Below are 68,895 nucleotides of genomic sequence, written 5' to 3' on the forward strand. Positions count from 1 at the left end.
ATGTCAGAGCCCTTGTGAAAAATGCAGCGAAGAGTTTACCGCTGGCATTTGAAGATGTAGCGCGCGAGTCGCATAAAGACCCTTTGCTTCAGGTCGTGTATAACTACATACAAAGTGGGTGGCCAAAGAATATAGATAATGCGGAATTGAAATACTTCTACGCGAGGCGAGATTCCATTTCAACAATTGAGAATTGTATTTGTTTTGGAGAGCGGTTAGTGATTCCTGCGTCGCAGCGTCGGCGGGTGCTAGACATGATGCACCGTGGTCATCCAGGAATCGATCGTATGAAAGCTATAGCACGAAGTTATGTTTATTGGCCAATGATAGACGCGGATGTTGAGAAACTTATGAAGTCATGCAAATCGTGTGCTTTAGCAGCTAAATCGCCAATTCATAGCTCTCCAATATCATGGCCGAAAACTGATGCACCTTGGCAGCGTGTTCATATAGATTACGCTGGACCTATAGATGGTGTCTACTTTCTTCTGGTGATTGATTCCTTTTCTAAGTGACCTGAAATTATTTCGACTTCATGTATATCCGCTACTGCAACCGTCACTATGTTGAGAGGATTATGTGTTAGATTTGGCATGCCTAACACGATAGTGAGTGACAATGGTAGGCAGTTTACCAGTGCAATTTTTTCCGATTTTTGCAACACTAATGGAATCGAGCATATTAAGACTGCCCCATATCACCCTCAGTCGAATGGGCAAGCAGAAAGGTTTGTTGATTCCTTTAAAAGAGCACTCAAAAAGATTAAGGTGGGGAAGGTGTCATTACAGGAAGCCTTAGACACGTTTCTCCTGACCTACAGAAGTACACCGAACAAGCAGCTAGAAGGAATGCGTACTCCAGCAGAGGTCATGTTCGAACGAAAAATCCGTACTTGCTTGGAACTGCTGCGTCCCCCAGTACAAGTTGAACCAACTAGCAGGCAGATGCCACCCAGAATGTTCAACGTTGGTGAAACGGTTTATGCTAAGGAGTACCGTAATAATTCCTGGAGTTGGGTACCTGGTGAGATCACCAAACGGCTTGGAATGTATGAAGTACAGAACGCAGCCGGAAAGAAGTGACGTTCACACATCAACCAGCTACGACCACGACTGAATATTGGTACACATACCGTCCAGTCAGACGCTACAGAAACTTCGATGGCTTTGGACATTTTATTGGATGAATGTCGAACCACTGTTAGTGACAGCTTTACCTCGGCGGTGTTACCTCCTGTGATTTCTGTGCCATCGTCATCGTCATCGTCTTCATCACCGTCGTATTCGTCTTCGCCGTCGTCTTCGACGTCGTCTCCGTTGTCTTCATCGTCATCCCCGTCACTGTCACCTTTTATGTCTGAATCGTCTCCGTCCCTTTTGTTATCTTCAAATAATACGGATGTTCTAAGTTCTCCAGATTTCGCTACAGCTGACAGTGTATCATCGCCTTCACCGGTGCAGCCCCTACGTCGTTCTACGCGGGCTCGAATATCGCCACAGTGGATGCGGTCGTACCAAAGAAATTGAAGAGGAGGGATGTTGGGAGCCACCCTGTACAAGCCTTGACAGAGTTCGTCATGCGCCCGATGTTAGGCGACCGTGTGCGTGAAAGCACGATCGACGCGCTTCGGGATAAAGAGATCGTTCTCTTCTCTCCCGACCGGCTAAGGCAAAGGACGTATCGTATGGTCCGTGTATACAATATTATTTAATATTAATAAAAGCTATTGTTATAGATCCAAGATACAAAAAACACAACTTGTATTCACTGGCAACGTTGGCTTTCGTTTTAATTCGGCAGTCCTTTTTCATATGCCCTTTCTTTCCATAGTTGTGACATTTCCCACTGGATTTTTCAAAACCGTTCCCATTTCGATTTTTTTCAGCGAATGCAATAGGCTTCTCCTCAGAATTTTCGATTCTATCCAAGCGCTTGCATTCGTCGCCTAGCAACCGGGTCTTCATTAACTCATACGTTAATTGTGATTCAGGAAGGTTTTCTAATGCCGTCATCAGGGGATCGTAGGACTCCGGAAGCGTTAAACTCAAAACCGAGCAGACGTCACTTTCTTCAAGTTTTGATCCGGCCACTCGAAGCTGCCGTATTAGAACCTCAAATTATTGAAGATGGGCGCGCAACGATGTCCCTTCCTTCAACTTCAGACGAGCGATCCGGTTCCTTAAGACCATTTGCTTTCCCGAGGATTTCTTGGCGAATGTATTCTCTAGTGCTTCCCATATTTCCTTCGTAGTGGATTTTTCTCGAATACATCCCAAGTATTCATCAGAAATGAAGCTCACCAGTAGAGACAATGCCTTGGCGTCCATTTCCTCGAACTTGGCCACTTCACTGACCACTGATGGAACACCCTTTATCACTGCGTCCCATACCTTCGACGCTTTCAAAAACACTTCGACCCGAAACTTCCAGCTGTTCTCGCCTGTTCCGGAAAACTGCGGTATTCCGCGAACCGCCACTTCTTTGTGCTTGTCGCCCATAACCTAAAGACGTATGTTCTTACTGACTGTTTTATTACAACTAACTATTCCGTCATGCGGTCAAAGGCTACTATGATCTACATATATACGGACGTCACATGAAGCGTAAACTTTGGCGTAAACTGAATTTCAGCCATACAACCCTATAATCTTTTGACAGGAAGTTTACGCTCTCCCATACAAATCAAGCGTAAACTTTTTGAGTTTACGCCTCGTGTGACGTCCGTAATACATTTGATAATTACACGATTGCTAAATTATTACAATATCATTGCATAGGCGAGTTATAACCGCCAGACTCCACACAGCATAACACGAAGCGCGACATAACAACTGACAGCTGCCAAACGCTTCAGAAAACGCTTTATTGCCGGTACCATGTTTTGAATATCCTTAGTAGGGTAACTGTACCAGTTTTCGGCAGGCTAGTGCAGCAGTTTCACAAAAATTGCTCACACTTAAACATTTTTTATTATTTTTCATGAAAATGATGTTATTCTGGTTGATAAACTATCATAGTATGTTACACTATTTTTTATTTGCCGTTTCAAAGCCCTTTTTTATAAATATTCGTGAAAATGCAAACATTGATTTTGCTCCTATTTTTGGCAGGTTGTGTTCCTATTTTCGGCAGCGCGAATACGGGTTAGAAAATGTTTTTATCAATGTAAATATGCACAAAAAAAATGTTTAAAGCAATTTAACATTCTTACTTTCCTAAGATTGGTGTTACAAAGCACTTTAATTATTAATTTAATGATGCTTATTTTGGCCCGTTTTGACAGCCATTTTGATGCGACGTTTAAACAGAGCAGCCATTGAAGAAAATTGACAGTTTGATGGTTATAGCGTACGGTGCGAACTGGCTTACAAATATTTATTTTTCTCTTAAGTTAGTGCATTGTTTGTCCTAAAATTGATGATATTTGGTACAAAAACGGTCATATTATGTGTCGACATACGTATTGTAGTGTTCTGATCAAGTTTAAAAGGAATATTCAGCCAAATCCCCGGTGTGGTATTGTTCCGAGTTTCGGCAGGAGCCCACAACATTGAGCTGTCAAAAATGAACATTTACTGTGTACCTATTTTCGGCAGCATTTAAAGTGAAAAATAACCTGTTTATCGTGATTTTAAAATTCTGAAACTGTTAGAATAAATTAAATAAGCATACAATCTTTATTATACACCACTTTCTCATTGTTTTACTGTTCTGATTCTCTTAATCACAAAACCTTCCGAACGATTGACTGACAGCAAAGCTGCCGAAAAAAAGCACAATTTATTTGATATTTTAGAAAATACGTAATGAAATGGTGTGAAACTTCGTATGTGAATATCAAATAAGTACACTTTCACTACAAAATTGTGTTTTGTGAAAATTTTTACCGCTTTTATGCAGAATTTCACGTTTTTAGCAACCCTGCCGAAAATAGGTACACTGCCGAAAACTGGTACAGTTATCCTACTATGATAGTTTATCAACCAGAATAACATCAGTTTCATGAAAAATAATAAAAAATGTTTATTTGTGAGCAGTTTTTGTGAAACTGCTGCACTAGCGTGCCGAAAACTGGTACAGTTACCCTATATCGAGTATCGCGTACTGCGGATAATTGCTGTAGTACCAACCTTCAAATGATTCGTGTCAAAATTTGACGTCTGTATGTCAATTAGTTTGTGAGACAGAGCGTGTTTTGTCAAGCAACTTTTGTTATTGTGAATATGAAGAAGAAAAAAGTGTTGTTCCACCAAGACAACGCATCGTGCCACAAGTCATTGAGAACGATGGCAAAAAATCATGAATTGGGCTTCGAATTGCTTCCCCACCCACCGTATTCTCCAGATCTGGCCCCCAGCGACTTTTTCTTGTTCTCAGACCTGAAAAGGATGCTCGCAGGGAAAAAATTTGGCTGCAATGAAGAGGTGGTCGCCGAAACTGAGGCCTATTTTGAGGCAAAACCGAAGGAGTACTACCAAAATGGTATAAAAAAATTGGAAGGTCGTTATAATCGTTGTATCGCTCTTGAAGGGAACTATGTTGAATAATAAAAACGAATTTTGACAAAAAAATGTGTTTTTCTTTGTTAGACCGGGGACTTATCAGCCAACCTGTTAGCTACTGGTAATGGTTTTCGAAATTCGACACAAAAGGAAATAATTTTGCATTTGAAATTTGATGTGTCTAATCAGTACAACTAGCGCAAAGAACTGTCAAATCAAGAAATATCGAGTATGGCGTGTATCGGGGAAAACCTGTATAGCTGATTGATTCGCCTGGTGGTGCTATATATACACGAGTCTTGAACCATCTGAATGGAGGATGCAAACGCTATGGGCGTGTTCGAGCGACGCATCCTTCGGACCATCTTTGGAGGTGTGTTCGACCATGGAGCTTGATGAAAACATCCTAACTGTTGTGTTCGAGTTTGCTAATATGACGCGAACACAATTAATATAATTAAAAGTTATATATTAACAAATAAAATTATCTATCACGATACACGTCCGCTCGCAACCAAGCCCGAATCAAGAGAGACCGATCTGTCCATCTCCCAAGCCCTGCACGGCTCTCCGTATTCCAATCCTAATCAATACGCTCTCATTACACAATTACACCTAATTAGCCGCCTTCCTAGCATCATGGTACGACACCGGTCATGAGCCAGGGGAGTACAACTCGCAGCCACAACACTAACGATGGCGAAAAGGTTGCTACTAAGAAGGTGTTCGACACGAAGCGCAGAGGAACACAGCAAGTTCGTTGGCTGCATCAGGATCGGTACTTCTGGGATATTGGATGATATATGAATTCTAGGGACTGAGCAGCCTAACGAATTATTGTTGATCGGGCCATGTCGTGCAGCAATATCACTACCTGTATTTTTGTGGCCATTCATTACGAACATTGTATTTTTTTTTTTCATCTTTTAATTCAATACGAGGCTAAAAACAAAGGACGAATAGATTTAAACCCATTTTCTCAATTTTGATTCCCGTAATGTAAGCTCACGAGAACACAGTTTTTATACATGTATAAACATTTATTTATGAAATTTTGTCCTTGTCTTCCTTGTTTGTCAGTTTTTTTTTCTAGAACTTGAGTGGTTCGCGTAACGAGCCATCCGATTTTATCCAATAAAAACGTTGGAAGTTGTATTGGAAAATTATTCAACAGCTTGCTAAAGAATCATCAAACTAGATCTTTAAATACGTAGTCGTTTACTCTGTTAAAAAATATGTTGTCGGTTGTTGTTTAGCTTTCGTTTTGAATGCTCCTTCTCTTCCTTAATCGGACCTTCCTCACACACTTATTTCCTTCTTATGTTAGTCAGTTTGTCCAATGACTTAAATAGTGAATGAAGTTGTTAGTTTCGACAAATAAATTAACATCCATTCGTGTCGGCGATTCATATCCCTCATAAACGATTGTCCCAAGTTCTACAAATGTATCAAGTTCTTACTGTTATCTTTCAACTGCGTTCCGCACATTCAATCATTCATTCGAACGTTTTGGCACTCAGGAACTACAGCAACGGAAATATTCAGGTGATAGTCAAAATCTTTTCTCTCAAGTCTAACAATGCGTACAATAAAAAAAAATCTTATAAAAGCAACGAAATCAATTTGACATTTGAGTTTTTCTCCAGGGACTTCTTCATTTTGGGACAATTAGTGACTTATATGACTCATATACTTAAGATTGAATTTTATGTGATACGTTTATTTGAAAACTCAATCCAATAAGAATGTCCCATAAGCCTGCAAAAAAGTTCACTTATTATAAGAAAAAGTCACGCAAGTGTCCCAAAATTATGTGAACACCTGATAACCCCTACAATACTTGCTCTTCGTCTGGGTCTACCAACATTTCAATCAAATAGCAGCTCACATTTTCAAATCATAAAGAAGAATAAGAAGAAGAAAAATAGAAAAGGATAACAAATGTTGTTTCTCGTTAACTTCGCCATATTATGCTATGAAATCTAACACCGCGGTTGAAAACAAGACTGTCGATATTAACTTTGTCTTGCTTCTCTTACTTGCTTGTTCTTAACATTCAAATTTGCAACCATTTTTTCGCTGTACTTTTGTTATGTTGTTTTTGCTTTAATTTGGTATCATACTCTAATATTCGTTTGCCAGATATATTTCATAGCTATTCATATGAACTAAAGTTGTAGTCGGTTTCTTCTGCGTTTCCTACCACTTACGGGCTGATTCACAACCCTGTCACTAGAGAAGCCCTGTGTTTGTAGTGATTTTATAATTATACTTTTCACGAATGCTAAATATATGTACTATATATGACACATGTTTGACATGTCGTGGGGGGTTCCGCGGGGATCCGAGGATCACTACTACATTTGCTTTTTTTTATACATGCGACCGAGCTGCTGCTGCCTCGCATTGATTAGCGATACTGTCTCTCACAATTCAAATGCTATTTTCAACCATCTCCTGGCTTAGTATTTGCTACTACTTTGAATCAGAATGCCTTTGTGTTTTGTCTGTGTGCGTATTTTCGTATTTTCATCTACTTTCGCTCTTTTACTGGCTCCTGTTCTAGATTCCCCGGCCCTCGCTTGGGCAGGTAAAACACATGCTGATATTTCTATATCAAATCATATTATATCATGATCATGCGTACTCGTGGTTCGCATTACATATAAATTTAAATATAATCCGTTGCTCTCAGCATATTTTATACATTTAGTGTGTCTGTGTTAATCTTATGTGCTACACTTCTAGGTTAGTTTCTTTTTTGTTATATTATGTTACTTCCGTACACATTCCACGTTAATGTTACTAATAAAAGATGGTGTACGGGCTATTCCAACATCCACATATTGTTTTTTTTTCCTTTCTTCCACCTTGCAGTACAAACATGTCCACCATATTAAGGAATTTTCAGGGATTCTGATAAATTTTGGACTGTTTGTTGACCTTTTCTTTTGGTAAATGGACTTTACCGTACCCTTTTGGGACAGGCACATTTGGAATTCGCTTGGAATTTCTCATGCACTGGATTAACAAGACCCGTCGTATTATGTTCACTTTCCAGAAGAAAGACCCAAAAGAAAATGTCCCACAATTACCAGAGCCCCCGAAAATCCCTATAATGCCATGCTATGCTCCAAAGACTTTTTTGGACATCGTATGTGGTAAAAACATACATGTAAATACGCAAATGCAGTGTATAGTATTTGAAATCAATTAAAATATGGATTGAAATCATCTGTAACGTCAAAATTCATTCCGCTTGCTCACACGTAAACAATACATATGGCACTTGTAGAATAAGCTTTCAACTGAGTATGATTATGAAACACGGAAGTTGAGCAAGGGAACAACAGTGTGTACGTATTCATATAATAGTGTGTGTTGTGCAGCAAGGAGAACTTTTCAAAACACTTTTCCCTAACATTTCCCAGTTTTTTTTGTGCCAATTGGAATGACATTCATGCTTTTTATGATGTATCGTACTTAAAAATGTCAATTCCTTTATTTTTTTCTGTTAAATTCGATCTTTGACGAACACACGCTATATATAACACGATACAGCGGATCTATTTGTTTGTGACATTACCATAGCAGTCCGACGTATGAATGATTTACGCGTAATTTTTATAAATCTCAACGATAGTAAGAGATCAACCTGTGTTGTTGTCTTGCGTGCATCGTCGCATTTTTGTAACATTTAAACTGATATTTTTACGTCATGTTTTACATTTTAATTGTGTAAGGAAGTTTCGCTTCATTTGCACACAATCCTTACAATGTACACGTTATTTTATTTTTATCGTGTTAGCGCATGTTTTCTTTTTTGTGTCGTGTTTTCTACTGTTCAATTAGCTTCTTTAGTATTAGTTTTTCATCGCTACATTTAATTATTTAGGCCATTTACGCATTCCACTCTACGTTGTTTTAACTGATTTCTGGGTACCAGATTGTTAAACTGTTTGAGCTGCTTAAACTGTGTTTGTGTTTGCTAACTTCTTTTAAATGTTTCATTTTTTTGTCATAGATATTTTTATCTTAGTTTTTTCCGTTTACACTTAATCTTTACTATTTAGCCTCAGGTCACACCACACTGTGCAACTAAAATAATCAAATTTATTGTTTTTTAATGACTAGATTAAAATGACGATCCAAAGGATATTCGCAAACAAAAGTTTGAAATGGTCACAATTTGCTTTTAAAAGCGCATAGTCAAATCAATGAGTCTCGTGCACTCTCCCAAACTCATACAAGTTATACAAACGTTACTTTTAGCGTACGCACCATTCAAACACATATTTATGTTTTTGTTCCTTCGTTTAACGTTTCTACTATTCATTCACATTAACGTTCAAAAACTTTAAATTCGTTGCAGTAATCTGTCATCCGGAATCCTCATATTGCCATGAATAATGTTACAATTACAAGAAATGATACATTATCGCTTATCAAACTATTTGTTTAAAATAACATTCATAAAATCATTTCTTGCCAACCACTCTTTTTTTCGCAAATACTATACCGAACAAAGAAAATTTACCAAATAACCGAACTGTCCGTTCTATGGGATTATAAAACCGTTTTTAACGAATAAAACATAATAAACAATATCGACCCTGTCACTGTAGGAATTACTTTGATAGTTATGCCGAATAAAATCTATAGCATCTTAGCTTCATGATTTTCACATCTTCTCATAGATTGATGATAATAATCCGCTTTCAAAAAGAAATCATCAAATGTAATAAAACATCAAATAAATCATTCAAGTTGTTAGACACTAGTAAAAGTTTTTTTTAATATCGCACATACACATAATATGTTTTTTAAATCACGGTTCCTTTTGCAAGTTGTATGTGTAAATTATCCATTCGAAAGATATATTTCCTGGGTATTGATTTTTTGTATTATAATTAGGTAGAAACTCGGGGAACTCAATCAAGAAGTCTGAAATGAAACAAAAAAAATCTATTATTTTAAGCACAACAAAAAAATATTTGAAATTGATTGATTGAGATTAATTGATAGTTTATTTATAATTTAGAAAATTTAAAATATACATTTATTTAGAGCAGTGGTCGGCAAACTTTACGACCGAAAGAGCCAAATTCTACAATAATGTTCGTATAGTTTCACGTGAAAAGCCACATTGTTAAACCAAGAATAAAAATGTGTGAAAGTTCTATGAAATATATGAACCATTAAGATCCACCATATCGATATCAAAGAGCCGTATGCGGCTCGCGAGTTGCACTTTGAAGATCGCTGATTTTGATAATTATGGCTCTTCCGTGAAACTATCTTCACCATTCAAATTACATAAATTTTCCCATGATCATGAACTTTTTAAAATTCATGGATATTCAAAACTTTAGGTTCATGTCCATTGGTTCGCTTTGATGATTCAATCCGATTCACGAACCCGAATGAGAGTGATACTCATCCTTAACTTTAGCAGAAAATTGTGAAAACTTACGCGAATATTGACTTTCGCAGATATTGAAGATACGCGATCTCTCTGCAGTCCATCTTCGAAGGCGTTTTTCGACGATTATCTATCTATAAAGCTATTCAAGTATTCTATCAAGCTTTTATTATCGCCTCCTACAGCAGGGGTTGGCGAAGCAGTGATGCAAAATGTAACTGTCAATGTAAAAAAATCTGACTGAAACAATGTGTGATCAATGCATGCTTCGTGACATTTTGGCGACCAACGCTTGGTCAGTCACTATGTCAAGATTTTTTTACTATGATCAATCTCTGTACTGCACATCTCACTAGTGTACGTGATCTGATTTGAGCTTCGTTTCAGTCACGAGTGTTGGTGACTGAAAAAGTGGCATTTGGCAGCACTGTTCACATCCAGAAAAAAATTATGATTATGCTTGTGCCGGCATTAAGCTCTGCTGGTCAGTCAGAGTATCGCGTTGGACACAAGCATTCGCATGTCGTGTTCGGCATGTCACGACGCACTTTCATTGAGTGTCAGCGATGAGCATCAAGTTACCACTTTTTTTTGCACTTTTTATAAATTCATTGAGGTCTGAACCCACGGCATGTTGTTAAGCTCGTTTCGATTTGATGACTGTACCACGAGATTTCATGCTTATAATGCAATAAAGCTGGTATCGACAAAAGTATAAAATATTGACAACCTTCAACAAAACAATTACTGGGGTTAAGTTGGATACTTTTGAAGCTGTATGGCAATTACTGTACAAAATTAGGCAAAATTTGCGATCGCTGTCTTGAAACAATTTATGTACGCTTTATAATTAGTTTAACGCAAGAAATTAATATCGTTTTTCTGTAAATACAAAAAAATGGCTTTGAATTTCGCTATTTTTTTAATCAAATCGCTATTTTTATAAACCAAATTTAGCCGATACAATGCGGCAAAATAAGTTTTTCAAATTTAACCACACAGCAAACCAGAGCTGTCATTAATGTCAAAACTGTGCAAACGCAAGCAGCTATGCCGAAGCCCTAATACGGACGTCACACGAAGCGTAAACTTTGGCGTAAACTGGATTTCAGCATCAAAGGAGAATGGATGATTTCCCCTCCAAAAACTGGTAGTCAAACCTCTGACTGTACCTCTGAACAAAACGGATGGTATAGGAGGCCTCACCCTACCAACTCTATTAAGAAGAAGAAAGGAATTTCAGCCATACAACCCTATAATCTTTTGACAGGAAGTTTACGCTCTCCCATACAAATCTAGCGTAAACTTTTTGAGTTTACGCTTCGTGTGACGTACGTATAGTGTAGCTCCACGTTTTGCTCTCACTGCTTGACAGCTAAACGATATATTCTGCGCTCTATAGCTATGCTCTTTTTCTCGTTCTATATTGCGTGAGAGTGAACGAGAGCAATGATAACACTGTATGCCGACCCGTCGACTGTAGCGGTATGCAGGAAAGATGGCATTAGTATGAACGAGAAAAAGAAAAGAAAAAGCGAGAAAGAATCAGACTCGGACCATTCCTAACTTTTCCTTCCCACAAAGTGCGGTGTCAGTGGAGTTAGTTTTGCAAATCATTTGCACGGAAAGCAAAATTCGGTACACTTCCGTTGGGCTGACGGATTGTTGAAATATTTAGGTGCTTAACTAGTGCACCGTCTTTCGTCACTCGTGTGAAAACTCGACATCTGGCCTTCCGGCGTTTAACAAACTTCCCTCACTGCATTTGTCGTTGCTGATCGTTGTGTAGCGAAACAACAGAGCACGTACAATTGGAGAGTAGATCTAGTTTGCTCGCAGTCGTTCACTTGCTGTTTCAATTCCCATACACATCAGCGTGTACACAGGAGAAACACAGTTTGCTTGGACGTTAAAGTGTTGTGCAAAAGCCATTTGTACCCATCATGCAGCTGCTTTCCGGACTGGTGAAAACAACCGTTCCCAACTATTTGTCCGGTTTGCCAATACCGGACACTTTCGGAGGATGGTTCCGACTAGGATGTAAGTACTATTTTAGGTAATATACTTGCACACGGCCTATTTTAACCTCCCTGCAACTGATTCACGGCATCATGATCCAATGTTGCCACACGAACACGGTTATTAGACCGTTCATGCGTATCTTATTGCCTCCGATGGATGTAGCGTTGAAAGAGAGAAAGGCGAGTGGAACGAAGACAATCGCGACACGAGAGTAAAACGGGGTCCTTCACCCGCTGAGAAGGCACCATTTTTTAAAACATGCCAGCACATTGTTATCGGCTAGATTAGAAAACGAGAACTGTGGGCTTCTAAGCTAACATGAAATCCTGCTCGTTATGTAAGATTTGTTTGCAGTCAGTCACACATACAGATAATACCCACGAAAAGACGCGCGGCAGCATTTGTGTTTGACTGGATGTGTCTGCTTGCCTAGATTTTGCTTCTTAGTAAAACAATACTTTCAGCGCACAATTGTAGCTCCAATGTTAACGGCGGAAATATAATGCGACATTTTGTATGTTTCCGTTGATTGCAGTTAAGGATTGGCTGTCGCTCGTTCCACCGACAGCGGCCGTGGCTGGAGTCGTGTACATGTCATATTTGGCCTTCTGCCCCGAAGCCCGTCCGAAACCCTCGCAAAAGGCAAACAACAAGATTCGATTGGAGGAAGCAAAGGTTGTAGACATGATCGATATTGAGGATATTGCCGAAAAAGCAGCCTTCTGTCGATGCTGGAAATCGAACAACGTAAGTTTTTGAACCCACCATCACAACATCTTGTGCAAATGTAGCAAAACATGCATTTTCTATCTGACAGACAGATAACTGATATCTTTTTGCTTCTTTAATCCCATTTCCAGTGGCCGTACTGCGATGGATCACATGGTGCCCATAACAAGGAATGTGGCGACAACCTCGGTCCGGTGGTAGTTCAACGGAAGAAGAACTAACTTTCAGCAATAACTGCATCATCGCTCGTGAGCGCCATCGTCCAGCGATTTGGCATATACCAGTGTTACTTTTCATCCGTTCAAGTCCCTTCCATTTAATCGAAACGTGCTGCCCACAACGGTCTCAAATAAATTGAGCATATAGAAGTGCATTTTAGTGGGAAATTGATACAATCAATTGTAGTTTCTATAGAAAATTGAGTTCGAAACAGCTAATACCTGTTGTTACAAGTAACGTTTCACAAGTTAATAAAAAGTAGGTGACCGGGTTTCAAAAATCTCCAGCATGCTGTTTATAATTCTACTTTCAAACGCATCCCCTCTATTCGCATATGATCTTTATTTGTTTTCATTCGAATAAAACTGTTTTATTTTTCAAAAACTTAAAGTCTGATAACTGTAGTACATTTGTCCGAAACTCTAGTTCAAAAAGTATCGTTTCCCAATCACAGATGAAATATAGTTTGAGTTGCCACATGTTTTACATTTAGTTTTCAAAACAGAAGTAAATCTACTTACCGAAATTGTAACTACTTGTAGCAATTCCATCATATCCCAATCGAAAGTCTCGTGCAAGTACAATAATATGTGGTTCTCCAGCAAACTATCACTTCAAATGTAGGTGTATCGCAATTTAAAAATTCCATCCAATGAATACTGTCGTTCATTTCGCGTCAGCTTTTGCCACTATTGTCACATTTCTTCTTGTTTTCACTGTTTCCAGTAAGGGAAAAGACAACTAGTCCTTCGTGCACGCCGTAAAACATGTAAAACACAACACTAAAGGAGACCGATCGAGAGCATTTCCATTCGCACACACAATTTCAGTTAACAGTTTATGAAACAATAACGAAGTATTTTGTTTTGTTTATCGGTCGCGGTTCGTTTTGATGAATAGAGTTCATAAATACCGCATTTGCCGTTACATTCTGCACTGAGCGCTAATTTGACGTCCACGCTGTCGTATGCTTTGTGTATTCCTTTTTTGTTTGTTTTTTATTTAATAAGCAATAACATTAAAGCTTTATTTTAATCACATTGATTGAATTTCTTTTGTGTTTGTGTCTGTGTGTGTTTTTTTTTTCTCGTATGTGCATTTCGTTTATTTTGTATGCTATTTTAAATGTGATTTCCATCCGTGGCGTGGTTTTGGTTTGGGAGGGGGGTGGTTTCACAACATTAAACACAATATCGACGGCTAGGCCGAAAAGGATAACGAAGGGCACGGCGCGATCCACAATCTATACGCATGGAAAGCACTACACACGCAATGCTCGCGGCAAAGAGCGATCGTTTTGCTAGCAAATCACATTTGTCGGTATGGCGAATGAAGCTTGAGGTACTGTATGACGAGACTTGGACCCCCACTGACTACCTCTGGTGGAAGAGCCGACAGCGGACAGTTTTCGATGCTCATAATCGCAAGATTCTGGCACAGGGCCAGCTCGTACGGTAGCTTAATTAGCGATGGATTATCGTTAATATAGAGCGATTCCAGGTTCTCCAGCGTGCCGATCTCCTCCGGCAGGAACTGCAGATTGTTTTCCCCGACCGACAGGTACGTCAGGTTTGTCAGATGACCGATTGTACGTGGTAGTGCGCTCAGCTGATTCGACTGCAGTATCAACTTCTGCAAATCGTGCAACAGCCCGATCTCCGACGGCAGCGACTCTAGTCGATTTTCTTCGAGATCGAGCACGCGCAACTTCTTCAGATTGCCTATCGTGTTTGGTATTCGCTTCAGCAGGTTGTTCGATAGAATGAGAATCTCCAGGTTTTGCAGGCAGTGTATGTCGTCCGGAAGCTTCGTCAGCGAGTTGGTACCGAAGTTTAGCTCCACCATCTGGGTCCAGGTACCGATGTCGAGCGGTAGCGAAGTCAGCGCGTTCTCCTTCATGTTCAGCTTAGTTAGTCCTTTGGCACGGGAAAATATTCCATACTGTATCTTGTCGATCTGATTGTGCTCCAGATTGATGCTTGTCACGTTCGTAAACTGGGCTGGGCCGCCAGATGGATAGCTATGGAACGCATTCCGCGATAGAGTGATCGTGGTCAAGTTGCTTAAGCTCGCTAGCAACCCATCCGGCAGCTGGCTGATACCGTTCCCCTCCACGTTGAACTCGTCCATATGCGTGCAGTTTTTCAGTGACACTGGAATTGACGTCAGCTGGTTGTAGCGCAACCCGAGTCGCATCAGGTTCGACAAATTACCTATCGATTCCGGTATGTCCAGTAGATCGTTATGCTGCAGATCCAGTGCAGTTAGGTTAACGCAATTGCCAATCGCTTCGGGCAGATGCTTCAGGTGATTGTGCGAAAGGTCCAATGTCGTCAGATTCACTAGATGACCGATTGCTGCTGGTAGCTCGTGAATCTTGTTCTCTCTCAAGCTCAGCATCGTCAAGCTGCTTAGATTCTTCAGATTGTCTCCTACGACACGGATTCGGTTAAAGCGCAGATAGAGTGTAGTTAAGGTGTGCAGCTTGTAAATCACATCCGGTATATCCGACAGCTTATTATGCCGCAAATCGAGCACCTTGAGTTGCTTTAAATTTTGCAGCGAGTCAGGTAGCGACGTAAGGGAATTCTCGTTCAGCGCCAACGTTTTCAGATTCGCCAGACATCCAATCTCCGGGGGCAGCGAGGAGATCTTGTTTCCGTACAGATAGAACTCGACCAAGCTCGTGCAGTCTTTAACCGAGGCCGGTATGACCGTGATGGAGGATTTGCTCAAATCCAGCCGCTGAATATTCTCCTCCTTGCAGCGCTGGAATTCTTTGATGACGTCCACATCGGCTTGTATCGCTTTTCCTTTCTTGGTGGTCGGTTTCGGTTTGTTCGATTCCGGGTGCTTCACCGTCACAACCTTTGGGCGAATAATTTCCGCAGGCATCTCGCTGCCCGAACCTCCACTGCCGCTACCGTACCCTCCACTACCTGTTGCCGCACTAACGTTGGCACCGTTTGCACTGCTACCTCCGGCACCAACACTGCCGCCTCCGACGGCCGAGTAGGAGCCTCCGCTACCGCCGCTGCTGCCAGAAGTGTTCGCTGAGGTGCCGGTACCGCCTCCACCGGAGCTGCTCAAATTCATGCCGCGCGTTCCACTCAACAGCACAATGCAATATGATCCCGGTTTTCAGTCGTTTTGGAATGCAAACGAAACGCAACCGCCCTCACCGCCGTACGCACGGACAGATTTAGAATCAGATGAACAGCTGATTTCTACTTAACCAGAGTCACTTCAAAACGTTGAACTGGTTTCGGCAAATGTAAATTGTGCAGCTCACAACACCATCAAATCCTGTTGAGAGGAGAACAAATGGTTAGTAATGTAGCATTGCTCGTCGGATGTGACACGCTTGTGAGCTACACGAACGAGCCTGGGCCCTAGTAGTAGGCAAGCCATGCACGACGTTCTTCCACACCCAATCGCGTTAGGAGGCAAGATGTAGGGACGATGTGCTTTGCATTTTTGCCAGACGTAAGCGAATCATCCCGTGTCCCATCCCACACTCGCGAAAATCCTTGACGATTTCTTGTGCGCTGGCTTGCGCTAAAGCAGGGGAGCCGCGTCAGAGAATGAGAGAGATTTGGAGAGTGAGGAAAACACAGCAAGAGTCGGCAGTGAAAATCGCAGAGCAAATACGGGTCGTAATTTTAAATGCACCATTCAAGCGAAGGCTACTGCAATGAGAGCGTGGCGGCTGGGAATAGCAGGAAAGAGAACGACTGAGCTAGGAAGGCTCTGTGCGGTCGACAATTAAGTACACAACACACAATAAAAGGACGTCCCCAGGGATTGTGTAAATATAAGCAGGCGACTAACACAAACAAGGGCGCATCCCACAATCCAGCTAAATTGTGTGTCGTTCGCTGTGAACATACCAAACCAATATGACTCAGAGAAGCCCCTGGGATGGGATGTGAAGGATGGGATTAGTTTACACATCCTGTCCCGGAGAGAAAGATCTCTGGCTAACGGTGCCCCCCAAACCAATAGATTGCTTCCGTTTTGACATGAAATTGTGGTCTACAGCTTAAAACCACAACCTGGCTTCATGTGGTGGAAAAAGCACATTTAGGCTGCGGTTTTTTATTTGTCTCTTCATATTTCAGACCACCATCGAATATATTTTGTTTATGCACTTTCCATTATGATGCTGTTCGTGTTCCACTGCGAATAGGTACACAAAAAGTAATGTAAACCAATCCTTTCGATGCAAAGGATACGGGCTGCTGCTCACCACTACTGCTCACAAATCCGTACGATCAAAATTAGGGAATTATGTTCAACGAACAAGGGTCTACACCTGTGTTCGGCACGAACCCAGTTCGATTAATTCTCAAACAGCAGCATCATCGCACCCAACATCAAGAGTATATTGAGCTCGCACCAACTTCATGCATTGGATATGGACGACACTTCTCTTCAATTTCTCTCGCCAACATTTGTCAACAGCGTTCTAAAATACATGCCCCGTATGCATGACATTGAACCTTTCCCGCATTCAGCGCACTGATATGTACCATCAAATCAGGGTTGGCACTGGAATGTGCATAGCTACACAGTTTCATGAGCAGCTAATTAAACACGGACAGGAAGTAGACACTGCACACCCAACCCATAGTGGAACAATGCTGCAAAAAGGGTGTAAAATTTCGTTTTTACACCTTGCGCGCAATTGACAATCACACGCAGCGCAGCGGAGGTTTCGTGTGGAGCATATCTTCTTCACTTGCCACCAAAATTGATAGGCAAATAGCAAAAACAGGCGACACGAGAAGGGGAAGCGCCCATTACCGCACGAACCGAATTACTATCCTAGTGGGTGTAGCTACATCGGGCAGGTCTCCGCTACGATTCTGCCTTGCACACACAACCCGCCTCGCATACACCGAAATAAACCCAATTTTCCTCATTTGCGAACACTACCTACGGTGACGATTCTATTGCGACGGTGATTCAGTACCACACACAAATGTTCCTACGGCACACACAATTATCATTGGACTGGTACAGAATCGGCAGGTGCGGATAAGGTCGGAACGCGAACTCTCGTCACTTTTTCGCTGATGATGCTTTCCTACGTTTTGAAAATTGGGCCTGCTGTCAAAGGAGAATCTTCTCACTGAGCGGATTCTGGTTCGTATTTGCTCAGCCGCGGTACAGCCATAAACTCACTCTCACTCTACACACACACACTGAAGCACAGCAAAGATGATATTCCGTGAGCATGAATTTGACCGTGCTTCTCCAGGGAACTTTTTTTTCCTTTTCGTATTGTAAAAGTCATCTCAACTAGCTCAGTACAGTTGAGGCGGATGAGAGAAATATTGAGCCGAAGCAAATTTTGCTGTTTTGTATATTTTCTTACCCCGATGCGAGAGACGGCACCAGAGAGTGATAACGGCATCGTAATTGAATGTTTATTGAGAAAAACTGCACTGACAGCAAGAACGCAAACATTGAGAAACAAAGAGCGCCAGTCGTTTGCACAAAACATTCCATGTGTGGGACTCACTTTCAGTTGAAAATAGAACATTTTATTAGTAACTTTTGTGTGTGTGTGTGTTTGCTATTAATTTTAACACTTGAAAATTGCATATAAAATAATAGAGGAAAAAAGGTTTATCGGGTAAAAACGATTTAAAATTTGCTGATTCGAAGTGGATCCTTCCAACTACGAGCAGACATGCTGCAATAAGAAATGAAATGCACATTATTAAACAGACATGGGTTTTCACTATTTCTACACGACAGCTGTTTGTGAAAGTCGCCCACAAAACAGCACGGAGAAAGTTAGATAAGATTTTTTCATTTTTTTATATGAAGTTTATATGCAAATTTCCACAAAAAAAATGTCTTTCACACGACAGTGTCTGCTAGATAGCGCGTCAATCGCTTTTACCAAAAAATGATTTTTGCAAACGTGATTCTCGCACTGTCGTGTAGATGAGGTGTCAAATCGATGCATTCGAAAGTTCGCCTTCTATCAAACCTTTTGCTAATCATGTTCGCTAGCGGCATTTGCAAGTTGTGTCATTTGATTTGGTTCAATATAAATGCTGTATGCAGTCCAAAGTAAAAAAAAAAGTTAACTTTAATTTGTACACACTTCTCGTTACATTATGCAACAAAGCTGTTCTACCAAAGAATAATTGTGCTACACCAGACAAACTTATGGTCCAGTGTGGTCACCGTGCAATTCAAAACAAAATAGACAGATCATTTCCATACGTCTGTGGTCTTGTCTGCTGGAGCCAGAGTGACCAGAAATACCTATTTATCTGTATTCCTACCGATTTTTTATATGCCTACCGATTCACAGATGACCGCCCTAAAACCACCGACAAACCGACGTGACACTTCGAACAAAATGAGGTTCAAAAGTTGTCTCCTTTTTTCAAATGAAAATACGTTAAACACTAGCGCCATCTCTATAATGATTCGCTTACTACACTGACACAGAGAAGAAACTGCTAAATCCCCTTTTGTTTTTCTTCGCAAATTCCAATGCGTATTGTTTTATGTGCTTCTCACATCATTTGTATTGATTTGGAAACTAAAAAAATGATTTTCCTTGGTGTTTTGTCCAATAATTCTCACAAAATCTTGCCTCACACTTCCTTCGCAATTTGTATTTAGAAAAGTTGTTTACATCGAAGCAGCAGTGAACAGAGCTTACTTTGACAGAAGTGATCGCCTCACTGGTAAAGTATATTACTTTCGTGTGAGACACTTTTGTAACGCCAGTGTCACGTCGGTTTGTCGGTGCTAAAACTACCGATTTTCCATTTATCCTACCGAAAATCACAGATATTTGATTTTTCATTCGTTTAAGCTTAATCTGTGGCGCTTGGGATGCTGTTTCAAGGATTTCTAACCTCATTTGTTACTTATCGCGCTGATGCACGTTTGTTTGCCTGGCACTTTTTATCTGTTAAAATTTAATGCTCATAATAAGTAGAAAATGTCAGTTGAATGGATTCCGAGAATTGCTCGTCAAAGAAAATCATTTAAATTTGAATTTGCATTTCGCTGTCGGCGGTTAAAGCTTACCCGACAGACAAAGAGAATGAAATTTCCAGGCGAGGGGTAGGTAGAAACACACGGTGGGGGTCCGGCCCAAGATCGGATCCGAAGTCCGTTGTTTTGGGCTGATAATTAAAAATGGCGGATGGAGCGCTACAACAGAGAGAATGCGCTCTCTTGTTCCTTCTTCTTCTTTTTGGCACAACAGCCGCTGCCGGTCAAGGCCTGCCTGTACCCACTGGTGAAGTGGGCTTGGCTTTCAGTGACTTATTGCTACCATAGCAGGATAGTCAGCCCTACCTATGGGGGGTCGGTCAATTCGGGGCTTGAGCCCATGATGGGCATGTTATTAAGTCGTTCGAGTTGCCACTGTACCACCCCAAATAGCCACAATTGCTTAAGCAGCTCATTTTGGCACGCTAAAGATCGCTGCTCTAATTCGCCTTTTGCAGTAGATAAACAGCATCAAAGTTCTATGTGGGTCTTTCAAACAGCGCCTAAGCAGCTTCCTTATGCCACGATGCCAGGGATTATTTTTCTTTGTGTTTTATTTTCAAGCAAGCGTCATCGATGAAATAAACAACAAGATTTGTTTCGTTTAAACACATGTGTACCCTACCCGCAAATTTCCGTTAAATCCCAAATAGCCAGAATTGCTTAAGCAGCTCATTTTGGCTCGCTAAAGATCGCTGCTCTAATTCGCCTTTTGCAGTAGATAAACAGCATCAAAGTTCTATGTGGGTCTTTCAAACAGCGCCTAAGCAGCTTCCTTATGCCACGATGCCAGGGATTATTTTTCTTTGTGTCTTATTTTCAAGCAAGCGTCATCGATGAAATAAACAACAAGATTTGTTTCGTTTAAACACATGTGTATATTTTTATATCTTTTGTATTGATGAATTACATAAAATTTCACACAATTTACTGATAATTCACAATCACTTCACTCAATATTCATTCTTCAATTAACAAATCTAACTTGTGCAGCAGCAATGAGATTATTGCCGGCGTCCGTCTTTGACACTTTGACAAGAACCACCTTGTACCGATGTCATGCATTAAAAAGCTATAAAGTTCCACCAAGTTCGGTACGCTTTCTTAACAAGCCTTCAAGTTCCACCATGAACCCTACACATAGTGCTAATCAGCCGCAAAGTTCCAAATAGTACCATGTGCCTGTTAAAAAGCTCCATAGTTCCGCAAAGTACCGTCTATCTCTCAATCAGCCACAACCCAAGTAGCCTTAAGAAACTTTATTTGATTATTAACAGTTTTTTAAAGCCTTTAAAAATCAAATAGAGTTTCTTAAGAGAATATGACATTTGTCAGCGTTACAGCATAACGACGTATTCCGTTACCCTCTTTTTTCGATTCGGGTCATTATAACACACAGTGTTTTTCAAATTTTATCTACACCAGTTTCATTGTTTCAATATTAGGATAGATCATTTTCTATTCTTATTTCTATATAATAATGCGTATTTATTTTCACAACAAATATTTGTTTGTTTAACGGTACGTGAAATATGTTTTACTTTTTTCTTTCACTTTAATTGGTGATGATAAAAAAAGTAATTTGAAAATAAAAAATATATATTTCATACTTTTAAATATCATGTGCAATGAGTTTGATGAAGGGTATGCCATATTTGCTAATGAGATCATATTTGCTAAGGAATTCTTAATGAAAAAAATATTTTTTGTGCAAAATAATATACTCTTGATGAAGATAATTTTTGAGACATACTGTACATCGTCACGTACATGGCGCCTCCATTTCTTATGTCAAAAAGTTCGTCAAGCTTCGTGTGTATTATGTGTAGATGACAACAAAACCAAGCGTCTGCAACAATTTCTATCAGATATTGTCTAATTTGTGTATCATCAAGCTTTTACAACAGGTCAGTGTATCGATGTTACAAATCTCTTCACATGAGCTACATAAGTTTTATATTTCGCAGCATTTTCGATTCGGATAGCGTTTGGATATCATGCTTTCCGTCTACGGCTGCAGCAGACCTCCATGCTGATATAATGGAAGATACCCATGGAATGAAAGAAACTTATGTGACAAAGTGATAATATGCCGTGGCAAAATGATTGAATGTCGAATAAAAGTATGTGTGTTGCATTTATGCATTTATTCCATGAAATAATAACACTTGTTGTAACTTAACGAATATCTAGAAAATTCATGTAAAAGAGAAAGAGCAATACAGCCATCCCTGTCGATTTATTCGTTAAGTTTAATATTTTTCGTTAAAAATACCGGCTAAATTTTAAAATTTAACGAAACATTGACGAAGCCAGAATAGCGTTACGCAGTGTTTTAAGCCCTGGAATTACTGCTGTATGGAAAGCTAAATGTAATACTATTAGGCATACTTTTAACGGTTTCTTAACAGGATTGTGCTACTTGGGAAAGTACGACATCGGAACGATTTTTCGTTAAACAGCGCTAAATCAGCTATAAAGTACGAGCTGGCTATTTGGGATGCCTTCTAATCGCCTTATAATCGCCGGCGAATTGAAGGCGATCAGCAGTGCATTTAGCAGTAATTAAATGCCTTTGAAATATGTCATTGAAAAATTTCGCTTTTAATTTGAAATTTGAAATTGCAACTGTCATAAGAAAACCTTACAAGCGTCTTCGGCACTGCGCTGTTGTAGTGTTCCCAGATATGTGCGTGAGATTCGATAGCACGATTTACATGTTATGTTCTCTTGCGTTAAGCTCTGAGCTATTTCACTCTATTAAATATGGTCTGCATTATTCGGTTGTTAAAGACCAACCCGTTGAAAGGTATTAATATATCAAACTTATTTCGATAACTCTAGTAAAAGGAGAAATGAGATACATTTTTCTCCCATCCTGATTATGAAGGGTAAACATAGTCATTATTATGTTTTTTAAAAAGGTGTTTTTAAAATTTCGCTTCACATAAATTTGATTTGTTCTAATTATAGCAAGAAAATATTAATTTAAAAAGAAATAAACACAGAAAAAAGATAATAAAAATTAGGATTTGAACACACGCTTTCTCTGTACGGAACTAAAAGCGTTGTCACTACTCTAGTTGGCAGTTACATTAGTGAGGGTGCAAAACCAGTATATAAACAAGCTAAGATGGCGGCAAGTTATCTGTTCCCGTTGAATCAAAAAGTTGAAAGATTTCCAAGAGATCCCGTTTCAGCCGTAAAAGTTTCGGTTGAAATCTTTATTCGCCTTCTAAGGCGACTAAGGCCTTAAATGCCTTCTGAATGCCTTCAAAGCCGTTTAATGCTGGTAGGGTATATTTTTAAATCTTTTGTATTGATGAATTACATAAAATTTCACACAATTTACTGATAATTCACAATCACTTCACTCAATATTCATTCTTCAATTAACAAATCTAACTTGTGCAGCAGCAATGAGATTATTGCCGGCGTCCGTCTTTGACACTTTGACAAGAACCACCTTGAACCGATGTCATGCATTAAAAAGCTATAAAGTTCCACCAAGTTCGGTACGCTTTCTTAACAAGCCTTCAAGTTCCACCATGAACCCTACACATAGTGCTAATCAGCCGCAAAGTTCCAAATAGTACCATGTGCCTGTTAAAAAGCTCCATAGTTCCGCAAAGTACCGTCTATCTCTCAATCAGCCACAAAGTACGACATCGGAACGATTTTTCGTTAAACAGCGCTAAATCAGCTATAAAGTACGAGCTGGCTATTTGGGATGCCTTCTAATCGCCTTATAATCGCCGGCGAATTGAAGGCGATCAGCAGTGCATTTAGCAGTAATTAAATGCCTTTGAAATATGTCATTGAAAAATTTCGCTTTTAATTTGAAATTTGAAATTGCAACTGTCATAAGAAAACCTTACAAGCGTCTTCGGCACTGCGCTGTTGTAGTGTTTCCAGATATGTGCGTGAGATTCGATAGCACGATTTACGTGTTATGTTCTCTTGCGTTAAGCTCTGAGCTATTTCACTTTATTAAAGATGGTCTGCATTATTCGGCTGTCAAAGACTAACCCGTTGAAAAGTATTAATATATCAAACTTATTTCGATAACTCTAGTAAAAGGAGAAATGAGATACATATTTCTCCCATCCTGATTATGAAGGGTAAACATAGTCATTATTATGTTTTTTAAAAATTTAAAAATTTAAATTTTTTTTAAAATTTCGCTTCACATAAATTTGGTTTGTTCTAATTATAGCAAGAAAATATTAATTTAAAAAGAAATAAACACAGAAAAAAGATAATAAAAATAAGGATTTGAACACACGCTTTCTCGGTTCGGAACTAAAAGCGTTGTCACTACTCTAGTTGGCAGTAACATTAGTAAGGGTGCAAAACCAGTATATAAACAAGCTAAGATGGCGGCAAGTTATCTGTTCTCGTTGAATCAAAAAATTGAAAGATTTCGAAGAGATCCCGTTTCAGCCGTGAAAGTTTCGGTTGAAATCTTTATTCGCCTTCTAAGGCGACTAAGGCCTTAAATGCCTTCTGAATGCCTTCAAAGCCGTTTAATGCTGGTAGGGAATGGAGCACTGCTGCGGTCCTAAGCGGTCACGTGGAGCCCCAAGAAAAAGAACTTGTCACCACTGAGAAAAAATGTGCATCTTAGTCCTTCTTTGGCTTAGAATTCCCAGTACAATGTTCACATCGACACTTCAGAAAGACCTTCATTTGTGTAACCGCTGAACCAAATCTAATCCATATCCCAGATAAAGGATGCATATTCTCGTGAGATGGAACTTTGATTTTGCGCATTAGTACCCAACCCCCCCCCCCCTCCCCCTCCCGCTTAACACTTCTTTCGCTTTTACTTTTTTTAACTCAGTTAAGTTTCGAGTTTTAACCTACCGAAAACTACCGATAAAATTTTGATGCGCCTACCGAAAACTGCCAAAATAATCTGGCCACACTGGCTAGAGCATTTCATGATTTTTTCGTTGTCGTTGCGTGCGTATCAACCGAGATAGGGGTGCAGTTGCCGTCAACGTAGCAAATCCCTTCTGCCCCTTCTGCGGGCTTAGCTGAGTCGAAGGGAGAAAGGGTCACTCTTTGTGGTAGCTACTGCATCGGATCGCCATTGGAGACTACTTGCTGTTTTGTAGCCACAATTTCTGGTACGTTTGGCAAAGGTAGAAAACGGAATTTCCAATTTCCTCGCCGTATGGTTTCACGATTACTTTCTGCTGTACTGTGGAGTTTACCTTAACTGTGTAGGAGTTTGGTAGTTTATAAATATATGTTGTGTTTTTATTAGTTTACACTATGTAGCAAGACACAAAAAACCCTGAACATTGCGTTAAGCAACATGCACTTTTAACTGGTGGGGGATGTGTTTTGGGGGCATTCATAAGTGGCAGTTTTCTCTTGCAGTTCAACGTTATACAGAGACAGAGAGAGAGAGAGAGAGAGAGAGCTTATTTGTCCGATGTAATTTCATTCGTTTCCGCTTGAAGCTAGTCGTTCCAATAACAGTATGAAAAATGGTGCATGTGCTACGGACGTGTTCGTGCGAAGAAAAACAATGCTAATCAAAGGCAAAGCTTATCAAAACGTGCCTTCCAACAATTTTTTATCGGTTTAACTAACTGTTCTCGCTAGTCATCGATACTTGATCCTGTAGGCACCTCATTCAACGAAAAAAAAAGTTGTTGTGCAATCACATGATACACCGATGAATCGGAAAGCTTAGAAAAACAATTCCTTCCCTCTGATAAGCAACGCTTTGTCATGGAAAGTTCAAACGAATGTTAGATCTGCCGAACACATTTCTAAGGGATTTGCACGGCTCTATGTGTGTAATTCTAGGACAGTGAAGAAAAGGGCGAACAGGAAAAAGGTGAGGCGTTCAGTTTATTGATTTTTCCTTCGCCGTCGCATTACCTGACTAACTCGCGGTCGTGAGCGTATGTGTGTGTGTGGTTCGACTTTTGTGTTCAGTTATAAGGAGGGGGCTTTGGGTTTAGCGATATATCAAAGATCTACGGTTATATTTATCGAGCTATCGGTTCTTCTAATGCAGCGGCCTATTTGGAGTTTCGAATTGCAAAACAAAATCGTCACAGCAGCACATGTGTTCGATTTGTGTTACAAGTGCAGGTTGTTGAGAGAGTTGATAAGGGAAGGAAGTCAGCGCAGTTTGCGGTGTGTGTGAGACAGCGTGAAGTCCAAGGTGAACCAGCAGCAGTAATCGAACGCACATCCGGAGCATTTGTGTCATTGGCACCGATAAAGTTGTTCTGCTTTTTTTTTAACGAAAAAATATATCTGTTTTTGATTTATCGCCTAACAGTAAGACGCTCTTATAAGGACGTTATATTCGATCCAAGAGTTAAGCGAGCACGGGGTTGTGTACGCTAATTTCTTTGCTAATTTGCGTAGTGCCTGAACCTGTGATTGCTGTGGCATCTCACAAAGTCAAATAATTGACGTCGAGAACACTGCGTAATTTACGGACGTCGTTGTTGATGTGTTTGGAGTTCCCGTGTCTTTTACTTTCGAAAACACTTCGTAGCAACGTCATTGAACAGCACGTCCCTGCCCACTAGATTGTAGCGTTGTTTGTTTTATTACACGTGTTTGAGCGATAATTATCAGTCGTTACATTCACCACCCTTCTACACACCGGCCGGACTATGTTTTCCGTGCTTGAATATCATTAAAATTTAAACTTTTAGAAATACCATTTAAACCATTTGCTTTAATAAAGTTTAATCATTTAAAATTTATTTTCAGAATCAACACAATGTCTTCACTGCGCTACGAAATTAACGATGGCATTGAGGGTGGCATCCAGCAGCAGCCAGCGTCGGGCAGCGGTCTCAAAAGTGCCCTGAACGCGGCGCCCGGTGACGAGCTTTTCAATAACATGATGGAGGCTGACTTCAGCATAAGAAAGCGGCGTGTTTGGGCCCCCGAGGAGGTGTCCCTCGCTTCCGAAGACATCGACCTGCTCGATGATGACGACGATCTGGAGGAGGAGGAAGACGATGGGGTCGGTTGTCCGCTGCCCTCAACGCCGGAGGATAACCAGCTGCTCGAGGCAGAAATGACTGAGGTGCTGAAGGCAGGCGTGCTTTCCGACGAGATCGATCTGGGTGCATTGGCGCACAATGCGGCCGAGCAGGCGGAAGAGTTCGTGCGCAAGGTGTGGGAAGCTTCCTGGAAGGTTTGCCACTTCAAGAACCTGCCGGCCTGGCTGCAGGATAACGATTTCCTCCATAAAGGCCACCGGCCTCCGTTGCCTTCGTTCAGCGCTTGCTTCAAGTCCATCTTTCGCATACACACCGAAACCGGCAACATATGGACTCATCTGTTGGGTTGCGTCATGTTCATCGGCGTGGCGGCCTACTTCCTTACGCGCCCCTCGTTCGAAATTCAGCTACAGGAGAAGCTCATCTTCCTCACATTCTTCATCGGCGCAATCATCTGTCTAGGATTTTCGTTTGCGTTCCACACGCTGTGCTGCCACTCGGAAATGGTGGGAAAGCTTTTCTCAAAGTAAGACCACATTTTGACCCGTTGGGACTGCGTGGATTGAAGAGAAGTTGTAATATTGTTTAATTGATTTCCGTTTTGCTAAATAGGCTGGATTATTGTGGCATCGCTTTGCTCATCATGGGTTCGTTCGTTCCTTGGCTTTACTATGGTTTCTACTGTCACTATAAGCATAAGCTGATTTACCTGACTGTGGTGATCGTGCTTGGAATTACTTCGATCATTACCTCCCTGTGGGACAAGTTTTCGCAGCCAAATCTGAGACCGCTCCGTGCAGGTGAGTATGATTGGCGCAACAATTAGTAATCGAGCAGCCTGCACTGTACATCATTAACCGCTTGACTTTTGTTTGCATTCCCAGGAGTCTTTATGAGTTTTGGGTTGTCCGGAATTATTCCAGCTATTCATTACGTGCTTATGGAAGGATGGTTTAGCAAAATTTCCCAGGCAAGTCTGGGTTGGCTTATCCTGATGGGCTTACTGTACATTCTCGGCGCTCTTTTCTATGCCTTGCGCGTTCCAGAACGGTGGTTCCCGGGCAAGTGCGACATTTGGGTAAGTATACGATTGAGAAGCGACAAAAAAAAAAATCATCATTGCACATCCCATACTTATCCCAATCACCTGCTTGTTTTGCAGTTCCAATCGCATCAGATCTTCCACGTGCTTGTACTTGTGGCCGCGTTCGTGCACTATCATGGCATCAGCGAAATGGCAATGTATCGAGTAACTGTCGGTGAGTGCGACATTCCTCATCAGCATCCTGCTATTAGCTTCTAAATGGGAAATGATGGTGAACGAATGCGTTGCTACACGAGCCCACGAGCTGATTCCCAAATGTTGATGAAAGCGCTTGTACATCACACACACATACACACACCCGCAAAGATACACTCAGTATGTAACATCTCAGTGAAGAAGCAGCCCAAATCACAGCGCGGGGAATCGGATTTGTCGGACTATTAGCTGGTGAGAGAACAATACACAATAGCCAGCGACTTGGATAATTTATTATAGTGTTGTATCGGGGATAATGTTTAATTGCAATATTTGATTTCTTATTTCAATTACTCTTGTTTTCTATATTTGTTACAGTCGCAATGTTTCAGGTATGCTTGTTTTTGAATATGCGTTTTTAATCCATATTATATATGTTGAACCATCAATCTATTATTAAGAAACCCGAATGACAGTAACATAAGTTTACGATTGGATGTTCTTGATGGATGCGCAACATTAGCGAGTAGTTCAAAACCAAATTATAGACTATTCATTCAGATGCGTGTGGCATTGCTGCTCGAGCGATCATACAAAATCGTACGTATCCACGAATCCAAACCCATAGTACTTCATAAACAGCCTGAAAAAGCACATCGCCATTAGCTTTGCATGGTCCATACACTGCACTGAGAGGATGGAACCGGTTGAAATGGCTGCATGGTGATAAATGCAGCCACAGGCAATATGTGCTAATCGTTTCCGAAATTATGAGTATTAAGTTGCACACGCATACAGAGATAGTTCAGATTTAATGTTAAGGGGTAGCGCATATTGGGTAGCAACGTAATACACACGTAAAAAACACCCTTAATCATCAATCTTTATTATTCCGGCTCTTACTTTTCTTAGCATTTCATGCAGCATACACACTATGTCAACAAGTGTAGATAATGGTAAACATTTATCAAAAATAGTAAATCGTACCACACATAATAACTCACTGGGCAAACACTGATAAAATCACTGGCTAGTGTCCAACAACAGAAAAGCTGTGGGAGGGAATGTAACGAGTGGACAGGAACGAACATTCATTCTTCTTTGCAACGCGAACGTGTGTCCTTCCATCATCGGCTCGGCAGTGGGATGTCACTCTTTTACGATGTGTTGTGTTGTTGTGTTGGAATGGAAGGTGAAGCAAAAAACAAAATAAAAACGGTAGCGATATATACATATATATATGAACACATCTTGGGAATATGCGGATAACGAACGGGATGGGGGGAAATAAATGTTTAACCAATAAGTAAGGCTAAACCAATTACAAACAAGCACACACACAAACCCACTAAATGGTAACACAAAAAACTGTACTAGCTATGGGAAAGTTAAATACAATTCATGTGTGTACCGAAACTCGATGGTTTTACGACTTTTTCTATTGTTTCTGCTCAACTAGATGACACCCCGGAATGTTTTCCAATTAGTATAATGTGAATGGTACAATAAAACTCGTAAAGCACTTCTACACGTATACGAGAATCTTGAACAATGAACACAGTGCTATTAGTTGGTTGTAGATTTATTTATTTCATCAATATTTCATACAAACTGTTATTTACCGACATGTACGCTTCTATATATATGTGTGTCGCGCAGGCTTCAGTACGAGTCCATGCCGTTTTGAATCCATCATCAGTTTATACCGAGACGAAAAGAAAGAACAATCGCTTGTGTATAAAGAGTATAGTAGAAAAATAAAATGCCAATAGATTATCCTACTGCCCTACCCGTCCTAGACGCAACAGCTAATTTGGTTTTCCTGGAACGCACTCTTCTTATCATTTCCCCTCCGTTTACAAGCATAAAACCTTCTTCTTCAAATCTCTCGCTAAAAATACATTATTCCTTGAAATTACATATTCGATGGAAGAAAAATGAAGTGCAATTATAATTCACAATTATTTCACTGAATTCGAGCGCAGTATCTTTCGACAACTCGTAACAAACTCTAATACATAAGGTCAAATATTTAATATTTTATGGATTACGAACCGAAGAAAAAAAAACAAACAAATTAACGAAGCGCTTTCTACATCTCAACAGGTGTATGCATCCGTTATCTAAACAGCCAACAATAGAATGTACTAATGTGAATCATGATAATGATTTCAACGGCGTTTCTTGTACTTGTTTCCTAGATACGTTTTGCGTGATAAAGGGAATACAGTAGGTAACCGCTAACTGAGAGGTTCAATTTGTGAGAAAAATTCACATTTGCTATAAATTTCTCTTCGTAAGATGCCGGATGTTTCATGTTTTGACATTCATGTGTTGTTCAACTGAGAATCACTCCAGTTAGATAACTTTTAGTTTAAAAAAACTCCAGTAAAACACATCCAGTTAGCGGTCACCTACTGTAATATATTATTACACTACATAAAGATGAGGAAAAGAAAAAAAGCCCCCTAACGGTGTTTTGTTTCATGGTTCGATGAGTTCATTCTTCTAATAATTTTCGTATTATTTGCATTATCATGAAGACACATTTGCTCTCTGCTATCCTATGCTAGATCAACAGAACGGATCTTTGTTTTCTCCAAATTGGTGATTTAAACCCACCCGTCCGATTCCAGTCGGTTACAAATGCGTTTCACTGGCAATCACGTTCCGACATCGCCGACGGATGTGTCCATTGATACTTCACAGATAGGAGAAATATTGTTCCACTTAGACGGTTACGGTTTTGTATCGCATTTCTTTGCCGCAAATGTAAGAAAGTGAGTGTTTGTTTTTTGTTTCAGCTCGTTTACTAAACCAGCTCTTGTAAGGCGAGTAAAGATTGGCGTAGAAATTCGTACTGTCCTTTAGCGTGCTTTATTTCCAACTCTGCCAGATCAGTCAAGCTGTGGATAAACACACAAAACAAAAACAACACACACACAAAAGGGTGTTCCCAATTAGATTGTTTCAGATTGGGCAACGATCAACGAAATTACCTTTTCTTGAAGGCAGCTACACGGCGCAATCTAAAGCTGACCAATTCTTCTTTGCCGCGTGCTGACATCGATTCGAACTTTTCGCATGCCTGTGTCTGTGCACTTTCCGCCTGAAATCAGAAAATCGACGATGAAATAAAACCATTTTTCTACCACCTGGCTGCTAACTACATTCTCGTTTAGGCATGCATTTTTAAAAGCAAAACCATTCCCACCTCCTGTACTTCCAGCGGCTAAAACGCCCATCGTGGAAGAAAGCATAAAAGAGAAAGAAAGACAGACAGATAAAGCATATACACAACCGGGGGACCAAAGATAGGAACAAGGGCGACAGCATGGGTGGAAAATGTTTCTATTAATTTGATCGCTGTATTTACATTCCTTCGTGGTGGTAACTCACGGTGCTTAGCGAAAATTTCTTACCGCGTGAACATCCTTATTTTTCGCCCGTGCCTTTTCTAGGTTGCGGTTGGCGGCTTCGTACGCAGCCAAGCAGCGCAAACGGCGAATTAACAACGCTTTGGCTGCATTACTATCCCGTTGATAGTATCGCAGCGTATCTCCCAGCTTCAGGTCCTGATCGCTTGCCACGCGTCCTTCCATGTTCTGGGGGAGTGAAAGTAAAAGTAAACATTACACGCGCTTCAGAAAACGTTTCCAGTTTCCCTACAATAGTCCCTTAAAAAGGGAACAACCCATATTTACCCTTATTTTTTCGAAAATATCGGACGTCTTTGCCAAAAACTTCTCCATTGAGCCGTGTTCCGCGGTGGACAGCGCCAGCAGTTGCGATGAAATGCGCACATGCGAATCGGCCACGTCCTTGTGTTTGTTGGTCATTTTCTCCGTTCGTATCGCGGCCTCTTTCAAGTGAGAATGGTACTCGCCCAAGAACTGCAGCTCGTGCTCGAAGAAATCGTTTACATCCTTCACCGTGGCACCGAGGTAGATTTCATCTGTCGTTTTGCCGATGCTTTTCACCAGTCCACCAAAGATGTCGATCTTTTTCTTCATTTTTGCACACAAATCCTGGTCGTACACGAGGAACACCTTCAGGTGCGAATCCTCTCGGAACACGGGATGCGAGGCGAGACGCGTCAGGAAGACTTCGTGCATGGCGACAGTCTTTTTAAAGGTGGCCAAATATTCGGCTTCCAGCTCCAGCTTCATCTTCTTAAACTCCTCCTTGGTCATATTGCCTTCGCCTTCGCCCAGCCGTTGCAGCTTCTCGCGCGATGCATCGAAGTCAGGCCGGGGCGGACACGGTGGGATAATGTAACCGGCATACTCTTCGTTCTCTTCGAAGCGATCGTGTAGCCAGACGAATTCCTCGTGCTGTCGGACCACCAGAAAGTCGGGCTTGTCAAAGCCGGGTAAGTTCGTGCGCGTGTGGACGGTAAATTTCACCCGCTCCTTCTCACTCAATGCGTCGGAAATGTCGACCTATCGGGGAGAGTGTGTTATGGATATGAGTTAAGATAAAAATGCATCGCCGGCAATGCGATTACGGTGTGCGAACAAAGAAAGTCGCAACATGACTCACCAGTAGGGAATTTTCCGGCAGCGCTGTGGTGGTTCCAGTAGTTGATCCGCCCTCAACGGATCCCTGCCGCGAACCTATCGTCTCCGGGACGGTGACACTCGGACTCGTCGCTTGCTGCGGTGATCCGTTTTCTTCGATTCCATCCTGCAAAAAGACAAATCATCACACCACAAGTGTCACAAAGCCGCCCACATATCGCACAGTCTGCGTTATCACTGTGCTACATGAAGCACAATGTAATTTCTACAGAGAGCGGTGCCAGCACGGCACATACTTTCATTATCGTCTGCACCTACCATCATCTTGGCTTGATTTTGAATGATTCGCTACTTCCGGTAACACTACGACCCGTATCTACTTTCCTACTGCGTTAGGAATGCGAACTATCTGGCTGGGAAGATCAAACCACGGCCAATACCGACTTGGGTCAAATGTTTTAACGAAACTAATTCGATGAATCAGTACACGAACGGCCGGGCTATTCGTTTGCTCGCAACAAAGCCACACAACTGAAAGGAAGGACTAATATGTTTTCACGCTGCTGTAAAAGCCATAAGGAAATCACGCAACAGTGACTAGCGAATGCGGCTCGTGGGGAGTAAATTTCTCTATTATTTTCTCCACTGATGTCCCATGCAAACTACTTCGTCAGCACAATATTGTAAACTTCTACACTCGACAGATATGAGATTGATATGATTGCAATGGTGTGTTTATGGGTGTTTGTGGGCCAATTTGAATGCGCATGTGTTGGTGCGTATCTGTCAAACTGTGTGCGTTGGTTTATGCTGAAGGGTTTTAATTTCGGCCGACAATCTTAGCTGAAACGACGGATACATTATCAGTTGACGTGTTTTGTAAGCGTTTTCCCGTAATTTTGCAACAGTTTTTTCTGCAATAATTTGAACAATGCCAACCGATAAAAATGCAAACCCTTTTTTCGAATGGTTTTGGGACACTTGGAGCCGCATGACAGTCCATTCAAGAAATGTCAACCGGGGAAAGAAACAATAACAACGCTTTCATTTGCGTGCAGGTAAATCCCTGGCGTTCTGCTGCGCTGTGGACAGATTGCTTTAAATCGATAAAGTATGGAAATCTCACCGATAGAGGATCTTAAAATCATCCCAGACATTGTACAGCCGTACCCTGATCCATCCGTCGGTCGGGAGGGAGTGATTGTCATAGACAATGGCTCGTTCAACTGCCGTGCAGGCTGGATGTTGAAGGAAAAGCCAGCATTGGTGTTTCGCAATATACTGGCCAAACCGCGGAAGGATCGCAACAAAAAAGACATCGAAGTGGCCACCGTTCCTGTGACACAGATTGGCAACGACATAGTGAACATCGAGGCATTGCGGCTTCAGTTGCGCACACAGTTTGATCGCAATGTCGTCACACACTACAATGTACAAGAGCAAATATTCGACTACATTTTCACCAAGCTTGGAATTAACTCGGAAAACAGCGTGCCACACAAGGTCATGATTACCGAGTGTTTGTTCAATCCAAACTACTGCCGAAGTTTGATGTCGGAGCTGCTCTTCGAATGCTACGACATACCGGGCCTTTCGTACGGTGTGGATAGCCTACTGAGCTTTCACTCGAATCAGCGTGGGAAGAGCGGACTGATCATCGCCACCGGTTATCATACCACGCACGTCGTGCCAGTGCTGAACGGACGCATGGTGGTGGAAAATATACGGCGCATAAACATTGGAGGATCGCACATGATCGCCTTTCTGCACCGATGTTTGCAGCTGAAGTATACATTCCACATTAACGCGATCACGTTGAGTCGTTCGGAGGTGTTGTTGCACAAGTATGGAGAGTTTGCGTACGACTACATGGAGGCGCTCCAAAACTGGGCATGCCTGACATATTATGAGCAAAACGTGAAGAAAATACAGCTGCCTTACAATCAGACCACTGCAGCGCCGGCACTAACGATGGAGCAGAAGTTTGAAAAGAAGAAAGAGCTTTCCAAACGATTGGCAGAGATCAATGCACGGCGGCGTGAGGAACGACTGGCGCAGGATGAAGAATTGCTAATGCAGCTACAGCAACTAGAAGAGTCCGCGGAAGATGGAGAGGACATTCGTGATGGTTTGGTCGAGCACAGCATCAAAGACGTGGGCGAGCTGAAACGAATGATTGCCACCGTAAATTCTCGAATCGAAAAAGCGCGTCAAAAGATGAACGCACCATGCGCGGGCGGCTCCCAGTCGCAGCTGCCATCTGATTCGGACAAATTATTACAACCCCCGCCCAACATGTCTGTGGTCGAGTGGGTCGAGGAAACACGCCGCAAGCGTGACGCCATAATAGAGAAACGACAAGCGCGAAGGCAGCGTAAGCAGGACCTTGCCAAGCGGCGGACGGCAGCCGCTCAGGAGCGAATGCGCATCATTTCCCACCTCGCCCGAAAAGAGAAGGGTAGCGATGATTTCGGAATGCGTGACGAGGACTGGGATGTGTATAAGCAAATCAGTCGCGAAGAGGATAGCGACAATGAAAACGACAGTGAACGTTTGGTGGAGTATGACATTATTCTCAAGCAGTACGATTCAACGTACGAAGATCCGCTGCTGACGATGTCCGGCAATTCCGCCGAGCTGTACCAACTGCATGTTGGCGTGGAACGTATCCGCGCTCCTGAAATTCTGTTCCAACCAAGCATCATCTGTAGCTACGAAGCGGGACTGGCCGAAACGATTGAGTTTGTGTTGAAGCTGTTTCCCGCCGAGCAGAGAGGTTGCTTGGTAGACAATATTTTTCTGACTGGCGGGTGTGCCAAAATCCGTGGCCTGAAAGACCGACTGTCGCGAGAGATGAGGGAAATGCTTCCATTTGAGTCCAGGTTCGAAATCGAGGTTGCTCGCGAGCCAGTGTTGGACGCTTGGAACGGAGCGAGCAAGTTCTGTTTAACCGAAACATTTCGCCAATCACTGATAACTCGTCCAATGTACGAAGAATGTGGTGGAGAGTACCTAAAAGAACACGTGCATGGTAACGTTTACTTCCCAACGCCAAAAGATTGTGGCGATCAGCTGACGGGATGAGAGGAACCCAAGAGCTAATAAATATTCATTTCTTTACTGATCGATCTATTGTGCAAATTGTATTGTATTGACTATGGTACTCAGACTAAATCTGTGGCTATTATAATGTACTTAAATTATACAGGACTACAATAAATTCACTTACTCTATTGCATAAATATAAATGGAAACGAAATGCGTATTTTCCAAAAGCGAAAACAATCAGCTGTTAACGAAAGGAAACGGACATTTTCAAATTTGGTACATTTCTATTGGGTCATTTAGTTTTGACATTTGGTCAGCGCCCAAACGACCCAAACGATGTGCAAACGACGAATTTGCCACAGAGCACCGCCTAATAACTTCACAAGTTTTCGTCAACGAAGACAGAAGGCCAGCTGAAGCAAAACAAGTGTCTTTTTCTGTTGTGATCGTCGTACAATAGGGGGTGGCCGGTGAACTATAGTTACATTATTTAGTGATTTAGTGTATTTTATCGTTTTTTCCGTTCCTGCAAAGCATCGGCATCGTCTCTAGCCAACCAATTGGATCCGAGCGAATAGTGATCTTTCCTGTTTGTGTAGACTGTATTGAAGGTAGAGAAGGGGGAGAAAAGTTCGGGAAAATTGTCATCGAACATTCGACGAGGGCCAAAGTGAAATTTTCAGCCTGGCTGAAATAGCTATCGAAGAAAAACGAATAGCAGAATCGAGCCATAACCGGATACCGTACACAAAACAATTTTCATTTTTGAAGGGGGAAAATCAATCACCACACTCACACACACACATATATACCCCCACCAAAGGTTGTTTTTACTGCGCTACATAGGGAGGGAAGGGCACAGAGAGGGTTGGGAGCGAAGCTGGATGCTTGCAGGAACTAAATCAAACGCCAATCCAGTCTAGGATTGACGAAGTGGATTATGGCAGCGGAAGGGATGATGAGTTGGTGAGGCAAGGCGCGTAGATTCACTCGAATAGGGCTAGTAGTACGAACGTGGCTTCGATTGCGTATGTTATGTTTTTGTGTGTGGCAAAGTAAGCAGATCATATAGGAAGGTTGTACTGTATCGAATGTTTGGGTGTAGTTTGGTAAAATAATCTTTAAAAGATGTTGTGGGAAGAATGATGTTATGAAAGGTGGTAAAAGACTGGATATCTTCAGCAACGGAGCAGTTGTAAAGTACTCCCGCAGTGACAGAGACATCCGATGCTTACGACGCGCGACCAGTGAAAACGATTGAAAGTCTGGCATCGTAACGTAAGGAAAGCGATCGCATCGGACATCCACACGGAATCACGTAAATACGAACGCGTTGGAGCTATGTATTAATTTGTGGCGGATTGCGTAACTTAACGCTGTGGGATCGGACCGTGCAACGATAATAAGTGACCTACGGACCCGCTACGACTTGTCCACACACCTCCAGGTTGCCCTGCGAGGAACCAACGACCTACGAACTGCGATTAGCTAGAGTTCGAGTTTCGAACGCAGTGCAATCATTGCGCAGTGGAAGAGAGTATCTGTTGCGGATACACAAATGCAATAGACGCCCTCACGACGATCAAGATGTCGATCGAGGAACGATTTAATGCGGCGGTAAACGTAATCAGGGGCCTGCCAAAGAATGGTAAGTTTAGTAATCCGAGGTGAGCGATAATCGATGAATTTGGGGAAGCAAACAAAACACGATGATTCGGTCAAAGTTGAGGTATCTTATCGTAGAATGGTTGGGGTTTGTTTTTAAAGTACCAACCGAAACTGATAAGATATTACTTGCAAATCTACCTTTTCTATTAATATAATATTAAATCAATGCGACACAAAAACTTATTATTCCTTAAATCTTGGAGTAAAAAGGCAGCATTGCAATTATCAGAACATTTCCAAAATAATTAACACAATTAAATAATGTTTGATACTGGTATCGGTTACTGGATGCAAAATGTATGTCAACTTTTCTTCTGTATTCTGCTGTTGTTGTTAAGTGTCATTGTTCTGGTTACCAGTTAAATGCGTAGTTACGCATGTATAAACGCTTTACTTTCTTCCAAGCGCCAGTCCAGTGGCCTTCTTTTGGCTGATGCAGAATAATTATATGGAATGATGGAAAGGAGACCGTCACATTGCTAGGGGTGTAGTAACCTTCATGGATGGCTCGTGGAGAATACGGTCGCACAAAACAAGTGACTTGCAGGTTGCAGGCAACGACTCAGCGATTTACGAAGGTTTTTGACACCCGAGGGAAGTAACGCAAATGACGGCCGCGTCTGACTGGTTTAGCTTTCTTGCACCAAACGTGGCCGCACAAAGCAACAAGGTCAATGAGGTTTTTACGGTGGTGAAACACCGCGCATCACAAATGCGGAGCTGCAAATGAGATTTGGTTACCATGGTCATCTATGAAGTTTTATAGATTGCTTAATGTACTTGTACTGCAGACAACGTTAATGGTTTGACATAGGGAGACAATTCATTGTAGTGTAGACTAATAGTGATACATAGTAAAGTTACAGAGACATACCTACCTAGCTTGGGAATCGTGATTGAGTGGAACAACATTTTTTAAAAATTGCCTTTGTATCATTGTACTCTTTACTTCACAGGACCGTATCAACCGAGCAATGATATGCTGCTACGATTTTATTCATACTACAAACAGGCTACTAAAGGCAAATGTTGTGAACGCAAACCCGCCTTTTGGGATGTTATTAATCGGTGGGTAGAACAGGATCGATCACGAAGCATTTGATTTTATCTTCTGTTTACTTTTCATTTTATTTTGGCATACAATTAAACAGTGCAAAATGGGATGCTTGGAATCGGTTAGGAGATATGGACAAGGAAGAGGCTATGCAGAAATACGTCGATGAATTGAAAAAGGTAATTATGTTCAAAATGCAAACATCGGTCAAATATTGAAAGAGATTCCTATTTTTTTACACCAAAGATTGTTGAAACGATGTCCTACACCGATAATGTGGCCAACTTTATGGAGTACAGCATGAGCGAACTGGATAACGTCAGTATCCAGGATTTGGAGATGGTTGCACCGGAAGCGATTAAAAAAGCTCGTTCTCGTCCAAACTCACCGCTTGCTTCGCGCGAAGCTAGTCCAAATCGACTTTCGCCAGTCACACCGCCGCCTCCGCCAATGATGTCCTCGTCGGTAGCACCGATGGCCAATGGTCATGTGCACAAGCCAACGGCGATCAATGGATATGCGAATGGTAGTTACGCCGGTCATCACGCTGCACATAATCAGCATAATCAGACGAATGGATTCGCTTCGTCCACGATAAGTAACGGCGCTAGTTCGGGACCGTCTGAGCTAAGCGACGACGAGTACATCGACACGTACGATGATGACTTCGAAAGCGAAACGACCACTGTGTTCCGTCCTATTGAGGCCGTCAATCACGCCCACTACTATCAAAATGGGTTATCGGGCTCGGTCGGTGCGCCCCTGGTTAACGGAGGTGGAGGTACGTTCCTACATGGTTCACAAGGGGCAGGATTCGCGCGAACTGACGTGGCTGCTCAGATTACGCGAACAATCGAACGACTAAATAGCAGCGTGCAGGAGATACAGAGCCGCGTCAGTGTGATTGAACAATCGGTGGCTGAATTGCGAGAGCAACAGCAGCAGCAAATGACAAAGATTCGTGCTTCCTCTGTTCGGTCTTCACGGCCTAACTGGTGGCCTTTTGCAGAGATTTCTCCGGGACTGTTAGCATTCGTCATACTTTGGCCGCTGGTGATAAACCGAGTTACTGGCAGCTGGACGCAGAGGAAGCAACCCTGAAGAGCAAACACGTGCTGCTCTGCAATCGTAACTGTCGGACGCCAATCGTATTGCTGGAACGGTAGAACAAATTTTACAAGTTGTGAATAGTAATAATATTTAGCTCACGCCTTGGTGCAGTTCATTCGCTTAGAAGGTAGACGACTCTTTACTCTGTGCAAACAGCACGCCCGTACTATCAGTGCAGTAGTACGTGCAGGTGCCGTGATCGAGGTGTGTGTGTGTGTGTGTTCGTGTTTGCAAGTTCCAATTCCAGGATTTTCAGCGTCACTCGCATGCTTCTGCTGACGAGTGAACAAACTCAAGCCAATAACCAATAGACAGGATACTACACCTCGACAGCTTTAGCGCAATAGATTTTGTAATGGTGAAGTAGAGGACGAAAAAGAAAAGAAATGAAACAACATTCCGTTGATAGGGTGAACGAAAGAAGTTTGCTTTTTTACTTGCGATTGGTAAAGGAGTGTTGCAATGCAGCCTGATAATTTATGTGTTGGGTCTCATCACAGTTGTGGTATCGCTAAAGTTAAAGTGCAATTTGTTTATATGTAACTTGTTATAATTGTGCGGACTGTAGAACAGCTAGTTATGCTATTACACTGTTTGAAAATCAATATTATGATGATTGTTTTACGGTGCGGATATTTTTGTTATTAACCATTTTCGTTGTAGTTTTTCCTTTTGGATGTTATTTTTTGCGATTTTATACACCGATATATTATTTGTTATTTAAGATTTGGTTTTTTACTTTTTTCTTTCACTATTTTTTATACAAATAGATGGAAAGGCTAGGGGAAATACATTATTTTGTTATTAAATTACATAAATTGAATGGGAGTGAGTTTGCAGTTTAGTGACGAAATTAGAAAGAACACATAAATATCAAGCGGTAGATAATTTTTGCAGCGATGGCCAGGCTTTTGCTATGATTAGGGGTATTGATAGCGAAATTGTAACACATCTACACATGTTCTTATGGTTCGGATACAAATAAAGAATGCTCTATGCAAACAAAATGTGTTGTTCAATCGTTGCAACTTTGTATGTAGAACCATATATCGAATGGTTGCAACGTGGTTAATCTGTTTTTTTCTGTATCTGTGCAAAGTTGCACTTTTTGATTCGCGTGGTAGGCTTGCGTAGCGCCAACGCTCAGTTCAAAAAAGCCAGTTAAACATTTGCTACGCGTATTAATTGTCACCCTGTGTAAAGTTATTTCGTACTTTTAGGCTCTAAAAGTACTTTTTGTTAATTTTATGCGAATATTCGTAATTTTATTGATGGAATATTTCAATATTTCTGATAATTTGTTTAATTAAATGTCAACAATTTTGGTCGTTGATTCGCAAAGTCTGTCGTTTATCTGTCAGAAAGCTTGACACATTTTTTTTGTAAACAATTAAGCAACAACGTGTTTCTTTGTGGCAATATGGATTTTGCCAAAAACATACTCCTAAAATATGGCTGGAAAGAAGGTAAGATTTCGAGGGAAAGTTAAGCGCACCGTCTGCTATTTTTCATCTGCTCCGATGTGTCATTTCAGGTGAAGGGCTCGGGAAAAACTCGGACGGCATTACGGCGCCGCTCAAAGCCAGTTTCAAGTTTAGCACTAGCGGAATTGGAGCCGACAAGGTCAGTGACGCTAAAAACAATTGGTGGGAGCGTGTTTACAATGAGGCGGCCGGCAATATTGAGGTTGAATCTGGCGGAACCAAGGAAACCGAAGTGCCGGTTTCACTTCGGCAGGTAGATGCAGAAGCGGTTGAAATTACCACTAAGAGCTACTCGGTGAACAAACTGAAGCGGAAGGATATGGATCAACAAGGACCGAAAGGTTCAATGTACGGTAGCGTGTTTCTTAAAGCCTCCACCCTGTTGGGAGGTATTGGGCGTGAAGAAGACATGCCGGATCATGTTCGCACGGAGGATATCGAGTTTGCTCCCGTTAAAACTCTTACGGATGAGGAGCTGTTTGCGGCGTGTGGTGGCCGAACGGCCCACAAGTAAGCATTACTAATGCATGGCCATGGTTCCGTGATATTTGTAATAATTTGGTCTTGTTCTCTTTATCCAGAGGTGCTCGTCATGGACTGAAACTGAACGGCAAGTTGGCACGGATAGACGAACAGAACAATAAGCTCTTGCAGGAGCTGGAGAGCAGATCTTTCGAGGATGTGATAAAGTCTAGTGACTGGCAGGTACAGGCGTCTAAAAACGGGCGTCGAAAATCGAAAAAACAGAAGCGGAACGAGCAGCGGTGGATCGCACACGGTTCAGCGGACGCCGAGGATGAAGTGAAAGATATGATCCATCATGCCGATTACGTGGTAGCTAAGAACAAAAAGAAACAAAAGGTCCATCAAAAAACGGACCAAGAGCTGGCAAACGAAATGTCAAGCATGTTCGCCGAGCTGCCGGAAGAGGATGGTGGAGTGGAAGAAAACGAACCGGAAGCGGCGCCGAAGCCGAAATCAAAGAAGCCGAAGCATAAATCCAAATCGGCATCGAACAAGGGCGCTTCTCTGGAGCAGGAGTTAGATCTGCTAAGTGAAAAAATTCGCAAACTAGATCACAGCTCGGTAACAATTAAGAAGAAAGATAAGAAAAAGAAAAGCAAACTAAAACTGGCTGCCGATGACGACGATACAGCGATGCTCGACCCTGCGGCTAAGTACCGTAAGGACTATCGCCCTGACTTGAAGCAGAACAACCGTTTGCTTAAGTCTGTCGTGCCGCATGAAGTTAGCGTGGAAACGGTTGCCAAGAAGCCGGCACCGTTGTTAGGGTCAGATTCTAGTGATGGAGAGGAAGAAGATGTCGTGCAGCGGGTGAACGAAGAACAGAACCGGTACAGGTCGAAAATGAGAGCCAATGTGCCAAAGATAAACATTATCGAACCCACGGAGGAGGACAGTCTCGTGCTGGGACAGAGTCTGAAAGAACGTCACAAGAACGATGTGAAGCGTGTGGGTAATCGTACCACAGGCGGCAAACGGAAGAAAACGAAGAAAAATCAACGCGTGTTGGCTAAGCTGGCGGATTCGCTGTCTAAAAAGTTGTAAACGGAAAGCAATAATATGTTACTAACACCAAGACGTGGTAGTGCCTTGTTTTGGCGGGAGGAGAAAACAAGGATAATCCCCGCGTTGAAGGGGAATTCAGGCACACTTCGTAGATGATATCCTTGAGCAACGTGAACCGTACATTGCGGGGTTCGTGTACAATAAAACGTTATCATTATTCAATGATCATCATATTTTATAATGGTTTTGCATGTTTTATTGTGAAAGGAAACTGGGAAAAAACGAGAAACTAGTAAGTCTTTTTAATTACGCTAAAATTATTTACTCCAACTGCTCACGCTAGCCACATGTCACATGGATATGTTACGGCTTTTCGTAGATCTGTTTCACTCCATCCAGCACGCATCCGACTGTCCTACTTCCGAAGATTTTTTCTTTGGAATGGTATAAAAATGTATGAGTGGTCAAATTGACTGCAATTAAAGAAAGTGCATCGTAAGATTAACAAAGAATTACGTTGCCAAACGGTTTATAAACACTGCACAGTGGGTTATCGTAAGTTTATTAACATTTTTATTACTGCTGTCAAACAAAATGTCCGATGTTAACCACAACATTCATTGGCGGGAACAATTTTCTCATGAACGTAAACAAAACGATAGCAATGGGAAAAGTGTGCGGTTAACTGAGTTAGTAATGTTCACCAAGTTGCAGATCTTTGTATAATAATTTGCCTGCGTGCCTAAGATCAAAGTGACATAGACCGCTACGTAAAGAAATGGGCATCACCGGGTTGCTGCCGTTCCTGGAAAAGGCGAGCAGCGCTTGCCATTTGCGCGAACTCCGTGGCAAGTGTGTAGCCATAGACACTTACTGCTGGCTTCATCGCGGAGCGTTTGGTTGCGCAGAACGGTTGGCCCGTGGCGACTCGACTGATATGCACATTCAATACTGCCTGAAGTACGTGCAGCTGTTGCTTTCGCACAATATCAAACCAATCCTCGTTTTCGATGGACAGCATCTGCCAGCGAAAGCTGCCACCGAGGCGAAGCGTCGCGAGATCAGAGAAACTGCCCGCAAGCGTGGAGCGGAACTATTGCGCTTGGGTCGCATCGACGAAGCCCGCAGCTTCTTGAGACGATGCGTCGATATCACCCACGGAATGGCTCTTCAGCTGATTCAGGAATGTCGCAAACGCGGTGTCGATTGTATCGTAGCACCGTATGAAGCTGACGCGCAGCTGGCGTATCTCAATCGCACCGACATCGCCCAGTATGTCATCACGGAAGATTCGGATCTGGTGCTGTTCGGATGCAATCGTATACTGTTCAAGCTGGACTTGACGGGCCATGGACGGTTGGTCGAGGCGAGCAAACTGCATCTAGCGATGGGATGTCGGGAGGATCGCTACAAGTTTGCTAAATTTCGGTACATGTGCATCCTGTCGGGTTGCGATTATTTGGATTCACTGCCCGGCATTGGTCTGGGGAAGGCGTGCAAGTTCATGCTGAAAACGGAAGATCCCGATATACGCAGGGCGTTGGCAAAGATTCCGGCATACCTGAACATGAGGCAGTTGTCCGTGACGGAGGAGTATAAGGACGAGTTCCTAAAGGCGGATGCTACCTTCAAGCACATGGTAGTGTACGATCCTGTGCAACGCCGCCAGACCAGACTGGTGGACCCGGACGACGAGGGTACTCCAGAGCAATACTGTTGCAATGCCGGCAAGTTTTTGGACGAGAAAGTAGCATTCCAGCTAGCGGTTGGGAATTTGGATCCTTTTTCGCTGCGCAAAATGGACGATTGGCATCCAGATGAAGTGGATGTAGATGTGGCGGCAGACAAGAATCAACATCCTAGCATCTGGCGGAAGGATTACATGTTGCTAAAGGACGCTAAGCAAGCACAAAACAGCACACAAACGCAGAAACCATCCACATTGCCGTCATTCGTGAAGCGTGCGGTGCATCATCTGGAGCACGCTTTTGACCAAAACACTAACGAAACGATCACTGATGTCTTGCAAATTTACGGCATTCAAAATCATGACGAACCACCCACGAAACGATCCTGCCATGCGCAGAAGTCTTTTCATTCCGCCGAATCTCACGTTGCGATTGACTATCAAGATGTGGAAGCGCTTGACGTGCTGGAACAATTGGAGCAACCAAAAACGCCCAAACGCACCCGAAATCCTTTTGCAGTCTCTCCCAACAAATCGTTGCTGAGCCGCGATACATTACTTTCGCCCACCAAAATTACACCGGAAACTCGTTCCCTGCTACACAATGTAAGCCCAGTCAAGCGGATCGACTACTCTCAGCAACGCAGCCAGTTAGTAACGACATCCATAGTAGGCAGTGGCGCTTCTTCCAGCCGATTGAGTCGGTTTAAAACGGCCCATAGCAAGGGTGTAACTATTTCTAAGGATGAACCTAAAGTGATCAGTAGATTTTTCTGCACACAGCAACACAAATCACAAAGCCGTACGACTGATACAAGTAAAGGAAGCAATAGTATGGCTAAAACTTCCGAAGACGACAGTCCCAAGAAGAACTGCACAAAGCAGGATGTCTGTTCGCTCGTTTCTCCTACTGCCATAGTGAAGGACATCAAGAGCAAGCGAGATTCGCATGTCTTTAAAGCGACTGCTATTTACCTCAGCTCACCGGAAGCGCGACTGCAGAGTCGAGGTGATCGAACGCCAGAAAAGCGACGGGTGCAAATACCTTCCGAATCAGGGGAAAGGAGTAATTCTGTGCTCGGTCGGTTTGACAGTGGAATTGCAATGAGCGAAAATAACTCTAACGTGGACGAAGGTTTGCTGGAGTGTGATAGCGTTACAGGATTAGGCTCTTCTCAGAAGGAAAATGACGACGTCGTAATGAATCCTGTTGAAATGGAATGTTCCGACCTCAAGCCGCGTAATGCCCGTTTAGCGCTATTCGAGAGGCGGCCAGCGAAGCAGCTGACCCAGTCGCTGGAAAGTAAAGACAACATTGAAGAGCTCGCCATCGTGCTGGATGACGATAGTAGCGACGAAGACACTAAAAAGCGTACTGATGCCCAACAGGCGATATCGGCGGAAAAAGTCCACAGCCCTGTAAAGGCAACACACAAGACTGAAACAGTGAAACCGTTCCAGGTGCCATCATCGTCTTCGGGGAAAGTAGATGCTTCCACCAAATCCAAGGCGCGTTCTTCATGCAAACGGCCAGGACTGTCGATAAGTAGGAAGCAATCTGTTCCCAAAACGGACAATACTAATTTAGGTTTAACGCAAACTCGATTGTCTATGTTTGGGTTTCAGAAAAAGGTAGGTTTCCCGACGTCGGTCAAAATTGGCTGACTTTTACGATTTGAATAGAATTGAAAAATATGTTTTTTCTCTACAACTAACCATCGTTTCAGCCTTCGATGCAGATGAAGTGATGTTGGAGGTGTGAGCATTTGGAGGAAGCTTGTGAATGAAAGATTTTCTAGAACAATAGTTTTTTTCCTGGACAAACACTATGTAAGTGAATTATTTACCACTTGTTGAAAAATATAAATATCAATTCATTTTAATCGCTTTATAATCATTCGTTGATGACGTCACTAGTTTATATTTCATTGAATTGTCGAATTGTCTATTTCTGGAACCATTTCTGGAACTATTTTTTGAAGTTGTCTCAATGCAATATAAACGACAGATTTGTTCTTGTTTCAAGCTGAAACAATTTACCAAACGTTTTTATTTATTTTTGTTTCGATACTACATTGACGCATCAGTTGCTGTTTATAGCTCTTTTTTTAATCTGTTTTGTATCATTTACATTTACGCAACACCGAATTCCATTTCGTACACGTACAATTCTTAGAAAGAGCAATCGAATGCAAACTATAGTTATGTGAAAGATTTAAAAGTAAGAGTCATGATATCGTGTTTTGCATAGATCTTGGACTATTATTATATTAGCGATTCATACATTTTGCAAATTCTTCCTTCTTCTACATATTCGGAACCACACGGCGCTCGGATAGTCAGAGGCAGTTCTTCGGGGGAACAGGCCATTCTAGACTTGAGCAAACAACGGGTATGTTGTTAGAATGTGCGAGTTGACGACTGTACCATGGCCCCTCATTCTGCATATTGTTACACGTAATTTTTCTTTGTCACATTCGGTTCATTTTTGCTTAATTGAATGGTTTTACATATGGAAAATCCTTTCGTGGTCTAACTAATGATTGACTTGTTGTAAGTTGCAGGTTGGCGCACTTTCCTTCGAGATAATACGCAAACAAAATTATTTTATTGCATGTGTATTTTGTATTACACTTTTGTAGGGTAATTCGCAATGATGGTTGAAATAAAAAAAGCAAGCAAAGCAGGTTTTGTCAATGCGCTTTGCATTGAATCCTTTTTTTTCTGAAAATTGATTATTTTCTACATTTCCTTCGGATTGCCACGCGATATAATGTTAATTGTTCCATGTTCTACTGCTATATCAGAAGTTGGATGTGTAGTTCACTATACACGAAAAGAATGTTCTGTAATACTATTTTAAAAATCTGTGCAATATAGGCTTAATTAGTAGTTGATTTTGTATGAAGACAGTGTAAAATAGAGAACTTTTTTGTTGTTGTTTTGCTTAAATCATATAACCGTATATCCGCTGTCGTAGGTTTTGGACTGCCGGCCAGTATGTGACGATGAGAACGCACCCGCTAGTAGTGTACACGAAATGTGTAAAAAACACTACAGCTTCGTAACCCCGAGCCTTACTGCCCAAATGCACTATTGCAGTAGATCATTGAGCCCAGAGTTGTCGCAGTTTAGGAGCAATTAAGTATGACTCGTACTTGGTTAAAATAGTTAAAAAAGTGTTCGATGCCCGACTAGCGTTCCCTAGCGGGGAGGCAGAAGGCTATCCGTTATGGTCTTAGTCTTTAAAATGGGGCTTTAAATATTTAAGCATACCAAAGGTGCGGAATCGTTTTACACCAATCACTTTTCGCAGTTGTTCATCGCAGATGGCAAACTGTCTGTTTTTCGGATCGTACAGATTACGTTCCTTAATGATGGCCCACATTTTCTTCACCACCTCATGTCGTGGCAATGACTCCGCACCGCACACTTCCGCCAGTTCAGGAGATAGTGTGTACGGTCGTGTGTAGCCATTTGATCTCTTGGCACCACCACCACCACCACCAGCTGCCTTCTTAGCCTTAGCTGCCGGTTTGGATTGCTTCCAGTCTCCGTCAGAATCCGAGTCGGAATTGTTCTTTTTCTTACTTGCCGCCTTGCCCTTCGCACTGCCTTTTGGGTTGTAGTCGTCATCGCTACCCTTATCATCATCGCCGGAATCGTCCTCACTGTTGGAGGCGCGTCTCTTCTTCTTCTTGGCCGGGCCTCGTTTGGCCGGTGTGCCGCGCTTTCCGGCACTCTTACGTCCCTTCGGTTTCTCTTCCTCGGAGAAATCTTCATCATCGTCGTCATCTTCCTCCTCCTCATCCTCTTCGTCATCTTCGTAGTCACTGTTACCTTTGGCTTTTTTGTCCTTTTTGTTACCCTTGCCGTTACCTGCGTGATCATCGTCCTCCTCATCGTCATCTTCCTCTCCCTCGGAGGAAGCTTGTGAATTTACGTAGTCCATCACGAGCTCATCCACCTCCTTTTTACGATTGGAAAGATCGCACTTCAAATTCTTTTCCAGCTGTAGACGCACCTTCTTGGCTGCTGTTTCCTCCAGGTTTGCATCCTTTAGAATTTCTGCGGAAAACAATACATACAAAGCATTGGACGATAAAGGATAATTTGATACGAGGCACGAGGCTGCACGAGAGGCACAGTTTAGGTACGGTCAAGGTCGCAAACAAACGCCATACCCTGCCAATGATGCCCATTACTTGAACTTACTTTGAATTTCAGCGTTAAGCTCAGCTTTCGTCGGATTTTTAGTCATTTTACAACAGTAATAGACTAAGCACTCGTTTTCTGAAATGAGTTAAGGTAATGAGTATGAGCCTAATTATAAACACTCTCCAAACACGCTTCTAAACCGATAACTCACATGGCGGTGTGCGGTTTTGTTGTGATAATAATGTATTCACAAAACCACTGAGTTTTAGTTGTGGATAAACTGCAAGAGCTGCAAGAGTTTGCTGAGTGAAAAAACTCTAGCGAAATAATTCACGAATGTACTCGAAGATGCCGATTTATGCACCTCGATGCAAGCGAGAGGCCGATTTTTTTTGTGCGAAATGTGTACCGGGGTGCCAAAGACGCTTACTTCAGCGCTGCGTGTGGCGGTTTGAACAACCACGTTGACATCGGTCATTTTGACAACGCCGCTTGATGTCAATTCCGCTGTGTTCGTGAGCAACGTTTGAAAAAAAAAAAAAAAACGTTAATGGCCAGGAAATGTGCAGTGTTCAATTATTTAAATACTAAAAATGAATTATCGTCGTTTAGTTAAATGTTTGTAGAATATGTCCAGCCTAATTTATTTATTTATTTATTTATTTCAAATAATTTGAACGCCTTGTAGGTTTGACAAATATTAAAGATAATGCTTAGAAACTAACACTGCCTAATTAGTGAAGAGTAATTCCTAACAAAAATGCGCTGTTTAGGAAATTGTTAAAGTGATTAAAGTGGGGATGGATAATAGAGGACGAGGACGGAGCGATCTAGAAGGAACGTAGAAATGAATGGTGGAGAGGAGGTCTGGAACAACATTAGTGCTAAGGATCAAACCAGCAGTGAAGCAGGACTGAGCGATATGCCGTCTTTTTCTAAAGAGCCAATTCCCAAAAATTGAGAGCGAACTGCATATGGGGGTCGATGAGAAAAGGGCCTTATGCGCCGAATAGCTACTCTAGCGAAGAGTTTCTGTACTCTTTCAAGCAGTGTACTGTCTCTAATACTGGAAGGAATCCGTAAAATGCTGGCATATTCTAATATAGGCCGAACCAGAGCCATATACAGACTTTTAAAACAGCGAGGATCATTGAAATCAACTGTTGAGCGGATTATTAGGCCAAGATCTAGGACATATAAAAAATATGTTGACAAAGCTATTAACGAAGCGCATCGAAAGCTTTAATTGTTTAACATTTAATGTGTTGTTTTGTTATTTGCTATCGAAACCATGTATGTACAGTGGATCTCCGTTTATTCGGGTATCTTTTATCCGTGCTTTTGAAAAATGACAGTTCAATACAAAAGTTACATTGCGTGCTGAGGAGGATATTTGAAAAAGCGTTTATCAGAGCACATTGTCTAACAAACAACGTTAAAACTCAAGGCACATTTAAAATATTCTTGTTGGAAAAACATGAAGGTTATAATGGGTTTCGATCCGGGGGTTTCGTTCCGGGCAAGGTCGAGTCCCGAAAAGCCCGGCGCTGCACTGTATGTATTTTTTTATGTCAGACTTCGGTAGTCAGAATATGTCTTGATAATTGTACTATCAAGTGCGGCTGGTTAAACATTTATTTAGCAATGGCGTGATATATGATACATCGATGACATTTTTCCTCAAATTGATATGATTATTGTAAGGCAGATAAGATGGACGTTATTTGATATGAAAAGGTAAGTTATAATCATAAAGGATGAAAACATGTATTGTATTTTAACATGTACGATGACACAACATAATTTTCCGACAAATGATAAATTGTTATTTTCTCTTATTTGTTTTGGTGCCGTTGTGCAGATTCAAGGAAGTGTTTATCGAATTAATTAATACTAAAATATAAAAATATTCTGATTCATCTGATTTGAGTTTCATGTAAAACTGACTTCATTTTTTATGTGTAAGTAGTAGGAGTAGTTTTTGTAGTGCTATTTATTTGTTCATTTTTTCTGTTACAGGTAGGTATTTGACTTACGCAGAAACTCGAGACAGGCGGTATTTTGTGACCGTTTTCGGTCCCCATTAATAGTGTATCTCGGGGACCGCCTATGCTTTGTATTAATTTGAGGCCACATAATAAACGGGTTCTATTGACCACTTTACCCTTAATTAGTAGTGTTAGTAGTGTGATATCTTCTTCTTCTTTGGCAGAAAAAACGTTGTCGGTCAAGGCCTGTCTGTATACCCACTAGTGAAGTGAGCTTGGCTTTCAGTGACTTATTGTTACCATAGCAGGATAGTCAGTCCTACGTATGGCAGCACGGTTCATTCGGGGCTTGAACCTATGACGGGCATGTTCTTAAGTCGTACGAGTTGACGACCGTACCATGAGAATGGCCAAAAATTTCTTATAACTTTAATTATTCAAATTCAACCTCAACTATTGGGAAGCTAAGGGGCAAAGGAATGATGATTGCCCGATTATCTCAGGGGACCTCATCGCTTCGTGTCTTTTTGCATTTATGCATGGTTTTCAGTGATAGACCAAGATATTGGCCTAATTTTTGCAGTATAATAACTAAAAAGTATCCTCTACGACGTGCAAAAAATGTTTTCTGATAAATGGTCCTAAAATCTGTCCATGAAGTCTTGTGGTCAGAAGGTAGGTTAAAATATGACATCCAATTTTAGGTGGCAGCTACTAATGATCCGGATCTATTAAAATGTTGTGGCAATTTTACTGCAATGGCAACATAGCCATTTTTTTTTGTATTGTACTGTGTATTGTACTGTGTTATCCATGAATCTTGGCTTTTAAAAGCGTCCAAAATGTTCCTGCTACAAAAATTAACTGATAGGAATCAAGGACAGGAAAAACTGTCCGTCTTCTTACTGAAATATACCGGGCTATACAGGTTTCCCAAGCTTTATTCAGTACCAAGCAACCGGGCAGCCGTGATTGCTACTGGCGGCTGGTCTATTCTAGGATTGAACCCACGAAGGGCATGTTGTTAAGATGTAGGAGTTGCCGCTGACCCTATGTAGGTTTAAAACCAACTGTAAGACCTGGAATCTGAATCAGTTCTAGTACGGGTTATGTAAAAGTTCCTGCAACTAATTTGTGTGCGCATCCTGATAACCTCACAATTATAATGAATAACCCTGTAACCGGGCCAAATTAACTAGTAATACTATATTTTGAACAAAATATAACGCACAGAAGTCATGGGACTTCTTCTGAATCATTTTACATACTGTCCCAATTTTATTGGTCTCTGTTTATGATAAGATAACAAATAACTAAAATTTTAAATAAACTTGAACCAAAACCAATGTGGTAAATTTTGGATTGTGTTGTTTTATTGTTCAATAATGTCTATAATTGATTTATTACAGAAGATTACATTGAATAGAAGATGAAAAATTAACTTATTGCTTTACCAGCTTTACCGTGGTGCTTGCATAAATGTGCAAGCATCACGGACTTTATCAATATGTTAATTCTACATCTTCCATTAAATATAACAAGTGATTACTGTCTTCATGATGAAATTCATATCGCAATTTATGTGTTATGAACGAATATAGGATAGTTTACTATTAATTACTGATATGGGAGGTGTTTTCGGTTGTGTCATTGCTGTCCCTAATGGAAATTTGGTGCATATGACCAACATCAAAACTCATCTCAAATATAGCACATCCTTGTTTTTCATCCATATCCGTAGTTTAGAGTTACAGGTCATATCTGGAATAAATGTGCTGATTTACTTTGGCTAATCTTAGTACATTCTTGGCTAAATATAATGAGCTAATGATCACAAAGCAAAGTCAAATGACAAAGGTTAAATCACAAAAATATTTCGTTTCCACATTATCGTCAAGGATGAGATTATATTTGCACTTTTAGTCCGCTGGAAAATAAGCAAGTATTACGTTGCATCCACATTGACGATCAATAATGATCTATGATAATCATGACGTGTTAATAATTACTATCGTTTCAACTAAAACTATATACGTATGAACATATAATGACTAAGGCAACGAACTTGTGTAAACAAGTTTGAAAGTAACAAGAACACTATTTGAAAATCGTGTTTGTTTAACGAAACTTCATCGTAGCGATAAATGAAGTTCCTAATAATCTCGTTGCAGCAGATGTGATCGCAACGATGGTTAGAATTGGGGATGCCAGCGCCGTCGTTTGACAGTTCGTGTGCGTGAAATTTCGTATAGAAAAAATAGGCAACAAACTTTTTTTTTATATCAACTTTCACGCAAACTCTAAACTTTTCCAGATGTCGCCAGTGTGGCGCTGTCAGTCCCAATATCTATGTGAAGTTTAGTAGTCTGTATGGACACCAAGGTGGATTAAAAATATCAGGTGCTGGATAAGGGCCTTTGGGGGGTCGCCATAGTTGAGGGACTTTACGTCATTTTAAAACCGTTAAGCAATGGTTTCCGCACACAAAGCATAGCAAATAGAAAAGATTTCTTTGTTACTACGTGCAATTTTGTGTTTCTATTGATTTTATCGAAAAAATGAGATATATTAACTAAATATTTGATGATTTGTTTATACACGATATGTAAAATCATGTGAGTAAGAGTTCGAATCTCACGTAAATTGTCCATGCGACTTGTAGATAATGAGGAATTAATCTGAAAATTGCAAAAATAATGATTTCTTAGTTTTTATCCTCAAAAATGTCGAAAACACAATGAATTATAGAATGAATTTACGAAATAACACGAAAGAACACACTTAAATCAATGTTTTACAGGGTTTTTCAAGCCAGCTCAACATCGTGACACTATTTTTCAAACACGTAAATCGATTGTCAACATCGTACATACAATTCGAATCCGTAAACTCTTTTCGATTTGGTAACACTAGATTTTGAACGCGTAAAATCCCATCTCGAATCTGGAAAATGTATGTTGGCTGTCTTGTCACCCATTATACATTTTCCAGATTCGAGTTGGGACTTTACGCATTCAAAACCTAGTGTTACCAAATCGAAAAGAGTTTACGGATTCGAATTGTACGTACGATGTTGACAATCGTTTAACGTGTTCGAAAAATAGTGTTACGATGTTGAGCTGGCTTGAGAAACCCTTTAATATTAAATATGAACTCACAAAGCCCAAAATATATTTTTAAAGAATATTTAATCGAAAAAATGTGGTAGATAAATAAAATGAACCATTTTAAAAAATGTAAACAATGCTTGAATCCTGAGGACCTTACGTCAAGTTACGAATTGTCAAAATACTCTAAATTCCACCACCTGATATTTTTAAATCCACCTTGATGAACACTGCTTGTGTATTTTCACATTCTTTGTCCGCCACAAGAATATCTCATAAATAATTGAAGCTAAATTAATTATAAAATGAAAGGAAACATTTTAACCAGCAGCAAAGCATTCGCCAAGGAAATTATTCCAGTTCTAAATAATTCTGGTTAGCAAGTTAGCATAACAAAAAACTTGATTGGATGGTTGCGATGATTGATATATTTGCATACATGTTCAAGAAGAAGAATAAGCAAAACAAGTTAAATTGAGATCTCTGCCTAATGAGTTTACTCATCGACTGCTGCAATCACGTTTGACCCATCGTTTTGCTGATTTGCCTATCCCGAATAGTTCTTGCCGCTGGGTTTTTTTTAGTACGGTAAATCGGACAAAAATTAAGTACAACAAGATTGCTGGCCAGCGCGCGCGCTGTACGACTGATCGGAGCACCTAACAATGTGGAGTTGGTAGAGAAGTTTTATGACAAGGTTTAGTTCATGCAAAAATAGAGAAAAAAATCAGCATCACTTCGATGGAATTTGAACCGCACGCTTACATTCCCCTCCCCCTCCCACTAAGTGTTGCAAGCGCGACACGATCATTAGTGCCCACACTAGAATTAGGCCAGCACGGTTCCTTGGGCATCGGGCAAGTCCTTGAAGGTGGCATTCTTTACCGTCACCGTGACACGATAATCCGGCGGTTGCCGAGATTGCCGGTAGCACCGAGAGGCTATGTGTGCATGTGCTCGAAGCCTTTTAATAGGCACATAATGAAAAATACGGTTCCATGTGCTGCAACACACGGTCTTACTGTGCAACAGGTGTGCACATGTACATTGAAGACTCGTTTAATTGGTAGCTCTGCTATTTTTTGGCTTCGGCAACACTCTTCGTTTTCCCCATCGAACGGAAATGAGCTATGGCAGCTACGGCAGCGTTAGTTGACATTTGAATAAAGCTTTTTATGTGTGATTCCGGACAGAAATGTGTCGACGGGCCAGGATGTCGATGTTTAGCCTCGATAGTGAAACGTGAAAAGAGGTCTGATTTGATTAATTATTCTTTGGGTTGGTAATGTTGTGTGTTACGCCACAAGTGTATTGGGCACAGCGACATAAAAACGTCCTTATTTTTCATTTATATATGTTATTTTTCTAGGCACCCAGTAACAGTTTGGGCCGGTCTGGTGGTACAATCGTCAACTTGTACGACTTAAAACATGCCCGTCATGGGTTAAAGCCCCGAATAGACCGTGCCCTGTTAAACTAGGAAAGCAGCCGGCACTGGCTAATTTGTAAAGAATAATTGGATTAAAAGTGTACATAAAGTGTACATGTGTGTATAAAGTGGGTTTTGGTTTGTTGGTTTATTTTGGAGTTCACTTTATTAATTTTTGCTTTCGCAGTGCTTCGTTCATTCGCAAATAGCATTTAATTTGGGCACTAATACATATTAAATATTAAACATATATAACACCAACACAATCTGTGCACTATTACAGCTCATACATGCATGTTCAAAGATGTGTTTTATTCTAAATAGTGTCAACTACGTTGCGACGATCGTGTTTGATCGATCGATATCATTTACAAAATGATCTTAAGAAATCACACTATGAAGTTTTTGGCATGTATCAGATGATCAGATTATATACAATAGAAATAATGGTCCATTTATGCTTGCTGAATGGTGTGGGTATCGATGATTTTTTAGGTTAACTTCATGCAACAAGTGCAACTTCCTGCAACTCTATCCAAACGAGATTGAATTGAAAATGAGCATGTACGCTAATGGTTTCTCACGTGAAAGCTATGGGATTCATCCATAACTTCTCAACCCCCCCCCCCCCTCCTCCCATTCATCGCATGACACTACGATCAAATGCGTGCACTTTGCATTCCGCTGCTGCACCAATTCCGTGGTAAGTCTTCAATACGCACGACTTAACAACATTTTCCTAGTCGGTTCAAGCTTCGTACGGGCCGCCAATCAAGGACTCTTATTCGGCTGCGTGGTACTCACAAGAGATATATCCATCACGAGGCCCTAAGCGGGGGATCGAAATGGGGCCCCTAATTTTTTAAAAGTCCCCAAAATGAATTAATATTAACAAACATTGATATGTTCGCATTTGTTAACGAATCTTTTTACAAATACCAAATACATAATCCATAATTCATGGGGGATTAATTTTCTTCTGTCTTTTTATATGGCATCTATTACATTATGTAATGGTATTTACAGTCTCCGTGTAATCAGGCTTACATATTTAGCATATTTTTAAGTTGTTTAAGAACTACCGATAATTTTTACAAAACTGCATTCAAATACTAGGCAGTGTTTGGTGTATGGAAATTTTAATTTTCTACACAAGTCTTTCAAAACAAATATGCATTTGATCGTTTTCCTAAGCTAAGAGTGTTTTATATGGAAATGAATCAAACAATGAAATTATAAACTGTCGTTATTAAAACTCTAGACTTTCCGAATTTCAGTACTTATCCAGTTGATCTACATTGATTCAGTTGCCCTCACCTTGACCAATTTGACCACTGTAACAACCTGACCATTGGTCTAGTACATCTTAAAAGGCAGATTTGTAAAACCTAACCGAATGTTACTCATTTGTACTTTTGTATTTGTAAAGAAGATTTTGCAATTAATTTGTTTGGTCTTTCATGTATAGGAGAGGTGAAAGTCACTACACAAAGACTGTTTATGGCGCCCTTTACGATTCTAGTTAGTTTTTTGTATGGAGTTTGACAATTGGAGGCTGAAAACATGTAAACACTCCATACAAAACCACACAAAAAACTAGCCTGCAATTTTCAGTCTAGATTATTCTAGCCTCAAAGCTAGAATTAGTTTCGAGTACCTGCTCGCATAGCATGTTTTTTATAACCAAATTTGAATATCGCTTTTTGACAGGATAGGTGAAAACATTTGATCAAACAAGCTTTCTGAAGGCTTGATGAATACTCAAAACACTCTTAAAATCTTTATTCAGAAACAGAAGCGATAAAAATCTGCTTTCTAAATTCATACACCTTGGGATAAGCCCTCCTGTGTATTATACCTACTTAGATAGCTGCTCGAAAACTGCTATACAATGCAAACAGCTGACTGGCTGAAATTTTCGGCCTACGAACTTAAAACGGAAAGGACCCCTATGTTATTTCCTGTTTCCCAGATACATAAAAATTGCCTTAAATCCCAATGTCCGGCTATAATTTTCCTGTACTTGCGTACTTGTAGACTTGTGGTCCTTGCAATTGGGGTTCTTTAAACAAATAAATGTCTGAGGAGCTGACATGCTTCATTATCATGAGAGGTTTTATTGCTAATATGGAAGAGTGGGAAAGTATGTCAAGTTTGTCAAGGTCTTTATACATTATCTTCAAAATTGATACTTTTGATTGCTTTAAACATTATCAACACATTATCAACACACTAATCATGTAGTATTCTGAGGAAGATTTAGTTTTTCTGTTCATATGCGCATACAAAAAATCAATGGCTTATAAAAGCGAACTAACATGTTGAGATTTAACTCGGGATTATCTTTAAGGCGGGGCCCCCTCATGCCGCTCAGTCCGCTTATAGGGAAATTTGCCTCTGGTAGAGCTTAATAACTGTTGAAATCATAGTATTGGCCGTCAGAACTGCGTCTAAACATTTAAACGTTTGCGTTTAGTAACAAAAGTTTAGCTTTCCTTCCTTCCTCTCTCTATCTCATGTTACAAATCGTATCGTTTAATGATACATCCCTCTGCACCGTATCAGCGTTACATAATTGTAGGACCAAGCCTTGTTCGTAGTGTTTGCATACACAATTGGCTTTTTAAATTATACCATTTTAAAACAAAATAAATATTGAATCGTGCAGAAAATCAATGTCGCGTATCCAGCCAAAACTATTTCAGTATCAAATGTGTCTCGCAGCGCGAAAAGGATGCACATTCCTACGAAAGAACGATGCGGGTGAATGATAGGGTGGTGGGTGGAATGGAAACCTTCGACCACTAGAGTAAACAGGGTAGAACGTATTACATACATTGTTTTATTACTTATTTTATTGACTCACAAATGGATATCTATTCATCACTAATATAATCGAACGAATGCATTAATGTATGTTATCTTACCGTTTTTTATGTATTAAATGACTAACATAGAACGTAACTTTGCCTTGTTTGTTTATCCAATCGTTTACAATAACATTAACGTACTTCACGTATGGGTGCACGGTATATTCGGGATATGAACCCATGAGGGGCATGTTGTTAAATCGTATACGTTGACGACTGTCCGGCCGACCAACATAAGCGCACAATGTTTAAAAATCTCAAGTTCTTTATTTATGTTTCAATCATTTATATGTTTCTTTTTTCAGTGTGTCAACATTATCTAAGATATGTTTATCGTATTACATTTATGCTACTGATAACTTAACGCAGCATCAACTTGCGTCCAACTAGCCGGGAAGTGCCATAGGGCATCAGCACTTTGCCGCTTTCCAATCGGTTGGCCAGAAGCGGAAATTCTTGCATTGCATGGGGAGGGGCCGGACGATAGGAAAGCAAACTGGTGTGGATGAAAGAAAGGCCACGAAAATTGCCACTTTTTCAGCTTCCGTTCATTCCTGCGTTCACAGTTTCCTGTCGGGCCTACCGCAATTCGATAGCTTCGATTGGGCACATCGGTGTAGGTCAGTTTGGCCGGGTAGTCAGTCGCCGGGAGCACTTGCAGTTGCCATCTCGTTGTCATCGATGCAAAGGGCCATTGCAAGACGTTGGAGGGCATTTCCTCCCCAGCAAGCATTTGCTCATTCGCTCTGTTCCGTTGCCCATGCAGCAGCAAGGTGTATGCAGTACGCGATGCTGTATTTTGCGCTTTTTCTTATTGTGTATGTACCTTTTTTCCTCTCGCTCCGCTGGCCGCTTCGTTCAGGTTCAGTTTTCGGATCCTCGCCGTATCTTGAGTAATGAAAGGTTTTTGCGCCAATGGTAGTGGTACTGCAATGGCAGTAGAGGCGAATCATGACGAATAAATTTCCTGCAACCGTTGGCAATTGATTGCTTAAATTAAGGCTTTGGCAAAACGCACAGGAAATGTGCTTAGAGTTGATAGGGAATAGCATTGCAGAGGTATGTGGCTTGTTTTGCTTCGGTGGTATGCTTCGTTTTTGTGTTTGTGTGTGTGAGAGTGTTTTTTTTCAAACAAATCAAAGCGTGTAATGAAGTATCTATGGCAGAGATAATTATGGACGTACGGGGACGGACATTTTTGTAATTTATAATCAAACATGTGTTTCGATAGACGTAAAACTTGTACACGTAAACAAGACACATTGAATAAATAACAACAAATCAAAACACTACGCACGAAATACGCCTGCTATGTTTTTGGATTAAATGAAGTGCAACGTTGCATTGCAATTATGTGGTAAATTTAAAGTACTCATATTGATCTTTATTGTGTTGTTTTAACTCTACGTGTACAAGCCTTAGCAATGAAGTGGAAATCATTAGCACGTAATTAAACATCGAACCAAAAGATGGAATAAAATTGTGTATAAACCTGTGGGCAACTTCGGACCACCGCACCGAAGCAGATTTACTTTCTGCAACAAAATAGAACACCAAGAACAACAAAATCAATTCTTACAAAAAAGAGGCAAAATAAAAGATGCCTGCAGTTTTGTTTTTGATGTGGTTTTGTGTGTGTTTGGAGTCGGTTTCGATAATGGCTACCGATCCCGTTTCGTTACTAGGGCGACGCGAACGCTTCTCGATCGAATTCGTTTTAAGATGGCGGGCAACTTTCATGTATAGTAAACGCCCCACCATCATTGAGCAGGTGTCATGATGGGATAGCAGCAAAACAAAACAAAGCAGCAAAAATAGCGAGGATAGCGAAACGATGAAAAAGAAACAAAACAAAACAAAACAAAAAAAACATCTTAACGACCGGCATTAGATTGATCGCGGCCGATGGTCGATGGTAGCATTTTGGAAGTGAATTACTACAGCGCGCAACCGTCAATCATCATTGGATACGCCCTTTTGTTGTATGCTACGTTTACTCTTCCGCGCTGCTTGTATCCTTTGATTTGCTGCCCTTGCTTTTTTACCTTTGTGTGCGCCTAGCTTCATTCTCATTTCTCTTGTTCACGCAATTTTAGCCCAAGCGGCCAAGGGAGAGGGCATTTTGCGTTGGCATGATCATCTGGACAATTTTGTAGCTCTCTGCCCACAATGTTCTTTCGAAGGGTGGGATGATGTGGTATTGGGTAGAATATTTTCTCTCCCCGGCGGGGAAGCAATTCTAGTAGCACTGTGGCGAATTACCGTCATTACCACTAGGATTTGATAAAATTACGAAAAAAACGCATTCGTTTTGAAAGCTAAATGAAACGAAGAAATGGAGCATTGTGAAAAATGAACAACGGCATAAAAGATAAAAAAAAATGATTTGCTTTTTTATTATGGCTCTTTGATTCGTCACTTTTGTTTGCTAGCTTTACGCAAGTATTCTTATTGCACTCATCTTAAACTTACACTATGTGCATTGAATTAACAAAATTGTTGATAGCGTTCAATTTATTCCCTAAGACAGCTCAAGTTATTTGCACTTTAAATTTATTTATGCCGTTTTCTTGTTGTCTTTTTCTTTATCAGGCTTCTTCTATCGATAGCCGGTGGCTTTATTTCCCCCTTACCACCACGATTTTATATAAGGTTTACTTTTTGCAGTGTTTCATTTGAGGTTATACATATATTTTTTTAGCTTCATTCTTTTCGTTGTTATTTCTGCAAAGGTTCGTTTTTGCTGTTCAAACGCTTTGCAGACGTTTCGCCTGCATGTCCTAAAGCTGCTGTTTAAAACTGGTGTAATTTTATATAATGGATTCCTAGAGCTAGCCCTTGGCAACCGTTCGTTTTAGTATGTTTTTCTTCTCCTCTCTCCCCACCAGTAAGCCCTTCTTGTCGGTGCATTTGCTATCTCTTCTGCCAGTGTCTTGTGTACGTTTTTTAAGCCATTTTCTCTGCTGTCATCTTTTCGGTTCGCGCACTAGAGGAGTGCATTTTGTTTTTTTTTAATTCCGCTTGGTATCATTTTTTTATCGCGTACATTCGCTTCCAAGTTGCGTTTTCCGATTGAACGTAAATGGTGGGCTCCCTTTTTCACCCCATCTTCCCCAGATAGGAACGCTCAAATAAGTGCTTAGCGTGGCGCGGTTTCGTTTGCGGCAATACAATACACTTGGGCCGATGCCGTCCTGGAACCAGAAGCTACGCTTCTTGTATTTTAATTCCCATCTTCGCACAACCCTAAGCGTACTAGCTTCGGCCGCGCGCGGTAGCTGTCTCGCGATATTTTCCTAGTGGAAAAGCTGTTGTGGCCAGCACGTTGGCGCGGGTTGGCGCGGGGCACATGCGAGTAGTTCTGGTTTGCGTTCGTGCTATTTTAATTGTTACGAAATACTATCACGTAATTTGATGGAATCAAGTTCTGTTCGGTGCAGCTCAGTTCGGCCATGGTTCGTTTGATTAGCTTGCCAGCTTCTTTAGGAGGTTTAATTTTATCCTTGCTTGTTACGTCTATATTTTACCAATTATGTGATTTCATGACAGCAGTTGTTATCTATCCAAATGTCGTACTCATTTGGTACATCTGTTTTCAATGAAAATCAATGTAAAACGGTTGTTTACTGTATGAAAGTATGGGTTCAACTTTAAACAATAAATAAACAGTTATGTAGGTATGGTATGTTCATGTTTATGCTGTTGCAAAACATTCCTTAAATGTCTGAAATTGGTGAACGTATATTTTTGGCAGTTTTGCAATGAAAGGAAAAATTAATGGGCCATCTTTTAACAGGTGAAGCGGAACATATAGGCACAAACAGTGATGGGAACAAATGATGGAATTAAATGTAGTAAAATTATCTACAAGTAAGATCAACTTCAACACCTTCAACACCCTAAGAACACCTTCAACACCCTAAGAACACCTTCAAGTATTTTACAAGCTTTCAATATTGTCATTGTTTAACAGGGCAACGCTAAAGGGAGCTAAAGAGAAGATACGATACTGCGTTAGCGGTGACTGACCATGACCTAGCCCAGCACAGTTTCGCTTATGACTTTTATGACCAAACATTCCATTTTGCGTGGTGGCTATTACCGAACGGAATGACAATTGTCGTGCGATAATATTTGAAGCTGTTACGAAGATGATGTGCTGTTGCAGGCAGACTATATAACAATGAACGGGAATTTTAACAATTTTATCACAGTCTTGCAAGCATGGAGCGATCATTTAACCGATGAACTGAATTATTGAATCAATTATTAGTAACAAAATGTAAATGCTTGGATTTGACATTTTCCGACGCTCTTACGAGGCTCGTCGTAGTAGAATGCTCTTCAATCATATGAAATACCTATATTTTGTTTCGTTACACTGTTTTGCTTGTTTGTATACGTTGGTGCTTCTTCCAACTTGTGCCGGTTGGCGGGGTGCTTGTTTCATTTGCTATCATCGCTAGCGATAAGATGCGCTGGTTGGTAATTTAAAACCAATTTCAAAACGTTAAAACAGGACGCTAGATCTTAGCTTCCACGTCCGCCGTCCCCCCTCACAGGTACTTCCCGCTGGAGAACTCATCGTTCATTTTATGCTGTTGTTTCCCCACCAAAGTGTTCGCTGCTAGCGGCACCCCACTGTCCCCGCGCGGGTCGTTTTGCCAACGATCGGCGTGTGCAACGATCTGATCGGACGCTTGATGGTGCATCATTTTTGTTGTTGTTTTGCGAGTGTGTGTTAAAAAAGTGCACTGTAATATTATTGTTGGTGTTATTATTACTGTTATTGTTTTTGTGCCGCTTGCTTTTGGTATGTTTCTTCCGCGCATTCGTTGGTTTTCGTCGTACCAGAGCCCCATCTGTAGGATTTGCGCTTGTGATGCGTTGCACATTGCGTTTTGTAGCGCTGCGCCGATGTTTTCGACTCGTTTCAAGTGTTGGTCCCGCGCTGGCGATTTTATTTTCGTTCGCGCTGTAGCTTTTATTTTATTTTATTATTGCTGCACTTCCCTTTCCACCCTGGGCTGGTTCGTCTTGTTGGATTTGGCGAAATGTAGTATAACGCTGGAGAAGCCGCAAAGGGGAAGAGGGAGTGGAGAAACCGGGACTTCTTCAAGCGGGAGTGTGAGAAGCAAACTTGTTTTTGCTTCGATTTGGTTGTTTATTTTTTAAAGATTGAACCGCAAAATTGGCGAGAAGCGGTGCCCTTGCTCGCGAGTGAACTGGTGTGGCGGAGGTTATCCCAGTGAAGATATTTTATGACGGTTGGCAGATCGTTGATCGGATTCTTGGCTGTATGTTGGGGAAGGTTAAGGTTACGAGAGAGATCGTGTGTGTGTGTGTGTATGTGTCGGCGACGGTGAACTTTTTACTGTGAATACAGCTGTTCGATAAAGATTGATTTTTGGGAAATGTTGGAACTAATTTCTGTACACAATTTTCATTGATATTCTATGTAAAATATGTAATATAACGCAATTGTCCGGTAAAAGTTTTACCGAAAATAATAGTAATTGGGAAGAAATTCAACCAGTGCATTGAACTGAAAAGCTGATTCATATTTGAGCTGCTATCTGTTGGAGAGATGAAGGTTATTATTCTTTACACATGATGCACTAGACTTGCGAGGCCGGAGAGAAAAAGAATTGATTTTGCAATGAACACTCTAAAAATGTTTCTCATTACTTGGACTGGAGCTGGTTGGATAGATTTCGCCATACAACGGTACTAATTAATCAATTTTACCAACTGGGGATACAATCGACCCGCAATACCGTTACTTTTCCATTAACATTGCTTTAAGATGCCTGGGTGCCGCGCGTTAGATGCGTCATCATCTCGGCCATGCCTTGCTCCCGCATTTGTTCATTCCGAAAATAAAAGATCGCAAAAGAAACCACTCAAAAGGTTTACTCACTCACACACACACGCGCGCGTACTTGTCTTCTTCTTATCCCTCTTGCTTACGTGGTGCAAAACCATCTTCACGCTGAAGGATGCTGCAGTAATAATAATCGGCGTCATGATCAGCATCAACCGGGAGAGCCGCGTCCGTTCGAGCAGGATTTTGTGTGAATGCAATGGACCACATGGTCCGAATTGCATACGTTGCATACACGTGTGTGGTAGCGAAGGGGTGGTGGTGCTGCGTTTGGGGTTTGTAATGTTCCCTTTGGCCGACCGTACCAACCCCATACGATGACCAAACGCTTTGTGGCTCAAATGTGCAAATTCCTCGCCAAATGCCACCCAAAGAAGGCGTACCATCTTCTTACTACCGCTCCCCGACACTGGCCTATTCATCCCCTGCTCCATTCCGGACGGTTCTGTGTGCGGGACTTCAAATCAGCCGCACTATTGTATCCATCGAAAAACGTTGACCAGCCGCCGCCGTGGCTCTGGTTGCACACCCTGCCGTGCCGTGCCGCCGCGCTGTGTGAATGTGTGAAGTGGAGAAAGAAGGAGAAACGCAAAGTCTCGAAGCGAAGGCACGGACAAATCTTCAGTATCAACGAAAACAGGAAATCTTGGCAAAAATAACTGCAAAACTGACAGGCGAAGGTTACGGCGGTTGCGGCCGCAGTACAAGAAACGGCACACAAAAGCACAGTCTCCACCGAAGAAGGCCGCAGATGCTTTCACGTGATTGACGAGATCTGACCGTGACGATCTGGGGGGAGGGGAATCGGGACGGAGGAAGTATCTTAGGGTAAGGCAGTCGGCGGGTGTGCGACCGAAGCCCTGTCGTGCCGGTCGGGCAAGGCAAGGAATCAGTTTTCACTCAAAAGTAATAAAATAATTTATAACATGTGAACTTGATAGATAGCTCTCTCGAATCTTGCTATTCCCGATGTGTGCTGGGGCCGCCGGTCGTACGTTCCTTTTCGGTCGACGCTTTTGCCCACCCGTTGGGGCGCTCTTTTTGAGCGTTTGCTTTGCTGGCTGGGTTCTTGAGGATTGACGCCTCTTGTTACATCTGCGGTGACTACATTGAGCAAAACATTCTGCTACATTCCGTAATGCAACAAGCGTGTAAGGCGGAAGGGTTAGTTTGATTGGGAAGGCTTTTTTTTTAAATCTAACAAAAAGATAAAGTTATATACGCATTTTAGATTTCAAATAAATTACACAAAAATGGCACGGATGATTTCGCGTATTCGAGATGGTTTGCATACGAAACTTCCATCCTACTGATAATTAATTTACTCACAATTTTTAATTAAAAACGTAAAGGAACGTAACAACCATGTGCCGATTGGTGCTCCTCTACCGTACCCCTTTTGTTTGGATTTCTTCGCCCGGTTTTAAGCCCGTCAGAGTCGGTTTTGGCTCCCATCACGCACTACCCACTCCCCACGTCGATGAGGCTGTCTTCGTCTGCTGTTTTCCTTCGATCCTTCCGTTCACCAGTCTTAAATTTCCCCACTGGTTTGGTTCCACATACCCTTCCGTCGCATTGTCGGCGCCCGGTTCTTGTACTTCATCCACTTTCCTGGCGTCCATTCCGCGGCGCGCGTATGGCCAAGGGGTCCCATGAGATCGGTCGGATGAAGTGTGTACAAAGGGAATAATTGCTGTACATTGACATCAATCTGCACTGCTCGTTTCTCTCTTACTCTTCGCACGTCTTGATTCGACAAATCTCCACTGGTCCACTTCTCTTCGGAGCGACTCCTTTCGCCCGCCCGTCGAAACCAACTGCAGCTTCATCTTCCAGTTTTGACCGTTTTTTCTGCTTCCTTTTTCCATGCCAGCTGGACAGTTTGTTGTATTTTTTTGCGCGCTTACTGCACATTTGAAGAATCGGACTTTTTCTGACTCCTGCTCCGACTCCGATTGTCGACCCTTACGCCACCGTCTGTCCAGGAATCGGACCTGACGATTAAAGGGGCGCGGGGGGTTTGCACGGGGTTTGTGTTCTACCATCACTATTTGTCTCCTGTATCTTTCTCTTTTACGTGATCTCGTTTCCGTGCCAATAGCCAAAGTTTCTGATTACGTTGCGTTGCTCTTCTTCCCTGCCGTCCTTCGTGCACACATGCACTTCCTTGCGTCGTGATTATTTTGAAGCTACACCAGCAAAGGGGATGAGGCGGTGAGGTCTGCCAACTGGAACGATGCTGCGATGATGCTTAGTTCAGCGATGATGTACGATGGCCGGGCGGAGGAATATTAAATCTAAGCGTTGAGATGAGTGGAAAAGACAAAATGAGACTCATGCTGGTGCATGGTATTTAGCTTGGCGGTGCAAATGACATCATGCTGGACGCAAACGACGACGAAGGTGCTATAACACATAAGCACATAAGGTACCGTTGCAAAAATTGGCGTTTCGGTGATGGTTGGAGTTTGTTTGTTTGTATCAACTAATAAATAAATTTCAATTAACTTATAGTAACAGCAAACAAAACACAAATATATGATAAGTGTCGTTGATTGTTCGTGTTTTGTTCACGATGGATATGTTTTGTTTTTTTGTTTATTATTATTAAATAACGAATAGACATTCAGCAATTTTGAAGCATTAATTTCTCATCCGAAAGTGTTCCCCTTCCTCCTGTGTTCCCTTACCAAACTGCTTAAGATAGGATAGGTAGATGGTGGCAGGAAGATGTACATTCTTCATTAAGTTTAATTACTTTTAATACAGCTGGAATAGGCCATAGTAGACAATTTCTACCGAAAGGTATGCGATGTGGACTTTCTATTTCAAGAAATAATCAATGTTACTATAGTAGATATACCGTTTCTACTGCTTCGAAAGATTATGCACTTCAACTTTCCTTGCTTGATGTCGTACGAACCATCGAGGTAGATTGGTTTTTGGCAGTAATGGGTCAACAGCTAGACGGTATGAACAGAGGTTGGGTGCAAAGTGAGTGATTGAATAATCTTATGAAATCGGATAAATATATAGCGGATAGCGAATTTAATTTCTGTATTTAATCGTTAGATGATAATGTTATTTAATGTTTAATATTATCGCCAATTCTCGGTACTAATATTGTAGCAACAAAAAAATGCACAGACTTTGTAAATCATTTAAGTAATGTTCTTTTTGGAAGAATAGATCGATTGATTCCGCAAATAAACATAACATTGGAATAATAAATTTAATGGGAACAGTATGCATTTGAATTATTTAATTGTTTCAATTATTTATGTATCATTGTTTTGAGCATTTTAATTATTATTAACGTATTTTAAAACGCAACAGTAATTAGGGTGGTATGAAATATCGAACCCAACCTTATAAAACGTTGTACAATTGTCATTCGCCATCCGGACTAGATTTTTCTACATAATGAAAAAAAAAAGATTTTAATTTTATTCATAAATTTTATTGATGCTATTAAACCGGATCAATATTTTAACCTAAAATATATAGGAATATACCGTATTTTAGCGAGTATAAGGACTATCCGGTGAATTATTCAATATTTTTGGAAAATCACCAAAACTTTGTGAACACTACCATTTTGATTGAGATAAAATTTGTTATTCTTTTCGTACTTCTTGTTCAAGCATAGGGAAGGCCTTCAGTGTACCTTTGTTTTGTATTGATATTTGTTGAGCAAGTTTAGTTTTTATGTTGAGGCTTAAGTGATACATTTTTATGAATTAGAATCGCCTATTCAAAAAATCCAGTTAGATCAATTGTGTCCTCAGTTTCCAAACTGCTTTCTTTTTCTTATGTATTTCGTTTTCCCTGTATTATCTTTGTGGATACGCGAACACCAGACTATCTTTGTATATTATCGAAATATCGAATGTATATTAAAGTCTCATCGTGCAACCAGTCATATCTAGAGAATTTCACGCCGTGAAGCGTGAAAAAATAGTTAAAATCTACATGGCAAAATTTACACGTGTCCACGCATGGCATGCAAATATTTGTTTGTGTATGAATTTCTCATCGAAAATTATCGTTACATTCTTCTTCTTCTTCTTTGGCACAACAAACGTTGTCGGTCAAGGCCTGTCTGTATACCCACTAGTGAAAGTGAGCTTGGCTTTCAGTGACTTTTTATTATCATAGCAGGAGCCGGTCTGGTGGTACAGTCGTTAACTTGTACGACGTAACAACATGCCCGTCATGGGTTCAAGTCCCTAATAGACCGTGCTCCTATACGCAGAACTGACTATCCTGCTATGGTAACAATAAGTAGTCACTGAAAGCCAAGCTCACTTTACTAGTGGGTACTGGCAGGCCTTGACCGACAGCGGTTGTTGCGCCAAAGAAGAAGAAGAAGAAGCAGGACAGTCAGTCCTACGTATGGGGGCACGGTCTATTCGGGACTTGAACCCTTGACGGGCATGTTGTTAAGTCGTACGAGTTGACGACTGTACCACCAGACCGGCCTCGTTAAATTATCTATTATTATTATTATAATTAATTTATTATCGTTTTTGGTTTCGCGCTTCACGGTGCGACGCCATTTGGCGGATTGTCTGGTTGCACGGGTTGCAGGTGTAATAGAAAAATTATCTTTCGTGTAAAACGAGCTGCTTAATCTAGTTTTGCTCATTTTGGATCTAAAAGAGGGTCCTTATACTCGCTAAAATACGGTACCTTCATGAAATATAAAGGAAAATATTTTTGTTTTTGTAGTTGAGAGGAAATTATCCATTTTTTACTGGGTAAACTCGGTAGAAACTCGGTAAAATCTAAAACAAATAATTACAGAGTAACAAAATTTACCCTAACAGGTACTAGAATGATTTTGGCCCCTTCTACAATTTAAGCTACTTCTATTTGGCGTAACGTCCTACGCGGACATGCCGGCCTTTATAGGCTTTCAAGACTCAATTCATTACCACGCAGCCGGATAGTCAAATCCTTGCAACGGGGGAAGGGTCCGTTCTTGGATTGAACCCATGACGGGCATGTTATTGACGCGTTCGAGTTGATGACTGAACAATGGGACCGCTCTAAATTTAAGCTAAGCTAGTAACCTTAAATTTCAACCTATCTATGGAACAACTTTCATAATCCGTTCCGTCATATTAAATTCCATCATGTTTATACTTACAAAGACACAATTTAAAATCTTTTTTTTATGTTTGAAATGATTGGAATTACA

General features: G+C 41.2%; 9 protein-coding genes across 26 annotated transcripts; 6 read left to right on the plus strand and 3 right to left on the minus strand.

Moving 5' to 3' along the window:
- Positions 1-7,825: 7,825 nt before the first annotated feature.
- On the minus strand, positions 7,826-18,751 carry LOC121588031 (leucine-rich repeat protein soc-2 homolog). 11 transcript variants are annotated; one of them, XM_041905526.1, is made up of 3 exons: positions 18,275-18,751; positions 13,416-16,200; positions 7,826-9,446 (listed from the first exon to the last, which is right to left on the minus strand). In XM_041905526.1, exon 2 carries the CDS (start codon positions 15,988-15,990, stop codon positions 14,203-14,205), a length of 1,788 nt encoding a protein of 595 aa, XP_041761460.1. In that variant the 5' UTR covers positions 15,991-16,200; positions 18,275-18,751; the 3' UTR covers positions 7,826-9,446; positions 13,416-14,202. The 11 variants fall into 11 exon arrangements, with proteins under 11 accessions (XP_041761460.1, XP_041761462.1, XP_041761458.1 ...); XM_041905528.1 differs by lacking the exon at positions 18,275-18,751 and adding an exon at positions 18,082-18,255; XM_041905524.1 differs by lacking the exon at positions 18,275-18,751 and adding an exon at positions 17,837-18,053.
- LOC121588033 (CDGSH iron-sulfur domain-containing protein 2 homolog) lies at positions 11,427-13,278 on the plus strand. Its single transcript, XM_041905532.1, has 3 exons — positions 11,427-11,964; positions 12,482-12,693; positions 12,807-13,278. The coding sequence occupies exons 1-3, from the start codon at positions 11,868-11,870 to the stop codon at positions 12,894-12,896; spliced, it is 399 nt and encodes a 132-aa protein (XP_041761466.1). The 5' UTR covers positions 11,427-11,867; the 3' UTR covers positions 12,897-13,278.
- A 6,128-nt stretch (positions 18,752-24,879) lies between the features above and the next one.
- On the plus strand, positions 24,880-29,353 carry LOC121603698 (adiponectin receptor protein). 6 transcript variants are annotated; one of them, XR_006006697.1, is made up of 6 exons: positions 24,880-25,058; positions 26,677-27,441; positions 27,528-27,715; positions 27,800-27,993; positions 28,078-28,407; positions 28,534-29,353. XR_006006697.1 is itself a non-coding variant. In XM_041932804.1 (5 exons), exons 2-5 carry the CDS (start codon positions 26,687-26,689, stop codon positions 28,216-28,218), a joined length of 1,278 nt encoding a protein of 425 aa, XP_041788738.1. In that variant the 5' UTR covers positions 24,880-25,073; positions 26,677-26,686; the 3' UTR covers positions 28,219-29,353. The 6 variants fall into 6 exon arrangements, 5 of the variants coding, with proteins under 5 accessions (XP_041788738.1, XP_041788735.1, XP_041788736.1 ...); XM_041932804.1 differs by having other exon boundaries at positions 24,880-25,073; positions 28,078-29,353; XM_041932801.1 differs by having other exon boundaries at positions 28,078-29,353.
- A 374-nt stretch (positions 29,354-29,727) lies between these two features.
- LOC121603697 (sorting nexin-6) lies at positions 29,728-33,412 on the minus strand. 2 transcript variants are annotated; one of them, XM_041932798.1, is made up of 7 exons: positions 32,994-33,412; positions 32,698-32,841; positions 31,860-32,597; positions 31,578-31,760; positions 31,370-31,387; positions 31,155-31,264; positions 29,728-31,061 (listed from the first exon to the last, which is right to left on the minus strand). In XM_041932798.1, the coding sequence occupies exons 1-7, from the start codon at positions 32,997-32,999 to the stop codon at positions 30,968-30,970; spliced, it is 1,293 nt and encodes a 430-aa protein (XP_041788732.1). In that variant the 5' UTR covers positions 33,000-33,412; the 3' UTR covers positions 29,728-30,967. The 2 variants fall into 2 exon arrangements, with proteins under 2 accessions (XP_041788732.1, XP_041788734.1); XM_041932800.1 differs by lacking the exon at positions 31,370-31,387 and having other exon boundaries at positions 32,994-33,410.
- A 265-nt stretch (positions 33,413-33,677) lies between these two features.
- On the plus strand, positions 33,678-35,803 carry LOC121603696 (actin-related protein 5). Its single transcript, XM_041932797.1, has one exon. The coding sequence runs from the start codon at positions 33,789-33,791 to the stop codon at positions 35,757-35,759; it is 1,971 nt and encodes a 656-aa protein (XP_041788731.1). The 5' UTR covers positions 33,678-33,788; the 3' UTR covers positions 35,760-35,803.
- A 290-nt stretch (positions 35,804-36,093) lies between these two features.
- LOC121589111 (acyl-CoA-binding domain-containing protein 5) lies at positions 36,094-40,557 on the plus strand. 2 transcript variants are annotated; one of them, XM_041907761.1, is made up of 4 exons: positions 36,094-37,371; positions 38,348-38,459; positions 38,543-38,624; positions 38,692-40,557. In XM_041907761.1, exons 1-4 carry the CDS (start codon positions 37,311-37,313, stop codon positions 39,544-39,546), a joined length of 1,110 nt encoding a protein of 369 aa, XP_041763695.1. In that variant the 5' UTR covers positions 36,094-37,310; the 3' UTR covers positions 39,547-40,557. The 2 variants fall into 2 exon arrangements, with proteins under 2 accessions (XP_041763695.1, XP_041763696.1); XM_041907762.1 differs by lacking the exon at positions 36,094-37,371 and adding an exon at positions 38,174-38,245.
- Positions 40,558-40,941: 384 nt separating this feature from the next.
- LOC121590213 (G patch domain-containing protein 4) lies at positions 40,942-42,810 on the plus strand. The gene is made up of 3 exons (XM_041909678.1): positions 40,942-41,021; positions 41,090-41,549; positions 41,621-42,810. Exons 1-3 carry the CDS (start codon positions 40,976-40,978, stop codon positions 42,606-42,608), a joined length of 1,494 nt encoding a protein of 497 aa, XP_041765612.1. The 5' UTR covers positions 40,942-40,975; the 3' UTR covers positions 42,609-42,810.
- A 370-nt stretch (positions 42,811-43,180) lies between these two features.
- LOC121589053 (exonuclease 1) lies at positions 43,181-46,133 on the plus strand. Its single transcript, XM_041907622.1, has 2 exons — positions 43,181-45,888; positions 45,984-46,133. Exons 1-2 carry the CDS (start codon positions 43,348-43,350, stop codon positions 46,002-46,004), a joined length of 2,562 nt encoding a protein of 853 aa, XP_041763556.1. The 5' UTR covers positions 43,181-43,347; the 3' UTR covers positions 46,005-46,133.
- Positions 46,134-46,382: 249 nt separating this feature from the next.
- Positions 46,383-48,859, minus strand: LOC121589054 (nucleolin). The gene is made up of 3 exons (XM_041907623.1): positions 48,626-48,859; positions 48,472-48,549; positions 46,383-48,324 (listed from the first exon to the last, which is right to left on the minus strand). The coding sequence occupies exons 2-3, from the start codon at positions 48,515-48,517 to the stop codon at positions 47,495-47,497; spliced, it is 876 nt and encodes a 291-aa protein (XP_041763557.1). The 5' UTR covers positions 48,518-48,549; positions 48,626-48,859; the 3' UTR covers positions 46,383-47,494.
- Positions 48,860-68,895: the final 20,036 nt, after the last annotated feature.

This window comes from Anopheles merus, chromosome 2R (genome assembly GCF_017562075.2).
Source record: "Anopheles merus strain MAF chromosome 2R, AmerM5.1, whole genome shotgun sequence".
NCBI lineage: Eukaryota > Metazoa > Arthropoda > Insecta > Diptera > Culicidae > Anopheles > Anopheles merus.

Excerpts from the sequence above, each read along its gene's own strand:
- LOC121590213 (XM_041909678.1), top strand. The coding sequence starts at position 40,976 with ATGGATTTTGCCAAAAACATACTCCTAAAATATGGCTGGAAAGAAG. Across the intron at positions 41,022-41,089 it reads AAAATATGGCTGGAAAGAAG|GTGAAGGGCTCGGGAAAAAC; the intron begins GTAAGATTTCGA and ends GTGTCATTTCAG. Across the intron at positions 41,550-41,620 it reads GGTGGCCGAACGGCCCACAA|AGGTGCTCGTCATGGACTGA; the intron begins GTAAGCATTACT and ends CTCTTTATCCAG.
- LOC121588033 (XM_041905532.1), top strand. The coding sequence starts at position 11,868 with ATGCAGCTGCTTTCCGGACTGGTGAAAACAACCGTTCCCAACTATTTG. Across the intron at positions 11,965-12,481 it reads AGGATGGTTCCGACTAGGAT|TTAAGGATTGGCTGTCGCTC; the intron begins GTAAGTACTATT and ends CGTTGATTGCAG. Across the intron at positions 12,694-12,806 it reads GATGCTGGAAATCGAACAAC|TGGCCGTACTGCGATGGATC; the intron begins GTAAGTTTTTGA and ends TCCCATTTCCAG.
- LOC121588031 (XM_041905526.1), bottom strand. The coding sequence starts at position 15,990 with ATGAATTTGAGCAGCTCCGGTGGAGGCGGTACCGGCACCTCAGCGAAC.
- LOC121603697 (XM_041932798.1), bottom strand. Across the intron at positions 32,598-32,697 it reads TGCCGGAAAATTCCCTACTG|GTCGACATTTCCGACGCATT; the intron begins GTGAGTCATGTT and ends TCTCCCCGATAG. Across the intron at positions 31,761-31,859 it reads ATATTTTCGAAAAAATAAGG|AACATGGAAGGACGCGTGGC; the intron begins GTAAATATGGGT and ends TCACTCCCCCAG.
- LOC121603696 (XM_041932797.1), top strand. The coding sequence starts at position 33,789 with ATGGAAATCTCACCGATAGAGGATCTTAAAATCATCCCAGACATTGTA.
- LOC121589054 (XM_041907623.1), bottom strand. The coding sequence starts at position 48,517 with ATGACTAAAAATCCGACGAAAGCTGAGCTTAACGCTGAAATTCAAA. Across the intron at positions 48,325-48,471 it reads GCTTAACGCTGAAATTCAAA|AAATTCTAAAGGATGCAAAC; the intron begins GTAAGTTCAAGT and ends TGTTTTCCGCAG.
- LOC121589111 (XM_041907761.1), top strand. The coding sequence starts at position 37,311 with ATGTCGATCGAGGAACGATTTAATGCGGCGGTAAACGTAATCAGGGGC. Across the intron at positions 38,460-38,542 it reads TTTTGGGATGTTATTAATCG|TGCAAAATGGGATGCTTGGA; the intron begins GTGGGTAGAACA and ends ACAATTAAACAG. Across the intron at positions 38,625-38,691 it reads ACGTCGATGAATTGAAAAAG|ATTGTTGAAACGATGTCCTA; the intron begins GTAATTATGTTC and ends TTTACACCAAAG.
- LOC121603698 (XM_041932804.1), top strand. The coding sequence starts at position 26,687 with ATGTCTTCACTGCGCTACGAAATTAACGATGGCATTGAGGGTGGCATC. Across the intron at positions 27,442-27,527 it reads GTGGGAAAGCTTTTCTCAAA|GCTGGATTATTGTGGCATCG; the intron begins GTAAGACCACAT and ends TTTGCTAAATAG. Across the intron at positions 27,716-27,799 it reads TCTGAGACCGCTCCGTGCAG|GAGTCTTTATGAGTTTTGGG; the intron begins GTGAGTATGATT and ends TTGCATTCCCAG.
- LOC121589053 (XM_041907622.1), top strand. The coding sequence starts at position 43,348 with ATGGGCATCACCGGGTTGCTGCCGTTCCTGGAAAAGGCGAGCAGCGCT. Across the intron at positions 45,889-45,983 it reads TGTTTGGGTTTCAGAAAAAG|CCTTCGATGCAGATGAAGTG; the intron begins GTAGGTTTCCCG and ends CCATCGTTTCAG.